The sequence below is a fragment of the Xyrauchen texanus genome, chromosome 7 (assembly GCF_025860055.1).
Source record: "Xyrauchen texanus isolate HMW12.3.18 chromosome 7, RBS_HiC_50CHRs, whole genome shotgun sequence".
NCBI lineage: Eukaryota > Metazoa > Chordata > Actinopteri > Cypriniformes > Catostomidae > Xyrauchen > Xyrauchen texanus.
Genome location: NC_068282.1, coordinates 34,962,453 through 35,023,400, shown reverse-complemented (window position 1 = coordinate 35,023,400; position 60,948 = coordinate 34,962,453). Strand labels below are relative to the sequence as shown.

Here is a 60,948-nt window from a genome sequence, read left to right as displayed (position 1 = left end):
CTTGACACTAGATTTGTTTCAAAATCTACAAAAGCTTAGGCTATAGCCATCCGCTAAGGCACAAAAAGTAATTCACAAATTAATGCTGCACAGAGTTGTGTTTATGAGTTAAAAAATATATTTGTTTACAAATTTGATTTATTTGTGAATTCGCTTTATTTTTGTGAAACTCCTTACATTTATTTGTGAACCAACTTTCTATTTGTGAATCTCTATACATTTGTTTGTAAATATGCAACAATTCCATCTCCATCCATATATTTCATATAGAACATAAACACTGCCCAGTGAAATCCTTTACACAAGGCATAGCAAAACTTAGCTGGCTCTGCTCTATTGTGAACGCGGATGTGATCAGTTTTGCTGAGCCTCAATCGGGTTAGGACAAAGGATTTCAAGGCCACTTTGTAAGTCCTAAAATTCTGGAAATGTTTATCCAATATTGTTAAAAAATATATTTTATTAACAATGAATATACGTCAGTTTTGCTATAGATCTGTTGTTGTTTGTTTAAACGCATGGGTTTCTGTTATTGACGTTAGCTAGCTAAGCTAGCCGGCTTGCTTTCGCGAAAATATTTCGCCATGTTGAAAGACAATATGAAATCATATTTGCTAAATGACGGGAAAATATATTTTTGTTTGTGTGAGTGTCTTACAAACAGCGTTCGATGAATAGTTTTAGATAACTACCCAGTTGGCTGTTGCAGCCGAGCAGCTCGAATAATGACACATTTGAGTAAGTCCTGAAGATATGTGTTTTCATATTACAATTAAAAAGAGAATTTAAACAGTTTTAAGAAAACTCAACTGCTACTTTTTCAGGGTTTTTGCAAAACGAATTGTCAAAAACTTGTGCTTGAAAAGACTTCCTCGCAGTTATGGAATGATATTAATCTCATTATTATTAATGAATGCACACACAATTATTCATGTACTAGATACATTTTGTTAATGTATTTTACTAAACACAAACAAATGCCATTTGATTTGAATCTGTGGAATTCGGGATTGAATGATTGTGCAGCGATTTGTACAAATACAGACATGTTTGCAAATAAACATGGTCTGTTCTACATTAATAAATCAAAAATTGCTCATGCAAAAATGAATCCGTGCATTTGTGGATCAGAAGACACGCGTGCATTTATTGACATCTTGTTCGAATCGATCATGTTCGGTTCATTTGGATTTTGAGACTTCCTTTTCGCAGTTTACAGCATTCCACCCACACATACACACACACAACTAACGAACAAGCCAGTGCTATTCATTAACGTGAACACGATTCGTAAATGTGTGTCACTATACAATGAAACAAATGCTTTTCAACCGGTGTCTGTAGAATTAAGAATTACATAAATGTGCAGCAATTTGTACAAATAAAGTCATGTTTGTGAGTATAAATGTTCTGCTTTGTATTAAAGTGTGACAATTTCCGCGTGCAAAAAGGAATCCGTGCATTTCTGGATCAGGCGACACGCGTGCATTTATTGATTCCTTGTTCGAGTCGATCCTGTTCGGTTCATTTGGATTTTGAGACTTTCTTTCCGCACTTTCAGCATTGAGGATCCACACGCAACTGAAAGGCAAGGCAGGCAGCTACCACTAGATGGCAGTCGCAGAGAATTACCGAGTTGGCCTGCCCTGGTTTGAGAACAGGTGATAATGGACATTTTGGCATTCTCCGAAGAACCTTTAAAACATGGATAATACCATTTTAAACCAACAAGCTGGTTGGGTAAGTAACACTAATCTTTTTTAATTTTTTTATTTTATTGCATACTGAAAAGAAGAAAAAAAGTAACTTCCTATAGACTAGCAAGTTAAAAACAATGTACATTTGATATATTTGACATATTAATTACATTTTATAAATATTCATTTGATGAGATATTAACAAAAAATGTTGGCTCTTCATTATGTATGTTAGATTATTGTTTAGAGTGCGAGCTGATCAGGGAGGAGAGAATGTTGGCGTGGCTCGTCTGATGTTTTCTGTACGTGGAAAAACTGCAAGAAAAACAAAACTAAGGACACTTGTGACAAATGTCAAAAGGTAGTGTGTGGGATCTACACATGGAAGGTAGAGAGTACATGTGTTGAGTAATCGATCCACAAGGGTCAGTGAATGATGTGCGGGGTTTGCCCCCAAAACAGCCAGATGCCTTATTCAAGTGAGCCCACTTTTAGGAGAATTCGTTCATAATGATTTTACAGCATACTATTTTCATTATAGTTTTACAGCATGATAATTTTTTCTAAATCAGTTCGTTTTCCCACAGTTTAGCGAATGTTCATATTCTTTATTAACTGTTTTGGCCATTTTGGGTTTGGCCTATATGTGTTTCATACATGTCTAAGGTTTTTACTATGCATTGAAATACACATTGGTGATGTTTTTATAAGCTATTGTATTGATTTGTTTTTATTTTACAAAGAAAATAATTTAATATAAATAATCAAAGTTGCATCTGTAATCAGCTACAATAGCAAGTTCTGTGATTTTCGATGAACTAATACATTTTCACATTCATTAGAATTAAAATTTCGTGTCCTGGTGTTTATTATTAATATAACAGATTAATTTATTCATGGATTTAGATTCCAGTGGTGGCTGCATAGGATTGTTTCCAATTCGTGTTGTCCTAACATTTCCAATAACTCCAGAGCATTGTAAAGTCCAAAAGTCAACATGTTTTGAAAAAATATAGATATTATATAATAATTTAATAATTTCCCAAATTCACAACATGTTTTTATCTAACGAAATATTCCGCCTCAATCCGTGTTTGTTGGCGTTTAGACTTTCAAAAACATTTTCACTGTGGTGAAAAAACTTGATGGCCACAAAGCGAGGCGCGCACCTTCCGAGGCAGTCTAGCAGCTAATATATATATATTTTTTGTATAGTCTAGCACTATTATATATTACAAAAAAAGATTGTATTATATTGGACTATCTACGTTCGCTTGGCGCGCCGTGCTCCATTTAATCCATATTATTCTATTTTATTCTAATTGAGGATTTTGTTCGAGGATTTTGACATTTTTTAGGGTGATGACGTCATAAAATATGACGACAGACATTAGAAGCTTCATTCTAAAACCTCAATAGAAGTGTCGAATGTAAATATGACATGACATTTGGTACAGTCTAGCATGAACGGTCAAAATGACCGCTATGGCCAACAAACATGGATTGAGGCGGAATATTTCATTAGATAAAAACATGTTGTGAATTTGGGAAATTATTAAATCTATATTTTTTCAAAACATGTTGACTTTTGGACTTTACAATGCTCTGGAGTTATTGGAAATGTTTGGACAACACAAATTGGAAACAATCCTATGCAGCCACCACTGGAATCGAAATCCATGAATAAATTAATCTGTTATATTAATAATAAACACCAGGACACGAAATTTAAATTCTAATGAATGTGAAAATGTATTAGTTCATCGAAAATCACAGAACTTGCTATTGTAGCTGATTACAGATGCAACTTTGATTATTTATATTAAATTATTTTCTTTGTAAAATAAAAACAAATCAATACAATAGCTTATAAAAACATCACCAATGTGTATTTCAATGCATAGTAAAAACCTTAGACATGTATGAAACACATATAGGCCAAACCCAGAATGGCCAAAACAGTTAATAAAGAATATGAACATTCGCTAAACTGTGGGAAAACGAACTGATTTAGAAAGCAATATTTGTTTTACTGTGAGCAAAAATATCATGCTGTAAAACTATAATGAAAATAGTATGCTGTAAAATCATTATGAACGAATTCTCCTAAAAGTGGGCTCACTTGAACAAGGCATCTGGCTGTTTTGGGGGCAAACCCTGCACATCATTCACTGACGCTTGTGGATCGATTACTCAACACTTGTACTCTCTACCTTCCATGTGTAGATCCCACACACTACCTTTTGACATTTGTCACAAGTGTCCTTAGTTTTGTTTTTCTTGCAGTTTTTCCACGTACAGAAAACATCAGACGAGCCACGCCAACATTCTCTCCTCCCTGATCAGCTCGCACTCTAAACAATAATCTAACATACATAATGAAGAGCCAACATTTTTTGTTAATATCTCATCAAATGAATATTTATAAAATGTAATTAATATGTCAAATATATCAAATGTACATTGTTTTTAACTTGCTAGTCTATTGGAAGTTACTTTTTTTTCTTCTTTTCAGTATGCAATAAAAGAAAAAAAGAAAAAAGATTAGTGTTACTTACCCAACCAGCTTGTTGGTTTAAAATGGTATTATCCATGTTTTAAAGGTTCTTCGGGAGAATCCCAAAATGTCCATTATCACCTGTTCTCAAACCAGGGCAGGCCAACTCGGTAATTCTCTGCGACTGCCATCTAGTGGTAGCTGCCTGCCTTGCCTTTCAGTTGCGTGTGGATCCTCAATGCTGAAAGTGCGGAAAGAAAGTCTCAATCCAAATGAACCGAACAGGATCGACTCGAACAAGGAATCAATAAATGCACGCGTGTCGCCTGATCCAGAAATGCACGGATTCCTTTTTGCACGCGGAAATTGTCACACTTTAATACAAAGCAGAACATTTATACTCCCAAACATGACTTTATTTGTACAAATTGCTGCACATTTATGTAATTCTTAATTCTACAGACACCGGTTGAAAAGCATTTGTTTCATTGTATAGTGACACACATTTACGAATCGTGTTCACGTTAATGAATAGCACTGGCTTGTTCATTAGTTGTGTGGGTGTATGTGTGGGTGGAATGCTGTAAACTGCGAAAAGGAAGTCTCAAAATCCAAATGAACCGAACACGATCGATTCGAACAAGATGTCAATAAATGCACGCGTGTCTTCTGATCCACAAATGCCCGGATTCATTTTTGCATGAGCAATTTTTGATTTATTAATGTAGAACAGACCATGTTTATTTGCAAACGTCTGTATTTGTACAAATCGCTGCACAATCATTCAATCCCGAATTCCACAGATTCAAATCAAATGGCATTTGTTTGTGGTTAGTAAAATACGTTCACAAAATGTATCTAGTACATGAATAATTGTGTGTGCATTCATTAATAATAATGAGATTAATATCATTCCATACGCAGTGTACTAGCAAACGACAACAACACATAATTAAGATTAACTGCCATCTCTCAATATTTCTTCGATTGCTTATTCTGTCACCGAAATGTCATAATAATGATAAATCAGATTATAGTATTGCATGTGGCTTTTGACAGTCGTTGTGTGCAGTTCTCCAGTCTGAAGGATGGTTCAGAATTACAAGCAGACCTCTGGAGCCTGTTCCCCAACTAACACTGAGGAACTACTCACACCAGCACATAAGGAAAATGTGCGATTTATTCATTACAGTAAGTAATGTGCTTAATACAGGAAATCTTCACTGATGTTACTGAAAAGCCTACTTGATTTAAAACACAGCATTAATAATCAGGGAATTAACAAATATCCTGTTTTTAAGAGATGTTTTAAGTTAGAAATTATAATTGAGTTTTTATTGTCTTCATTTACAGCTTGGCAGTGTGTCATGAGGGAAATGCAAACCTGTCAGGGAAATGAAAACAGTAACCAGGGACCTCAGAAGTATGTGGAGAGGACACCAAACACTGCACTGACCTGTATGTTAATCTTATGTTTCTCAGAATAGGTAGTTTAGAGAGAAAAAATAATAAACATTGTGTTTGGGTAAATTAAAACTTGTAGGTTTACATTTTCTGTAAGACATTTTCTTAAGGACTCACCTGAAACAGTGTTGGAAAAAAAAATGCATGCATGCTCTATAACTCAGTATGTTTCCATCTTTCAGCTTTTACACCAGTGGACTTGAATGATGTCAAGAGGAAAAACACACAAGACTCAAAAAAGTCTTTATGAAACCAGTGGATCAGAGCTTTGCTATCCAACATATAGACTTATACAGAATTAACCTCTTGCCTGGTGCACTGATGTTATTCATGGGTAAAGTCCCTTTACTTGCCTATGATCCTTGTCTATATTCAAGTGATCAGCATTGTTCACTGATCCTAACTTTGTTTCAAATAAGGACAAATGATGCTCCAAATTTAGAAACTTTTTTTTTTTTTAATTATCATTATTAATTCCAAACTTTTCTCTTACTGCATACTTGACTTGGCATATGCGTGCCAAAATGAATGTGATGTGAATTTTTTTTAACCTGCCCAACAAAATTATTAATGTAACTGCCCAAAAAACAAAAAAACAGTATTTTCCTGCAATATATTAGTTTCAGATGTTGCAGGCCTTTGATGCAGAAAACATACAGTATAGGGGAGAGTGGGGTAAGATGTTCCCATGAGTAAGCTGTATATTTAGTGTTTTAATTTATCCTGGATATATAAACGGCCTGGGAAAACAAAAAATTGGATTTTCGATTTAAATAAGCAGACACTTAAGAGCCTATGGCTGGATCATTATTGCAGTGATTAATATGTTTCAGCTGGCAACAATTCTATTAACTCTAAATGATGCAGTGTGTAGCTTCTCATTTCTTAAACGACAATGTCGGAATACGTATCCAGTGGTCGTGGAAAAGATGTTAAAAAAAAAAAAAAAAGATGTTACAATTTGCCCTACTGATGCAGGGCAAATTGTTGACCTGCATCAATCAAAGAAAACTACAACAACGAGATTGCTAAAATCACTGGAATTGGGTTAAGAAGTGTCCAACACATTATTAAAACCTGGAAGTATAGTGGTGAACCATCAGCTTTATAGAAGAAATGTGGTCGTAAAAAAATCTTGAATGATTGTGATCGGAGATCACTAAAACTCTTGGTCACATCGTAAAAAAATCTACAGTTAAACTCAAGGCTTTGTTTAATAGTGAAAGCAAGAGTATTTCCCCACACACAATGCGATGAGAATTTACAGGATTGGAACAGATGTGTGGCCACAAGAAAGTCACAGGATTGGGACTAAACATCTGTGTGGCCACAAGAAAGCCTCTTGTTAGTGAGCCTAATCAGAAAAAAATGACTTAAATTTGCTGTGGAGCATAAAGATTGGACTGTGGAGCAATGGAAAAAGGTCATGTGGTCTGAGTCCAGATTTAACCTATTCCAAAACGATGTGAATGTCAGGGTTAGAAATTAAGCGATGCACCCGTCATGCATAGTGCCCACTGTACAAGCCTCTGGAGGAAGTGTTATGATCTGGGGTTGCTTCAATTGGTCAGGTATAGGCTCAGCAACCTTATGCGGCAAAAATGAAGCCAGCTGACTACCTAAATGTACTGAATGACCAGGTTATCCCATCAATGGATTGTTTCTTCCCTGATGGCATGGGCATATTCGAGGATGACAATGCCAAGATTCATCGGGCTCAAATTGTGAAAGAGTGGTTAAGGGAGAAGGAGGAATCATTTTCACACATGAGTTGGCCACCACAGAGTCTTGACTTTAACCCCAGTGTGTGGGATGTGCTGGAGAAGACATTATGGAGTGGCTCGACTCTCCTGTCATCAAAACGAGATCTCTGCCAAAAATGAATACAACTTTGGATGGAAATAAATGTTATGACGTTGCATAAGGTTGTCGAAACAATGCCACTACAAAAAAACTAATTTTAAACCCAAATTTGACATAAGAAATACAACTAATACAGCAACTGGAAACACAGTTACAATTTCCATACTTCATTAATAGAAAAACTGTTCTTACAAAAAGAAATGTTTGAGTACCAAATTAGCACATTAGAATAATTTCTTAAGGATTATGTAACTCATCATAATTTGTTTAGTAAACTGGGAAAAAATACTGCTGAAAATGTGGCTTTGCCATCATGGGTAAAAATAGAATTTTGAAATTAAGTTGCAACAATATGTTTTTGGCAGTATTTTTGATCAATTTAATGCATCCTTGGTGAACAGAAACATCAGTTTCCTTACAAAACTGTCTTTTAAATAGTAGCGTATTTAAAGTTCAGAATGACTAAATTAAGTACAAAATGTTGGTTGCATCAACAAGGGCTCAACTTGCCTCCAACATTATTTTTATTCTCTGAAATATAAAATATTAGTTTCAAATAGCACTTTTGCATATTTTTATTTCTTAAAATCTGTTCATATTTTTTTTTACCCAACCTTATGTTGTTACACAAAACCAGATTAGGCAGAATGTTAGCCTCAGTCCCCATTCACTATCATTTTATCGAGATAAATATGCTATGAAAGTGAATGGTGACTGAGGCTAATATTCTGCCTAAAATATTTATGTAATCCCTTTCATATGTTTTACGCTCCTATTTTTACTCATGTCATAGATGTTATCATTTGATATAATTTCAGTCTTGAGGAGACATTTTAAAATTGTTATGTGCACAAGTGTACCTCAGCACCTCTGTATCATTTCACTTTGCCAAGAGGAAAACTGAAATACAAGATAGCTCATTTTACCCCACTCTCTCCCATGGTTTCATAAACTACATATACAAATAGTTCAACCAATCTTGTTTTTGTAGTTTGTCAAATGGTTGCAAAATAGTCCTGATGTACCTGCAATAGAACATCAACTGGTATGGCTGGCTTATCAATAAAAACTCATTGGACCTAAGAAATGGAGGAAAAATGTGTGGAACATTGGCAGGAGCACCAGCGCCTATTTGATGTGTCCTCTGAACTGTACCACAACTGGGTGGAGAAAGAGAAGAGTTGGAGAGAAATTGTCAATACTCTTGGACAGTCAGGTAAACAAATAGGTAGATTTTCAGGAGGAGGTATTTTTTCATATTGTAATAAATAAAATGCATGATTAAAACATACATATCATATTCTGAAATGATCATTCCTTTGTATTCGTATTTCGTATCACTTCTCGCGTGTACTCTGTTGTGAAACGTAATTTGGAGTCCAGGCAGAGTCGTCAGGGATTCGTCAATAGTGAAATGTTTTGCAATGTGTTCACCCCTGTTCCCGATTCGTCGTGTAATTTGAAAACGCTATGGCTTCCATGACAACACACAGTTGTGTAATATGAACAGTACCACGATCCGACGTCTTTGAAAGTCGTGTAGTGTGTAGGAGGCATAACCTGTCATTCTTTACGGTGTTAATAATTTAAAAATAGTGTCCTTTGGAATGTAGATATGTATTGTTAGCAATTTAGCAATGGTCAGTTATTATACGAGACGTCCCATACAGTATACACACCTTATATCAAACCATTTTACTGTAGCATTTTGGAGAAATGTCACATTATTCGACTTCAGAGGCCTATAAAGACCTCATTTCTAACAAGTAGAAAAAACTAATGGTCAGTTCCAAAATGCTGCAGTAAAATGGTTTGATATGAGGTGTGTATACTGTATGGGACGTCCCCTACAAGAACTGACCAGTCTTTTTTTCTACTTATTAGAAATGAGGTCTTTATGGGCCTCTGAAGTTGAATAATGTGACATTTCTCCAAAATGCTGCAGTAAACTGGTTTGATATGAGGTGTGTATACTGTATGGGACGTCCCGTATAAGAACTGACCATTATTTTTTTCTACTTATTAGAAATGAGGTATTAATGGGCCTCTGAAGTCGAATAATGTGACATTTCTCCAAAATGCTGCAGTAAAATGGTTTGATATAAATTGTGCATACTGTATGGGACGTCCCGTATAAGAACTGACCATTAGTTTTTTCTACTTATTAGAAATGAGGTCTTTATGGGCCTCTGAAGTCGAATAATGTGACATTTCTCCAAAATGCTGCAGTAAACTGGTTTGATATTAGTTGTGCATACTGTATGGGACGTCCCCTACAAGAACTGACCAGTCTTTTTTTCTACTTATTAGAAATGAGGTCTTTATGGGCCTCAGAAGTCAAATAATGTGACATTTCTCCAAAATGCTACAGTAAACTGGTTTGATATGAGGTGTGTATACTGTATGGGACGTCCCCCACAAGAACTGACCATTATTTTTTTCTACTTATTAGAAATGAGGTATTAATGGGCCTCTGAAGTCGAATAATGTGACATTTCTCCAAAATGCTGCAGTAAACTGGTTTGATATTAGTTGTGCATACTGTATGGGACGTCCCCTACAAGAACTGACCAGTCTTTTTTTCTACTTATTGGAAATGAGGTCTTCATGGGCCTCTGAAGTCGAATAATGTGACATTTCTCCAAAATGCTGCAGTAAAATGGTTTGATATAAATTGTGCATACTGTATGGGACGTCCCCTACAAGAACTGACCATTATTTTTTTCTACTTATTAGAAATGAGGTATTAATGGGCCTCTGAAGTCAAATAATGTGTGACATTTCTCCAAAATGCTGCAGTAAAATGGTTTGACATAAATTGTGCATACTGTATGGGACATCCCGTATAAGAACTGACCATTAGTTTTTTCTAGTTATTAGAAATGAGGTCTTTATGGGCCTCAGAAGTCAAATAATGTGACATTTCTCCAAAATGCTGCAGTAAAATGGTTTGATATGAAGTGAGTATACTGTATGGGACGTCCCGTATAAGAACTGACCATTCTTTTTTCTACTTATTAGAAATGAGGTCTTTGTGGGCCTCTGAAGTTGAATAATGTGACATTTCTCCAAAATGCTGCAGTAAAATGGTTTGATATAAATTGTGCATACTGTATGGGATGTCCCGTATAAGAACTGACCATTAGTTTTTTCTACTTATTAGAAATGAGGTATTTATGGGCCTCTGAAGTCAAATAATGTGACATTTCTCCAAAATGCTACCGTAAACTGGTTTGATATGAGGTGTGTATACTGTATGGGACGTCCCCACAAGAACTGACCATTATTTTTTCTACTTATTAGAAATGAGGTATTTATGGGCCTCTGAAGTCGAATAATGTGACATTTCTCCAAAATGCTGCAGTAAAATGGTTTGATATGAGGTGTGTATACTGTATGGGACGTCCCCTATAAGAACTGACCATTAGTTTTTTCTACTTATTAGAAATGAGGTCTTTATGGGCCCCTGAAGTCGAATATTGTGACATTTCTCCAAAATGCTACAGTAAAATGGTTTGATATAAATTGTGTATACTGTATGGGACGTCCCGTATAAGAACTGACCATTAGTTTTTTCTACTTATTAGAAATGAGGTCTTTATGGGCCTCAGAATTCAAATAATGTGACATTTCTCCAAAATGCTACAGTAAAATGGTTTGATATGAGGTGTGTATACTGTATGGGACGTCCCCCACAAGAACTGACCATTATTTTTTTCTACTTATTAGAAATGAGGTATTAATGGGCCTCTGAAGTCGAATAATGTGACATTTCTCCAAAATGCTGCAGTAAACTGGTTTGATATTAGTTGTGCATACTGTATGGGACGTCCCCTACAAGAACTGACCAGTCTTTTTTTCTACTTATTGGAAATGAGGTCTTCATGGGCCTCTGAAGTCGAATAATGTGACATTTCTCCAAAATGCTGCAGTAAAATGGTTTGATATAAATTGTGCATACTGTATGGGATGTCCCGTATAAGAACTGACCATTAGTTTTTTCTACTTATTAGAAATGAGGTATTTATGGGCCTCTGAAGTCAAATAATGTGACATTTCTCCAAAATGCTACCGTAAACTGGTTTGATATGAGGTGTGTATACTGTATGGGACGTCCCCCACAAGAACTGACCATTATTTTTTCTACTTATTAAAAATGAGGTATTAATGGGCCTCTGAAGTCGAATAATGTGACATTTCTCCAAAATGCTGCAGTAAAATGGTTTGATATGAGGTGTGTATACTGTATGGGACGTCCCGTATAAGAACTGACCATTATTTTTTTCTACTTATTAGAAATGAGGTATTAATGGGCCTCTGAAGTCAAATAATGTGTGACATTTCTCCAAAATGCTGCAGTAAAATGGTTTGACATAAATTGTGCATACTGTATGGGACATCCCGTATAAGAACTGACCATTAGTTTTTTCTAGTTATTAGAAATGAGGACTTTATGGGCCTCAGAAGTCAAATAATGTGACATTTCTCCAAAATGCTGCAGTAAAATGGTTTGATATGAAGTGAGTATACTGTATGGGACGTCCCGTATAAGAACTGACCATTCTTTTTTTCTACTTATTAGAAATGAGGTCTTTGTGGGCCTCTGAAGTTGAATAATGTGACATTTCTCCAAAATGCTGCAGTAAAATGGTTTGATATAAATTGTGCATACTGTATGGGATGTCCCGTATAAGAACTGACCATTAGTTTTTTCTACTTATTAGAAATGAGGTATTTATGGGCCTCTGAAGTCAAATAATGTGACATTTCTCCAAAATGCTACCGTAAACTGGTTTGATATGAGGTGTGTATACTGTATGGGACGTCCCCCACAAGAACTGACCATTATTTTTTTCTACTTATTAGAAATGAGGTATTTATGGGCCTCTGAAGTCGAATAATGTGACATTTCTCCAAAATGCTGCAGTAAAATGGTTTGATATGAGGTGTGTATACTGTATGGGACGTCCCCTATAAGAACTGACCATTAGTTTTTTCTACTTATTAGAAATGAGGTCTTTATGGGCCCCTGAAGTCGAATATTGTGACATTTCTCCAAAATGCTACAGTAAAATGGTTTGATATAAATTGTGTATACTGTATGGGACGTCCCGTATAAGAACTGACCATTAGTTTTTTCTACTTATTAGAAATTTGGCCTTTAGAAATAGATAGATAGATAGATAGATAGATAGATAGATAGATAGATAGATAGAAATAAAGAAAAAAGATAGATAGAAAGAAAGAAAGAACGGACGAAAGAAAGGAGATAGATATATAGAAATAAAGAAAAAAGATAGATAGATAGATAGAAATAAAGAAAAAAGATAGATAGATAGAAATAAAGAAAAAGATAGATAGAAATAAAAGAAATAGATAGATAGAAATAAAGAAAAAATATAGTTAGAAAGAAAGAAAGAAAAAGATAGACACAATAGATAGATAGATAGATAGATAGATAGATATATAGATAGATAGATATAAAGAAAGAAAAAATATAGATAGAAAGAAAAAGAAAGACACAATAGATAGATAGATATAAAGAAAGAAAAAATATAGATAGAAAGAAAGATAGATAGATAGATAAAAAAGACATAGAAAGAAAGAAAAAATATAGATAGACAGACGGACGGATCGATCTGGGCAACTCAAGTGCTCTGAAAGCGCGTTCTTTCTGTGCTGTTACTGAAATTACCGTATTCATAGTAATAGGCGCACACACTTCTTTTTTTGGCGGCTGGCTTGACCGTGTATTTTCAAACCACGGCTGGCTTGACCGCAGTCGCTGTTTTGGGGGATCAACACAATATTAGGCAGGTGGTTTTAATGTTGTGGCTGATCGGTGAATATGGCAGTGGCAAGGGTTTTTCAAAATTAGGTTTTCATTAGATTAGAAAGATGTTCAGGTGCAGATGGAAGTCTTATCTTTTTCCATGATAAAGTCAGGTCAGGTCACTCACAGTCTGGGCAGCAGCCGTTGAATGGTGCTCGACAAATGCTACAGTTTTCATCATTGGCCACTCACAACCAGGATGCCACACCATTCCACTGCTTAATTTTTACCTTCATCTTCTCTGGAGAAGAAAATGCGCTTGTTTCAAAAACAAAAATCATGCCCTGACAAAAACGTAATATGGCTATAACATAGTACAGAATATGGAGCTGGTAATAACATGACATTGAATGAAAACCATATTCATATACCATGATATTAATACAATAAATAGAATTATCAGAATTATTTTTTTTAACTACCATATCCAAATTACACTACTTTTTGTTAGAGTAGCATGAAACAAAGCGTCATGGTGTCCTAAAATACGGTGACATAGGCAATACGTCACCGTGTTTCATATGACACATCTTCATGTGTCATATGATTTTCTGAGAATTTTAAAATATGCAGCACAAACAGAGCTTTAAAAAAGCAGCTCTCTAAACATATTCAAGCTCTCAGACCACCTATGAGTGAAAACCCAAATGGTCTGTAAACTCGAAAACTAACATAAGCTATTGAGAGGGGGAAAAAGAAAATGAATCTATGTTTAAACATACTGACCCCCAGAATTATAATCACTTCCTCCATTTGATTCGCGCAAAACAACTTCAGCTTCTTCCACGCTCGCGCAGAAGCCCACTATAAGCACAACACCGCCATCTACTGTGTGGTAGGACGTGCAGCTAAATATATCTTTAAACGCTTCTCCTATCTTTAAAAATATATATATTTAAAACCCTTAACGAAAACAATAAAGAAGTACTCTAAAGTAAAGAGTACTTAACAAAGAGAGGCATTGATCAGACTGGGACCAATGGACTAGTGCTGTTGGCCAACTCTGGTGTGTGCCATGCACAACTGAGAATAAAATCAGTTTGGATTCAAATTCAGAATCAACTGGCAGTACTGTTTTTTCTGTTACAAATCCTAAACATTTAGTCTGTTGCAAAGCATAACCACATTTAGTGCCTTTTAAGGTTTCAGTTTTTCTTTATAATCACAGAATATCAGCTTCACACACTCATTCATTCTTTCAGTCCAAGAGAATTTGTAAGGTACGTGGAAGGTTTTGCTCCAAATATTCATTAATTATTCTATGAATTTGCCTTTTAGACAACAGGAGGTTACCTGTGCTACCCCAGCACTGCGTCCAGCTGGAGCTCAGCAGCAGTGATACAGAAGGGAGTGTCAGAGAAGAAGAGGAGGATGAGGAAGAACTTGTGGTGCTGGAACCCGAGCATGTGTGTAAACCTGTTGAATGTACTTTATCTAAAGCAGTGACTTAATATCTTTATTCTCTGCATTTTTTTTTTTTTTTTTTTGACAGTTTAGTGTTTACCATCACAGGCAATCTTAACAATTCTTTGGTAGTTTGGTGTATGGACCCAGACCTCATGTTTTTTTTTTTTTTTTTTTTACCATTTTGTACCATCAGCCTTTAATGAAGAGTTTCCAGTCTGCATTGAAAAGACACATCAGTAATCAACTTAAGAAACTGAACCTTGAGCTCCGTGAAAAGGTAGTACCAGTGACTCATGCAGTGAACATTTTCACATCCACATACAAACAGATGTAAAGGGTACTGATCATAGCTGCTCTGCCGCAAATAGTGGAGAAGGCAGAGTCCCAGAGGCGTCAGAAACTTGCTGAAGATGTGTACATGGTGCAGGAGATGTTGGCTAGACTTCAGGCCTCTCTGGAGGCCAGTCATGAGGCCAATGCCCAGGCTGCTGCCCAGCGGAGACAGGCCCAAGATCAACTTGATGGGGTGAAGTATCAGTACCAAGCCACTGCAAGTCAGGCCAACAAACAATGCACACAAGGTGACAAATGTTTTAAATTTGTCATTTCCAGGCCTGTAATCTTAAAAAGTATCAGAAAAGTTAGAACGCTTTTTATAGTGTATGCATTTTTTTGAAAGAGCCCATATTATGCTCATTTACATGTTCACAATTTTTTTGAGGGGGTCTACTAGAATAGGTTTACATGCTTTAATATTCAGAAAACACATTATTTTTCTCATACTGTAGCATCTCTTTTCACCCTCTGTCTGAAATGCTCTGTTTTAGGTCCTGTCTCTTTAAAGCCCCCTTTCCAAAAAGCCCAGTCTGCTCTGATTGGTCAGCTTTGTTTTCTGTGGGAGAAAGTAACTCCCTTTTGTGTGGACTTTGTTCTTTGTAACTTTGCAGACTTTTTACAAGTACAAACATCTATATTACACACTAAAGTAAATGTAAAATCCCAAAAAGCATAAAAGTTCTCTTTAAACAAAATTAATAGGTCAGAAAGTGTGGGAACCCTACAGAAGAGAGGATGATCCTCTCGCAAACAGCATCAGACCCAGAATAAGGCCTAAAGCTTTCAAAATAATCATGTGTTTACTGAATGATAGCTGCAGTCATACAGTATGTTTTGACCGCATTAGGTGCATGTCATTCATCCCGTTTTTCATTAGTGCTGATCTCTCAAATAGCTATGCTGCTCCATCTGTCTATAAGAAAAACTGCAAAAATGAAATTAGACAATGACCAAGATTAAGAGAGCTGAGGAATTCACTGTTTCTTGCTACAATCACCTGTGTGCTCTCTTATAGTTTCGGAGTTACAGTCTAAGGTGGACAGCCTGGCCTTGAATTTACTCTATATGCATGAGGCCAACACTGACCTGCGCTCGGACATCAAAGCCATTATAAATGCATCACACAAGTCCCAGAGGGAGAGAGTACTGGCAGAGGAGCCTAAACACCAGCAGGTGGAGCTATGTGGTCTAGATACTGTATGGTCAAATGTAGCAATGTGTTTTGATATTTTAGATTATATTCATGACTTTATGCATTCTGGTATGATTAATTAAACCAGAAAATGCTAGATCTGCTAATTTAATGTGGTACATTTTCAAGGAAATTATCAAATAAATTAAATCAATTCTCCCCAGTGCTATGAATCTTATTCTAATATTCAAATTCATTCAACTCTTTATCTTTCTCAGGATCTTTATGTGGAGCGCTTGACCAAGCATATGGATAAGCTCTCAGAGCAGATCTCTCTTCATGAAGTTCAGATCATCGCTCAGACTGAGGAGACAAAGGCTGCAAAGGAAGGTCTTTTGGAGGTTAGAAGACTCTACTGAACACTATTGCTGAAACGATTAGTCGACATTATCGACAACGTCGTCAATAAATATTTGTCGACAAAAATTTCCGTTGTCGAATAGTTGTCTGATTTAATTTAACACAACATGAGATCTTTTGATACGCTAATGATGACGTGGGAGAGCATCACTTGAGCTTGCACTTGATTGAGAAGAAAGAAAGATCAGCTCACAGTCCAGATGCACTCCAAACTTTCCAAACAGATTAAGGGGATGTAAATCGCAGAGTATTATAATACAAAAATGCAAATTAAGTAAATACAGAAACAGTGTCGTCATGAAATACAGGTGAAACTCGAAAAATTAGAATATCGTGCAAAAGTTCATTAATTTCAGTAATTCAACTTAAAAGGTGAAACTAATATATTATATAGACTCATTACAAGCAAAGTAAGATATTTCAAGCCTTTATTTGATATAATTTTGATGATTATGGCTTACAGCTTATGAAAACCCCAAATTCAGAATCTCAGAAAATTAGAATATTGTGAAAAGGTTCAGTATTGTAGGCTCAAAGTGTCACACTCTAATCAGCTAATTAATCCAAAACACCTGCAAAGGGTTCCTGAGCCTTTAAATGGTCTCTAAGTCTGGTTCAGTTGAATTCACAATCATGGGGAAGACTGCTGACCTGACAGTTGTGCAGAAAACCATCATTGACACCCTCCACAAGGAGGGAAAGCCTCAAAAGGTAATTGCAAAAGAAGTTGGATGTTCTCAAAGTGCTGTATCAAAGCACATTAATAGAAAGTTAAGTGGAAGGGAAAAGTGTGGAAGAAAAAGGTGCACAAGCAGCAGGGATGACCGTAGCCTGGAGAGGATTGTCAGGAAAAGGCCATTCAAATGTGTGGGGAGCTTCACAAGGAGTGGACTGAGGCTTCAAATGTCGTATTCCTCTTGTCAAGCCGCTCCTGAACAACAAACAACGTCAGAAGCGTCTTACCTGGGCTAAAGAAAAAAAGAACTGGTCTGTTGCTCAGTGGTCCAAAGTCCTCTTTTCTGATGAGAGCAAATTTTGCATCTCATTTGGAAACCGAGGTCCCAGAGTCTGGAGGAAGAATGGAGAGGCACACAATCCAAGATGCTTGAAGTCCAGTGTGAAGTTTCCACAGTCTGTGTTGGTTTGGGGAGCCATGTCATCGGCTGGTGTTGGTCCACTGTGCTTTATTAAGTCCAGAGTCAACGCAGCCGTCTACCGGGACATTTTAGAGCACTTCATGCTTCCTTCAGCAGACAAGCTTTATGGAGATGCTGACTTCATTTTCCAGCAGGACTTGGCACCTGCCCACACTGCCAAAAGTACCAAAACCTGGTTCAATGACCATGGTAATACTGTGCTTGATTGGCCAGCAAACTCGCCTGACCTGAACCCCATAGAGAATCTATGGGGCATTGCCAAGAGAAAGATGAGAGACATGAGACCAAACAATGCAGAAGAGCTGAAGGCTGCTATTGAAGCATCTTGGTCTTCCATAACACCTCAGCAGTGCCACAGGCTGATAGCATCCATGCCACGCCGCATTGAGGCAGTAATTAATGCAAAAGGGGCCCAAACCAAGTACTGAGTACATATGCATGATTATACTTTTCAGAGGGCCGACATTTCTGTATTTAAAATCCTTTTTTTTATTGATTTCATGTAATATTCTAATTTTCTGAGATTCTGAATTTGGGGTTTTCATAAGCTGTAAGCCATAATCATCAAAATTATATCAAATAAAGGCTTGAAATATCTTACTTTGCTTGTAATGAGTCTATATAATATATTAGTTTCACCTTTTAAGTTGAATTACTGAAATTAATGAACTTTTGCACGATATTCTAATTTTTCGAGTTTCACCTGTAAATAGGAGCCGTACCAGGTATTCCACTTGAGCAAAACTTGCCTGTCAGAGCATCTAAAAAAAGGAAACACAGGGCTGTTATATACTGTATTTAATGCATCCGTTATTAAAGTTCAAATAATAAGGAAGTGGGCTGTATAAATAAGCACAAACTCAAGCTGGCATTTGTCTGTGCTGTCAGAGCCGCACGAGGGATTCAGACTTCTCCCGGCTGATATGTCTCGCGCGGAGACGCTCATCACTGGCGCACGCTTTATCGTGATTGCTTGTAACATAGTGAATTATTATATGAGTGTCATGGTGTGTATCTTATGGTGAAGAAAATCAGTGATACGCAGCTCTATAAAGATGAAAGAATTTGTTTTTGTAAGTTAAAGATGGATCGAAATCAAGTGAACAAAAAGGTGTGAGGGTGTAGTCTTAGCCCATTATACATTGCAAAAAAATATTTTTTTGATTTGTCTTTTTTGGTTTGTTCTAATATAAATATCTAAAACTCCTTATGTACAATTTACTTAAGTAGCTATACAGCAGAAGAAAAAATTTATTATCGGAGAATTTTGAATATAATATTTAATTCATTTTAATATTTAAATATTTTTAAATATCGAAAAATCCTTAAAACAAGATACATTTACATGATAAGCAACATATAAGATATTTAGACTTGCTTTAAGAGAAAATATCTTGAATATGAGTATATTTTTTCTTTACTGCGCTGGCAGAAGTATGAACAAGTGAAAAAATACCCTTATCAAAATACACTTATATTTAAGATACAGTCTCTTAAAGAGAGTCTAAATATCTTATATGTTGCTTCTCAGTTAAATGTATCTTGTTTTAAGGATTTTTAGACAATGTTTAATGGAAAACAAGACAAAAACACTTGATAACAATAGGATTTTTGCAGTGAAATTATTAATTAATTAAACAATAAAAATCACTTTAATTCAGTGAATGTCATTTAGAGGTATTTTTAAAAGATGATTTTGTCCTCTTTATTGTTAGTAAGCATGTTTAATACAACCTTTTAAGTCGGGCACAAGCTGAATAGTCGGTTAAGAGCTAATGATTAATCATTGCAATAATCGCCAGAATAGTCGAATAATCGTTCTAATAATCGTTAGATTAGTCGATTATAAAAATAATTGTTAGTGGCAGCCTTACTGAACATGCATGTCTAATCATCAACTCTGCATTGACACTTTTAAATTTTTCAATATGAATTCACATTAAGTCAGATTTTACATAATTCCTTGGCTTCTAATAATAATAATAACGGCATGTAGGGATTAGTGGTATAACCAAAATCTTATAACAGAATGTGTAATTTAATCAAATCAGGGTAACAATAATATCAGGGTTACAGCGATAGTTATTTTAGTGTGAAATTAAATGTAAAAATGACTTGTATATTAAATAACCACATGTAATGCCTATTTTTTGGATAATCCAGTTAATATAGACAATAAGTGCAAATAGCGATAGATGGAATTTGCACTGTGTCAATATCAACAAAAAACATCTTGTTTGCACTGAGCTCAAATAGTGTTAGATGCTATTTGCTCTCCAAATCAAATACTAACATACAGTATATGGGGTATCACTGCAGTGTGTTTATTGTGTTAATTAAGAGTCCCAAAGACAAAAGACCTAGTGCAAGTAGTCACTCCAAAATGTAATACTTTTCTAATGAAAGGTACTTCACATTATTTGATTATTTTTATTTTATTTGAAACTTGATGGACATAAACCAAAAGATGAGATTATATATAGAAAATTTATAATACTGTATGTCTTTCATGTAAGAGTCTGACAGTTAAAAAGAAAATACTCAAAACAATAAAACTAATATTATATAACATACTTCTGGTTCTATTCTAAATTCTCATTAGATGAGCCACTTTTGAATGCGTTGTAACATAGGAGATTTATGCACACCTGAGACCGCACTGTCCACATATATTCAATGAGTTGAATTCTGTGTTAATATGGCAAGTTTCAACATTGCTCGGCAGCCATAAACAACTAAACTCCAATTCACTTTGTGTCTAACATCACCCCATAATAAGTTTATTTACCTCACTTGCTTAGGAGACATGCCGCTCTGTATATTTGCATTACTCCAAGGTTCTTTGTCACTCAAACATGTAAATAAGGTAAAGCAGTTATGCCCTCTGTACAACGTAAATGCATCTACCACACAGTATAAACAGTGCAGTAAAACCTCTACTTGACACATTTCTACCATCACACAGAAGATGCCATTATACCAATATAAATGTGGCACCCATGTCTCTGTGTGTGTGTGTGTGTGTGTAGGCACAGCTAGAACTGGACTCAGTGACTGTCAAGCATAAACAGTTACTTCAGCAGTGGAACAGTAGCCTATTGATGATGAGAAAGAGGGACGAAGCTTACACTGCCTTGCAGGAGGAAATAATGCTCATAGTGCGTGTGCGTGTGTGTATGTTTAACACAGACAGCAATATTGACTTGAATTGATTCCCTCCTCCAGGTTGGCCAATGATCAGATATACTCTTTGGAAACAGAGATCGAGGGCTATAAAAAGTCCATCACACAGGAGGAGGAGCAGAATGAGCATCTGACTCTGCATCTGAACCAGGCCCAGACTGACTGCATCACTTCACGCCGACTCATCACACAATCCCAGAACCATCAGGAGGTCCTGCAGGCCCAATACAGCACAAACACACGAATGTTGCAGGAGACCGAGAAAACCCTCAGCACACTGCATGCGGTACCTAATTTAGATCAGCTTACTGGACAAATATTTCACAATTTTCCATGTATTTCTATAGCTGATCTTTGTGCAGGTAAATGAGCCAGTCATGGGTAATTTCCCTGAGTGGCTACTCTGGGTTTCAAAGATCTAAGACTGCTTTCATACTTGGTTTGATTGCTTGAACCGAACCCGATTTTGATCCCACCTCCCTTCCCCCCAGGGGTTTCTTTTCATGTTTGCTGCATCCAAATTCCCATATTTTTATAACAATTCAGTATGTACTCAATTGGATAAGGATCACACTTCTCGACCATGTATCAAGGGTGTTCTTTAGGTATGCAGGTGTGTTGTATATATACACTACTCAGGTGTGGTTAAACAAGTACATTTTAACCACAAGGAAATACTTCCTTGGTCAAATTATTCTAAGACAAGACAATTATGCTAAAAAAAATCAGCAATGAGAAATGCATAATACCATAACAATTAATACCAAAAGCATGCTACATTTTTAAATTATGCCTGGAATTGCGAAAATTTGCTTTTTTATTGTCCTGCCAAATGTGGATTAAAAAAGAGTCTCACTTGTTTTCTCTAATTTTGAGTTTAAACCTGTCTGTCAGAGTACAGATCATAGTCAAGACACCTCACTGTGGTCATAACTACATTTTGACAAAATGAGTTTCACTTTGCTGGATAAAATAGTGGTTCACTTTCGCAAGTAAGGCCGATTTCTTTTATACTTATTGTGAACGACATTGGAGTTCACATGAAACTTTTCTAGCGGACTCAGGTGTGGTTCGCAGGTGCTTACCTGAGTTCAGAAAACCACTTTAACACCAACCAAATTAACCTGATCTGATGTCAAAAGCTATGTTCACACAGACAGAAACAACTCAAATCCGTTTAGATTTTTGTAGTCTGATGGGTTGTTACATCATGCTTTGCGACGTAAGAAATCTACTGCATTCCTTGTGCTTTAACAAGACATTGACAGGGCAGACATTGGTATCACCCACCCAAAGAGATGTGTTAAGTTGCAGTAACCCACACTGGTTGTGAACGCAATAAGAGTGTGAATGTCTCGAGCGCTTCAATACCAGACGTGGGTCCCCTTCAAAACATTTCGCCATCCAACAAGTCCCCTTTGAGCATTTTTCTGCTTCAATACTGGACGTCACCACAGTCTTAATTTCCGGCTAAAACGGAACAGTTGTAAACCCTTAGCAGCATTAAAAATAGAATAAGCCACCTCTCCTTTTATTTAAGCCACTGACTCTGGCAAATGTGCTTATTTTTTAATACTGCCTAAATGAAAAACATAATCAATGGAAAAACTTAATTACTAAACTCTCACGCATGATGAACATATGCAAGTTTGCATAGTTACTTTGACAACTAATGTGGATGTGCTAGCAAATGCGACTGCAGTCTGAACAGAAAGAAAAGCAGATCTGGCCACACTTGCAATTTGAACAGTCAGTTTCAAACTCAGATTTGAGAAAAAATCTGATTTTCCCTGTTGTGTGAACAAAGCCAGACTCCAATAGACCACACCAACTTCTATAGTGTAAAAGCACCCTAACAAAGCTTGTCCCACATTCACCCATATGAGGTGTCTTTTTCTCTCTTTCTTTCAGGAACGTGAGGTGCGTCAGTCCGAGCTTAAGACTCTCAGGAAGAAGATGGAGATAAAGTCTGCAGTGCGTTTGGACTTGGAAGATCAGATCATGAACAAACTACGAGAACAGCTTACACACAATATTGCAGCAAAGTACTCACAACGACTGACTGATAAAACTGCAGGACACAGCAGAGAAAAGGTGGAATGCTCTCAGTTAATGATGAAATAGTCAGAATTACCAAAAAATTACATATTAATTAACAATAGTGGTTACCCTAACAACAACTTAATACAAATTGTTGTCAGAATTATAGGTTATAATCGATTCCTAAGCACGAAGAAGTGTGTTTTTGTATTTGATTTCTCAGGAGGCACAGTTAATTAAGTTGGACAATGATATCAATGGAGTAACCCTGGAAGGCCAAGAGGTGGGAACACGTCTGAATTGCCTGGCTCTGCTACATACTGAACTTGAGCAAGAAACAACACCGGGTGTGTATAATCACGACCCGGCCCCGCCCTCCGCCTTGCCACATTCCTTGCGCATTCTCTCAGGCCTGACGTACACCCCCCCCCCCCCCTTTCCCAGGGGAGGGCGTGCTTTAAGCCTAGTCTGCCGGCAGGTCATCCCCATCTACCTGGACGAGGGAGGGGACAAGGGGAGGGAAACAGAAATAATTAAAATGCAGGGTACTTCCTGTAACCGTGTAGTACCCCCCCAAAAAACACTGTACAATATAAATGAGAGGGAAAAGGCCAACGCAGAGCGGCAGTGAGAGAGAGAGATGAGAGAGAGATGAAAAAAAACCTACTCGCCGGTTGTCCGATACACTGTCGCATGGTCCTCGATCGCTCCTCCACCCTCTCAGGTGGATGACAGCCACTTCTTCCAGGGCGGACCGGAGTCAGACTCACGACCCCCGGCGGAAAGAACGCCCTTCCACGATTCGTGGGGACACTCCTCCGCCCCTGGCAGCGGCCCTGCCAGGGGCGGAGGAGTGTCTTACAGGTCTTCCATCGACCCCTCCGCGTTTCTGGGGGATGGCAGGGCTCTCCTCCGCCCCTGGCAGCAGCTCCATCGCTACAGGCGGTCGGGGAGTCCAGTCCCCACTCGCCTCGCGGACGGTGGCCGTTCACCGCGTCCGGGCGGTCGGTCTACTCCCTCCCTCGGTGGATGGCAGCGGCGCTCCCCTGGGTGGAGGGCAGTGTCGAGTACTCCGCGACGGGCATCCCTCCTCCTTCCCGGGCTTCGGCACCAGTGTAAAGAAGTCAATGGAAACGAGGAGGCGAGAACCGGCTTGATAATATAAATTATATTTTAATTATACACTTAAACAAATGACACAAACACACACATGACGGACATGTCCATTAACGATCTCTCTCTCATCGCACAACCGTCTGCCATCGGCCTTTATCCCTCTCGGAGGCTTAATTAGCCTGATAAGGGACCGGGTGTGTAATCACGACCCGGCCCCGCCCTCCGCCCTGCCACAATAAGAAACAATGACAAATAATAATACAATGCAACTAGTATGTGTGCACTCCAAACCAGTTAACAATGTACTAAAATATAAATAAAGAATTCAAATAGAAACCAGTTTGTCTTGAATAGTTATTATAAATAATATATAAATGAAAATGTTTACTATGCATTTAAAGTATCTAACCAACTATATCAAATCAAATCACTTTATTGTCACACTACCATGTACACAAGTGCAACAGTAGCTGAAAGTCTTGTGTGCAGTTACGAGCAACATAGCAGTCATGACAGTGACGAGACATATACCAATTACAATAAACAACATATTTACACAACACAATTTACATATCAAATGTACACATACTTACACAACACAATGATAATATACAATGTACAGTAAACAATACACACAATATAGAATACACATAAAATAAAAAAAGAGTATAAATATATATACAGTAGTTATATTGTGGAGAATATATTTGACAGTCCAGTGTGAGATAATAAGATTAATAAAGTGCAGTGCTGATTATTGATCGTGAGAAATCAAGTGTTCAAAAGTCTGATTGCTTGGGGGAAGAAGCTGTATGTAGTCAGCTGCTGCGGGTCCTGATGCTGCGATACCACCTGCCTGATGGTAGCAGTGAGAGCAGCCCATGACTCAGTGGCTGAAGTCTCTGATGATCCTCTGAGCTTTTTCCTCTGATCCTCTGATCCTCTGAGGTGGTGACGTAGAAGGCTCTGGAGGCGGAGCTGAGGGAGGCTCTGGAGGTTGAGCCGAGGGAGGCTCTGGGATTGAAGCCGTGGATGGCTCGAGAGGCAGAGCCCTGGATGGCTCGAGAGGCGAAGCCCTGGAAGGCTCGGTTGGCGGCGCCCTGGAAGGCTCGGGAGGCTCGAGAGGCGGAGCCCTGGGAGGCTCGAGAGGAGGAGCCCTTGAAGGCTCGAGAGGAGGAGCCCTTGAAGGCTCAGGTGGCTCGAGAGGCGGAGCCCTGGAAGGCTCGGGTGACGGAGCCCTGGAAGGCTCGGGAGGCTCGAGAGGCGGAGCCCTGGGAGGCTCGAGAGGAGGAGCCCTGGGAGGCTCGAGAGGAGGAGCCCTGGAAGGCTCGGGTGGCTCGAGAGGCGGAACCCTGGAAGGCTCGGGTGGCTCGAGAGGCGGAACTCTGGAAGGCTCGGGTGGCTCGAGAGGCGGAGCCCTGGGAGGCTCGGGTGGCTCGAGAGGCGGAGCCCTGGGAGGCTCAAGAGGCAGAGCCCTGGGAGGCTCGAGAAGCGGAGCCCTGGGAGGCTCGAGAAGCGGTGGCTCTGGGACGGTCGCGGCTACAGGCGCTGGCTCTGGGACGGTCGAGGCTACAGGTGCTGGCTTACTGACGTTCGAGGCTACAGGCACTTTCTCACTGACGTTCGAGGCTACAGGCACTCACTCACTGACGGTCGGGGCTGCAGGCACTGGCTCACTGACGTTCGAGGCTACAGGCACTAGCTCACTGACGGTCGGGGCTGCAGGCACTGGCTCACTGACGGTCGGGGCTGCAGGTGTGAACTGGGGAGCAGAAGCTTTTCCTCTCCTCCTCCTCCGGGCAGACGAAGCTGGCAGCACTGGCTCGTTGACCAAGGCAGGCATGGGGGTTGGCTCGCTGACAGGCGTGAAGTGACGAGCCATGGATGACTGGAGGGTCACCACTGTGGGAGGAGTGGCAGGGTCCTTCTCAACGACACCCACAGTAACGGCGAGCCGCAGGCCAGCAGAGTCTCCTCCACGAATTCAAGGAGAGTCCAGCTGCGCGTCGCCGGTGGCAACCGCTCCTTGAGCGAACTGTTTAGGTTGGCCCTGAAGAAAACCACCAGAGAGGAGTCTGGGAAGCGACACTCGCCAGCTCGAGGAAATCGCGGATGTGGTCCTCCACAGGACGGTCCTCTTGCTTGAGGCAGAGAAGTCTATAGTTCACCTGTTGAACCGCTAGATCCATTATGGTCGATCGTTCTGTAACGTTAGTAGGAGGAGGCAGACGAGGAGTGCAGATCTAAATGCGGTTTTATTAATCAAAGTGAAAACAAATCAGACAGGAACAAAGGAAACGTCCACGATGGGAAAAATTAAACAAAAACATGAAAGACATCCAAAGGTAACAAGAACAGAGTGAGCAGGGCAAAACATTAACATCCAGACAACTACAAACAAGCAACGATCAACAATGACTGACCAAACAACCAGGGTTTAAATACAGAGGGGTAATGAGGACTAAACGACAATCAGGTGAGGACAATGACAAGGTGCTGGCAGTGATGAGGGCCGGGAATTGTGGGAATTGTAGTTCAAGACAAGTGACATGAGAAACACGGGGCAGACAACCGGGGATCATGACAGTAATATTACTGGGATATGAAAAGAGGGAAGGTATCGGGAAGATTGAGAGTATGTGTGTGTCTTTGAGTGTGAGGGTTATGCGGCTATATTACATCTTGTTCGGCCAGGCCCTCACAATCGGAACTCCGTATAGGAGTCAAATACACAAATTAATTTTGTTTTGTCACTGCTGGCGGCTACGCATTGTGAAACAACTGTCATGAACGAATCCCTGTCACAGACATTCTCTGCTCATCTGCTGTCATCTCTGCTTTGCTCCGATTAAATAGTTTAAGTAAAATAATTTTTTGTTCTAACATTGCAGTTGTGTTAACCACAAAAACATTTGAGTTATAAATTTAGACAATGTTGATGGTTGGACCAATTAATTCACACCCTAAATTTGTACCTTGGGATTTGAATGAGATAATTCAACATTTGGAGTCTGCTTATACTGCAGTTACCAATTGTAACATGGAAAAACAAGGAAGGAATCAAGGAATCTAGTCATAAAAATAGCATTAGCTGTAAAACTCAGGAAATGCAAATATGACCTATTTGGACAAAAATGTATGTTTGAATGCAAAATTAATCAAATAAAAATTGGGATATGTCCTAGCATGATAAACTGCTAAATTATATATAAAAAAAGTGATGTATGCTTCAAAATGAATGTGTTAAACCAGCCATTCATACACTGAAAACACCTCATCATGAATTTCACATTAGCTCTTGTGTGTGTTTGAGATGACAAAGAGCAGAGCAGTCTGAAGTGCGCAGCACATACAGACTATGTATATATTTAATTAAATCACCGCTTTATGTGGATTAATAATAACAGTAATAATATTATATAATCATGCTGGGCCATATAGCAAATTGCTTATCTGGATGTGAGAAACTACAGTCAAAAACACAAAAATAAAAGCTCAATTTAAATAGACGCATTTGTTTTGCTTAAATATTACACCTGTTGGGCACATAAAATGTCCTGGAAATGTCCTGGAAAATTGTGCCTTCATGAGAGTAGGAACCCTGATATACATTTATGGACATAATGAATACAATATGATAGAATATTTATCAATGAATGTTCTAAAGGCTAATAGATCAATCTTTCAGTTTACTGTTGTTTATTTTAAGCAGATATCCAGTGTAGAATTACCAAATACAGTCTAGATACAACCAGACATGTATTAATTCTCGTGTATTGGTTATAATACATATTGTTCTATGTGTGTGCCTGTGTGTGTGTGTACATGCTTGTACGAGGCTGAGAGAGAGTTGGTTGAGACTCAGCTGAAGCTGGAGAGGGTTAGCGAAGAGAAAGAGAGACTCATCAACAGTCTAGTGGAAGCAGAGTGAGTCAAATACTTCAAACACACACACTTGTCACGATAATTATGATATAGACCTATCGTACGATATATGGACACCGCCACAATAATTTTTGCAGACCTCGATATTGCCCATTGTGTTTACATGCGTGTTTGTTTACATAAGAATGAATGTCACCAACATTTTAGCCAGTCACGCTGCAGCTGTGCTCTCATCCACTCTGTGTCGGAGGCGGGGCTCAGGCAGCTCCTCCACACACACACACACACACACACACACACACACACACACACACACACACACACACACACACACACACACACACACACACACACACACACAAAGTGGACAGGTGAAGATTACGTTTTACTTGAGGCTAAATGTATTTTTCCTGATGACTGCATAATTCCAGCCAGAAAGTTTGAAAGAATAAGTCCAAATTGATTTGGTTTCAAAGCCATATTCTAGAGCTCCTCTGTGGGAACATTTAGACTTTAAGCCAAATGAGAGAGGATAGCCCATTAACGTGAACGAGCCGGTGTTGTGTCTAAGTCTTTGTGCGTTCCATTTGTCTTGGAAGTCAGAGCTCTGTGTTATTTTCTAAGTTCCAAAACCAGAACTGAGAAATGGAACACCACCCGATGTCGGAATTCCTACTCGGATACTCGGACAAACTCAGAGGATGACGAGTTCAGAAAGCACGATGGCTGTGAAGAGCATCGACTATTATCTATCGAGTATTTTGGTTTAAGAAGTCAAGGGCTAATTTACTCCTCTTTTAACAAGTTATCCATAATGTTAATATAACTTCGCTTCCTAGAAAAAATCCCTCTGGTTAGAGAACATTAATTCGGAATATAGTAAGGTTTTGTTACATAAACCCCATTAGGCAAATTTATATTGCAAATATACATTTGTACTTCCATAGCGCATTGCCCTTTGTTTACACTGTTGGTTTAATTAAAACGTGGTTAACATGTACGCAAAAACATTAACATACCTTCTCCGCTTTCTGTCATCTTCCTCAAGGTCTCTACTTATTTTGTAGCTCTCTGTACTCCGAAAGTCGATGTACCTTTTTGTTAGTTTTCTTGTTAGTTTAAATTTTTGTATTTCTTGTGCTTTCAGTTGGTTTGACTGTGATGTTATAATGATTAAATCCATTAAAAAAAATATGACTGACAGCGTAAGTAATAAAAAAAAATTACTTTCCTGGAGGTGTCCATCTTTTTTCCGACTTGTGCAGTGACGTGCGGTGATGTCTTAAAGAGGCTAGGCACTGAGTTATGAAAGCCAGATTACCTGATTTATTGTTTAAGCTAATAATACGTAATAACAGTGAACGTTACACACAAGCGCGGCATATCAAGAAATGTACAAATCAGGATGTATATCGTGTACTCTCTCTCTCTCTCACGCACACACACACACACACACACACACAAGTGCGTAAACGGTGAACGTTATGCATTTATCAGATCCTTCAAAACCTCTCGGTTTTCCTTTACCTTTTCGTTGTGGTAGGTTATATTCAGCTTCCTTTGCTCGTCAAGTGCAAGGTCGATCCGAGATTTTCCAAAGGTTTTCAGTGTAATTTGACACTGGATGTGAGCTGACGACTTTTCATGCTTGGTTAAAGCTGCGGGCAGGTTGTTCAAATCACAATATCCCGCTGAAGTCCAAACAGTCGGACTGGTTGAAAAAAGCAGGCAGGGATAGCAGTACAGCCACATAGCCAATCTTTTCTTACATACCAATCAGTTTGAAATGATCGGATACTTTTGCTGTACTAGTCCATCTAAGGCTGGCGTAGACCTCCCTCTTGCAATTAACTCCTATTTGGAATTAAAATCGAGCTTGGAAAAATTTCTTAATTCCGTGATTACGGCTGGTGCTGTCATTTTGAATTTTGCGGGGATTAGGCATGTACGCTAGCTGTGGTGTAATGACGTTAGCTACGCAAATGTCCAGGAATATCTCGATTTTAATTGGTCCATGTCTGATACGTAACGGAGATGATTACGGGCATAACATATTTACGTCAAAAGGCACAGCAGATTTGTGCTTTTTGCCGTACATGTTAAAGAATACAGGATCGAAGTGCGCATGCTAACATGGGTTTTCCGCTTGTCGTCTGCAATGAATGGACCGTAAAAGCACTGCTTATTCTACCATTTGTTTTTAGTTGATTATGCGTAACTGCTACATTTGTCATCATAACGTCTAAACAATTGGAATAACACACATATTGCATGAATAAATCACAAAAATAAAAAGTAAAAATCCAAATACAAGTTTATTATTTAATAAACATTTTATTTTCGAATTTTGGAAGGGTAGGCAGTGCCTAGTTTGCCTACCCAGACCGCACGTCAGTGGACTTGTGTTGTGTGTAAATGGAATGCATCCAACTCGGATTTCTTGTTTTTTTTAACAGCTATGACGTTGATCCGAGTCCCGAGCTCCGACTTCCAAGACAAATGGAACGCAGCATCTGTTTCCCCGTTTCCCCCTAGCCCTGCCCCCGTCCAAACGACGAAGAAAGCGTGCATTTCCAAAAGCACCTCAGAGATGCTGTGTTCATACCACTGAGGTCTACGGAGAGCACTAAGGCTCAAAACTATAGTTTTTAACGAGCTTAAAAACTCTGTAGAATGTTGTATTCTAGAAGTGAAAATCTAATTTCATGACTGTCTAGTTATATTTTGGAAATGGGGTAACAGAACATCTAGGTTATGGGTGTAACCTCCATTCCCTGAACGAGGGAACGAGACGTTGTGTCGGAGAAGCGACACTAGGGGTCTCTCTTGAGCGCCGAATATGCCTCTGAACTATTAAAAAAGGCCAATGGGAATTAGGCAGACAGTATTTGCATACCCCGCCCCCGGACATACGGGTATAAAGGCGAGGAAATACATCGAGTTCATTCAGAAATTTTCTTTGGAGCCGATAGTAGTGCATGCAGTCTGCTGCGAGTCACACCTGTTCATGTTTTCCTTTGACGCTCTGCATGCTGTTGGATCGACGCCGCATTACAGCAGCTATACTCCTTCTTTGCACGGCAGTGCAATTTGCCACTGGGCGCTTCGACAGCGCAGAGAAACTCTAAAAGAGATATTTAAAAGAGTGATTTCCTACTAAAAGAGTATATTTCACTAAAAGAGCAATACACAGTGGCATTGAACGTCCTTTTCAGTATGCGTCTTTTTAAAGATGCCTTTTCGCCCCTGTGTAGTTCCTGGATGCGGTAGAGTGCTGACGGATGAGCTCGCCACTGCATCGTAGAGCGCGGCATCTGACGCTGACGACTCCCCTGGGCTGCCGCCTTCGGGCCAACACGCCCAGGCTGAGGCCGATGCGCAGATGACCGACATGCTTTCCCGGGCCGCCGTCAGCATGGGGCTGGATTGGAAACTCCATCCTCCCCACAGCCATCGGTGGTTGGATGACTGGTTCCTGGGGTCTGGGTGCCGCTCACAGCCTCGCCCCCTCCGGTCCTGTTTTTTCCGGAGGTTTATAATGAGCTGACATCATCGTGGAGAGCACCCTTCATTTTCGCCCAGCAGTTCTCCACAGTGAAGAAGCAGACGGAGGCCATCTCTCACATCCTGCCCCGCCACAAGCCTGCCGCCATGGGCCACGCCCCTTCTGCTCGCCGAGATCATCCTCATGCAGTTAGGAAACACCCTGCTCCGCCTCAACCCGGGCCCAGCTCTCAGCCCCAGCGTCGAGCACCCCGCAGGTAGCAGACGCCCCCATCTCACGGACTCCCTCGAGGACCCGGAAGGCTCCCAGGTGCTCCCAGGCAATGTTAGCTCTGGAGCTGGTAAGACCACTCCGTCCCCCGGTAGAGGGCCGGGAGGAGAATCTATTGTTGAATTCAATTAATTTGCCGCCACATTCTCAATAACAGAGCTATTTCCTTTGTCTCTGGGTTACCTGGCCCGCAAATGCCGTTCTCACGGCACTCTGCAGCCACAGGTCAACAGTCCCGGCATGCTGGACGCATACCCTCCGCCATCAGCCCCGCGACTGTTCCCCGGACGGCCGGTTCTGACAAGTCCAGAGGACACCGCTACAGGACCTCCTCCTCAGTAACTAACCCGCCCCCTGCCGGTTGTGCGGAGCAAGGTAAGTGCTTTGAATTTTTTCTCAGCACCAGAGCCTCGGGACGCACCCTTGCCTCCCGACGCCAAACTACCTGCTCTGCCCCGCCGGGTATGTCAAAAATACTCGTCCCTTTGGTGCCCCTAGCGCGGAGTCTGGATGCATGGCTTTCACTTCCCAACCCGTCTCGCTGGCTGGCCCGGACCAGCTGACTCGGTTACCCAATTCAGTTTGCCAGGCCCTGCCCCCCTTTGCAGGCGTCTGCTTTACCGCAGTACACGGCGAACATGCCAAATCCCTGCATGCAGAAATCGCTACTCTTTTACTCAAAGACGCAATAGAGCCTGTCCCTCCAACCGAAATGAAGAAGGGTTTCTACAGCCCTTACTTCATTGTACCCAAGAAAGGCGGCGGCTTACGACCGATCTTGGACTTGCGACGGCCAGGCGTATCAGTACAAAGTCCTCCCCTTCGGCATGTCTCTGTCGTCTCGCGTCTTCACGAAAGTCGCAGAGGGAGCTCTCGCCCCGCTCCGAGAAGTTGGCATTCGCATACTCAATTACCTAGATGACTGACTTATTCTGGCCCACTCACGAGAGTTACTATGCGCTCACAGAGACCAGGTGCTCAGGAACCTCAGCCGCCTGGGGCTTCAGGTCAACTGGGAAAAGAGCATGCTTGCCCAGGTTCAGAGCATCTCTTTTCTCGGTATGGAGTTAGACTCAGTCTCAATGTCAGCACGCCTCACAAACGAGCGTGTGCAGTCGGTGCTGAGATGCCTCACCAGTTTCAGGCCAGGCACAACGGTCCCTCTAAAACTTTTCTAGAGGCTCTTGGGGCATATGGCATCCTCCTCGGCGGTCGTGCCCCTGGGGTTGATGCAATCTACTGCGGGTACTTAATCTACCCTGTACTGGAATAGGTGCTCCACAGGGTAGGACTCCTACATGGACTCCCCCTGTGTGTATTTTCCGCGGTACGGTCCCCTTGTGAGTGGAACCGCGTCTCCATTAGGCAGTCCCAGCTGCCCTCCGGTCACCGTGTTGTAGCAACTCCCCCCTCCTAGTGAGGCTGGATCTACCACTGCACCATTTCCACATGCTGCCTAAAAAACCCATGTAATGTTCACCACTCTTACCTCTCCTTCAGGGTAGGTGTGGTCTCCGCAGGGTCTTTTCCCCCTGAAAGAATAGGAAACTGGGTAAGACCCCCTTCCCTCAATGCGTGTAAGGGCCCCGGCCGTTTATTGCTCTATGGGGAGACACATAGAGAGAAAAGAGGCCCAGCCAGGCTCGGCCCGTTCCCAGGTTGGCAAGCGTCACCTTGTTCCCCTGTTTAGGGTAACCGGAAGGACTCTGACGACTGTTTTGGGGCATTGGGGAAGGGTACGTGAGGTCTGACACAACTTGTCGTCTTTGCACGTAAGAAACCTGCCTGCTCCTGTGTCAGCAGTTCACGTACACGGCTCAGTGCATGGCGTGATTTAAAGGGGTCATGACATGAGAAACCAAATTTGCCTTGATCTTTTGGTATATAAGAGGTCTTTGTATCATTAAAACGTCCTGCAAGTTTAATATTTTAAGACGTCCTCCCCATTCTAAACGAATCATTTATTTAATCAAGCTCAAAATACAGCTCGTTCTGGATTCATGGTTAGAAGTGACGTGTCGGTTAGAAGTGACGTAACAGCGTTTGCATATGACCGCCTCCAGCACAAGATAACTACGATTTAAGCGCCAAGACAACTACGCTCATTTCAGTATCGCCGTCGCCTCACAAGTGTTCAGTCGATGGACAGCGAGCTCTGACAGAGACTACTTGTGCACAGGAAAATTACGATGCCACACAGATGTGCTGTTCCTGGCTGTGGTCAAACAAAACCTCTGAATAAGCTGCCGAAAGATCCAGGCGTCAGGGAAAAATGGATGCAGTTTATTTTTTGCGGACGTTCCAGTCACGGCAGTGTTAACTTAAGCGTTTGTTCTGTACATTTTAAGGATGACTGTTTTGAGAACAAATCTCAATATGATGCTGGCTTTGCCAGAAAACTGTTGCTCAAAGATAAGGCCGTGCCGACTATTCTGGGAACAACGACGACGCAAACTGTAAGTAATCTATTTTAAACTTTAAACTACTTTTTAAAGCGCAATTTCATTCATTATGAATAATCACAGTGTTTTTACTTAGTTTACTTGCATATTGTTCTGGCTGGGGGCGTCAATAATTGATACATAGGCACTGACGTTAGCCAATCATAACAGTGGGCGTTAACACTGAAGTCTTAAATGGAAAACGCCCCCAAAACAGACTGTTTGAATCAGAGGATGAGAAACAGGGTGGGAAAAGGTCATAAATCACTAGATTTTAAAAGTTTTTCTTAAAAAAAAATATATTAATACTATAATTGCACCTAAGGGAACATAATAATACAATAAAAAAAAACATGTCATGACCCCTTTAAATTGGACCCCTAGTGTCGCTTCTCCGACACAACATGTCTGCTTGACATAACAGGCCACAAGCCGGAAATTGAGCAAGCTCACAGATTCCCGGCTCGGAGGTCTGCTGAGGGAGACAGGCCCCGATCAATCCTGGCCAAATTACTGAGATCATCTGATAAATATCTTGTGTTATGTGAGGCGAGGAGCAAAGGAAAGCTTTCTTGGAAGAATCACAACATTTTCTTGTTCCCAGACTTTGCGAATTCGACAAGAGAAACATGATGAATTCAAGGAATGCAAGATATTCTTACATCAACGAAAGATCGCTTTTGCTCTGATGTTCCCAGCCAAGTTGTGAATAGATACTAAGGATGCCCGCAAAGTATTTACATGCACAATACCACAACAAGCAATGTCCTTCATAGACACAATGGGCGAATAAGCCATTTGATGATTCTCATGTGGCACCTGAGGGAGCTCGTCTCGCCATACATACACTTGTTTGTACGAAGAAGCTGAGCGCCTCCTTTGTGTCTTTTTGTGCAGGTTCCGCCTAGTGGCTGGAGTTTGTTTTGTGCAATAAAACTGTAGCGTGGCCACATAAGGGAATGTTTTATATATAGGTTGATGACTTTAAACTAATTATGTTTGTCATTTATGCCTATTAGTTGTATTACTTTCCCCTGTAACCTGTTATATCCCTCAGCTGTTGTGTGTTTATCCCCGATCTCTGTTCACGCGAGATCTCCGCGTGAATTCGTCTTACGTGTTTTCCTGCCACGTAAACAGGAAGTAACTTTCAGTTTCCATTTAAAGAACCGCTATGCCGGTTGTTGGCGCTCATTTGCGGGTACGCACATCATACCACACTCATTCAATTGGATTACGCTGGTGACTGACCTGGAAGCGCTGGGACGCCGTTCCTCTCGGGAAGTATACTTATTTGGCTCGCTGCTAGAGATGGGCAGATCGAGGCTTCGTGAAGCAATGAAACAGTCGAAGCAAATGTGCCATTTTGTTTCGAGGCTTCGAATCAATCCGAAACCCGTCTCCACGGTGACACCTAGTGGTCACTTGCAGGTGTTGATCTGAAACAACCTTTACAAAGAGCTAATAAAAAAATGTGTTGGTTTTTTTTTTTTTATTGTATTTTTGTAATATATGAAGCTTGTAACCTGTAGTCTCTTCACATTGCATAATGTGATTTTGGTCATGAAAAATGAATATTAATAAAAATAAATCAAGCCACAATGTCTCCCTTTCTTATAGATTTTTATTCAAAAATATTAATTTCTCTGCTGTTGAAGGACTCAGCCTACTTCTTTTTTACAGATAATTTCTCCAGCCTTTGAAAAAATTCTCTCACAAGGGACACTTGTTGCTGGCATACAAAGATATTTTTTAGCTAGGACATACAAATGAGGAAAGATTACTGCTCTCTCTTTCCAGTAAGTTAGAGGATCATGAGTTCTGGGCAAAAACGCATCGCTGAGGTATTTTTTCACTTCCACTGTGGCATCAGCTGTAGGATTGTGTATCATCTGGGTCTCACGGATACGATTGTCAAAATGTTCCCATAAACTGTCTTGTGTTTCAACTGGTGTTGATGATGGGCCTGATGTTGACATTTGTGGTTCTGAATTAAAAGAAAACGGCAATTAGTAACAAATCATAAACTGACAACACATATGAAGTATAAATTTCATGAATCACATTACATAAGATAACATAGACTGAAACTCACCAGGAGTTGTGTTTGAACGCATCAGTGAAGCACACTCCAGTGTGATGTGCTTTTCAGCATCCAGGGCTTTGGCAGGATTTCCAAAAGCCACATTTTTAAACCTTGGGTCCAGCAGTGTAGCCAGTGCCAAGGCTCTAAAAGTCTCGTACCCTCCACATCTGGAGTGCAGACCTTCTTGTAGATGTGAGCCTATGAGCCAACACAAGAGAAAACCATATTAATTAAAATAATGACAACAATATGAGAGTTATGGCCAATTACACGTATGGTCATAGTGTCCTACCTAATTGTACAGTTGATTCCTGCGTTGCATTTCCTTTTTCTGTGCAAGCTTGTGCTGCAACATCCTGTACAATGGTATGAGCTTTGAAGCAGACACTCTCTGTTCCTCTGACATCTCTGTTGTTGCTAGTTTGAATGGTTGAAGAAGTGTCAATGACTGTTGAATAATGTCATACTCAAGACTTGTCAGGGAGCAGTATCACTGTTTAAATTGGCAAGTGCAGCAGCCACTGGCTCACGTTGCTCATACAAGCGTTGTAGCATGTCGAATGTGCTGTTCCATCTCGTTTCAACCTCCTGTATCATTTTCAGACTTGGTCTGCCCATCAAGCTCTGCATCTCCACAAGCTTGTCCTTTGCTTTGCAGCTGGATCTGAACAACCCCACTATCTTTCTGGCTTTCTGGCGAATTTCATTGATGACTGGGGTTTGATCCAGGGCCTTTTTCACTATCAAATTCAAATTATGAGCAAAACATGGGACATGGCGAAGGTTGAGTAGCTGGGCACTTAGGATCATGTTGGATGCATTGTCAGTCACCATGCAGTGAACTTTGGAGGTTATTCCCCACTCAGCCATTAGCAAGGCTTTAGCCTCCATGAGATGCTGGGCTGTGTGGGTTTGGTAAAACCTCCTTACACCCAGTAAAACAGTTGCCATTGTTGCCTCTGGTGTTATGTAATGGCATGTTACACCAAGATATCCATCCATATTAATGGAAGACCACATGTCAGCCGTAAGGCTAACAAATTCCGCCTTTTGTAGGTCCTCCATTGTCTTCTCCTTGGTTGTGTTGTACCTTTCAGCTGACCATTGTTTTAAGCACCTTCCAGGATGGGAGGACATAGCTTGGATCAAGCTTGTTCACAAAGGCCCTGAAACCCTCATCCTCCACGATGGTGAAGGGCTGCAGATCCTTCACCACCATGTTCAGAAGAGCCTCATCCAATTCCCTCTGTCTGCCTTTTAAAAGAGAAGATAAAACATACTTTCAGACAAATATATTGGAAAAATAGTAGCCTACCGTGAAAGTAGTCTACTGGTTCATTTGGAAACCTTCCTAAACAAAGTTATGTTATGAATATTTATGCTCAGTGTGCAGAGAAAGATAAAGTGCATTATAGAAATACAACAATTACAAAAAACAAAATGATGTCTTGGCTGTAGATTGGGTACTCATATGTAGACATATAAAATGTATATTCACAAAGTATAATATTATATTGACAACATTTGTTTTTAAAGTGATTGGCAGTTGTGATTGGGATGTTAGGCATGTCTTAGTCCATGGCCTTTCTAAACAATGGCCCAACACTTAGTTATTATATTTCACTTATAATTAGCCTATATTTCAAACAATGCATACCTTGCTTAGATGGCCCAGCAGTGTCAGTAGCAGGCCTTGGTACAGGGGAACACTACCATCCTCTGCACCCTGCAGAATGGCAGGATGAATGCTCCTCAAATGGCGCATCATGGATGATGTATTGTTGCAGTAGGCTGAGCTGCCGATCACAATACACACATCTCACTTTATTTGGGGTTTCCAAATGGAAATGCTCCCACACCACAGATGTACGGCATCTCTTCTGTGGAGCCTCCATTTCTTTCTTTCTTTCTTATCTATCTATCTATCTATCTATCTATCTATCTATCTATCTATCTATCTATCTATCTATCTATCTATCTATCTATCTATCTATCTATCTATCTATCTATCTATCTATCTATCTATCTATCTTATATGTAGCCTATCTATCTAATAATCTATATGTATCTGTAATATATGTATCTATCTATTAATCTATATATATCTATAATATATATATATATATATATATATATATATATATATATATATATATATATATATATTTCTATCAATGCATCTATTCATGTGTCACTATATGTACTCTGTGTGTCTCTAAGTCAATGTGTAAATGTAAATTAAATCCTAAATATAACTAAACAAATCGCACTATAAATGTCACTATATCACCAAAAATCCACTATCTCAAAACCAAACTCCTCTCACAAAAACCCACGATATGAAAATGCGTTGACAAAACTTTTATACTGTGTGATTGTGTGATTTGTTCCCGAACCGACCAATCAATGAAACCCTGATTCGGCGGAGCACTCCACCTGATGAAACACTTAGACGCTTCATTTAGCCGTTGTCACGTGACGTGGGTGTTTTGAATCACGCTTCGGATCAGTGTTTCGAATCATCTTTGCTTCGGGATCTCGCAAAGCTTCGGAACGTCTGTTTCGCGCCAGCCATCCTTACTCGCTGCCAGGATTACTTTTTTATCAGAGGACATTGGTCTGTCATCACTTCATCACTTGATCGTGCTCACGGACAATACAAACACCCGGTGAGGCTGATCTGAACACTGTAAATAACTCCGTGCACTGGACTTCACTTTTACTTGTATATACACCTTGTTTGTGATTGTTGTAAATATTATTGGTTTGTTAATACACGTGGGTTTACTGGTATTTCATCAGTGTGGATATATTTATTTTCTCCACTCCATTACCTATCAATAGAAACGGTACGGAAGATCCCATAATAGTGTGATACTCAACTTTAGTATTGGAGAGTGTTACAAAACTCCTTTGGGACAGTTGTGGATGAATCTGCTCGTTTTTTGTTCTTGTGTCTCCTATTGGTTGTAGTTTGTTTTGTGGAGTATTTTTATAGGACATTGGAAGGATTGCTGCACTTATGAGAAAGCTAGCTCACAGAACATTTGTCTGACTGTCCGAGGATACTGAACAGCTTTTAGCAGCTGGAGTTTGTTTTGTGGAGGAACACACCTTCGAGACAGTTCTGTGAATGAATCTACACGTTCTTTGTGTTTTTCTGCATATTGGCTGGAGTTTGTTTTACAGAGTATTTTCTGTTATGTAATTTTGTTTAAAAAAATTGTATAGAAGCAACAGACTTGAGCAATCCGATGGCAAAGTTGTCGCAGGGACTCTTGTAGGCATACATGGACTTTTTGTGTTTAGAGGGATGGATGCCGGTTGCCCCTCTCGTGCACGGGGTTAATGTGCACGTTTTTCTTTTTTCTGTTTGTTTGGTTCTGGGAGGAGTTCGGGGTTTGATTGTTGCACTAATCTTTATAATCTTGGTTTTGACACGCAATCTATGTTTTCTAATATGTCAAATGTTAATATGAGTGGATTGTCTTTCCACGTGGAATGTGAATGGGTTGGGGCACCCCATAAAAAGAAGGAAGGTTATTTAATTTCTTAAGCTTAAGAAATATGATATAGAGTTTCTTCAAGAAATGCATCTGTAACGTTCTTTGTTCGGGCAATGGAGGAGTCAGGAGGCAGCAAAGCAGATTTGAGGTCGGTTTATTTTCTTCACTTTACACAAACAAAAACAACATGTATGCACTGTCGGCTTCCAGGTCTCTCTCTCTCTAACTGCTGGCTATGTAGCCCGCTTATGCCGCTCTCCCCGTGTTCACTGTAATCAGAAACAGGTGTTAGGCATAATTTAGCTCAGGATTAAGCGCCCTTACCGCTCTTTCTCTCTCCAGACAGACACTTGACCATGCCCCCGCTGCCACAGCATTTTCCCTGCAGGAAGCTGAAAAATGTTACTTTATAGGCACAAGGCGGTACAATCAAATTGATTAATTTCAGATTATTTTACTCTGGGTTTACTCTTTCCCCATTTTTGTTCTGTCTTGCCCTGGAGCCACAATAAGAAAGGAGGATGATTTTCCAGAAGTGATGGCGGGAGGGGTGGCACACAAGCTTTTGCTTTACACAGATTATATTTTATTATTTGTCTCCAACATCATTAGATCTATGCCTTGCCTCCACAGGATTATTAATTCCTTCTCTAAATTCTCAGGATACAGGGTCAATTGGTCTAAATCCAAAGATTTTAATCTGACAGCATACTGCTCAGTATTGGCTTTTCAACTGGGAACCTTCCTATGGCCCAAACAGGGCATCAAGTATTTTGGCATGTTATTCTCTGCAAATTTTTGTGATTTAATTTTGACCCTTTAATAAAAGGTTTTTTGAGCGATGTAGACAGGTGGGCTTCATTACATTTATCTATGATAGGGAAGGTTAATGTGATTAAAATTAGTTGTATTCCAAAATTCAACTGCCTGCTACAGTCTCTCCCAGTAGATGTCCCCCTCTCTTATTTCAAGCAATTTGATAGTATAGGGAAGACCTTCATTTGGAATGGTAAGCGTCCCAGATGGCATTTCAACAAATTACATAGGCCGATTGGTCATGAGGCATCAGTTTATTACTCCATGCCAGTTCAACATCTGGGGGATGGAGCTTTAACCTCCATCAAGAGATTATGGGAGAAAGATTTTAATTTGGTATTGGAGTAGGGAGTGTGGGCTGGGATTCTAAAAGACATCAAGTCTGTATCTAGAAATGCAAGGATGCGAATTATACAATTCAATATTCTACATAGATTCAATTGGACACCCTTTAGACTGGATAGGCTTGGTCTTGAAGACACATCCACCTGCTGGCATTGCCAATCGGAGGATAGAGACACAGCCCATGTTTTTTGGTGGTGGGCTGAGATCCAGGAATATCGGTTGAAGTTACAGAGTTTTGTGGGTGCGGTCATCGACGTAGGTAACAAATACATACATTTTGGTCATAACCAGTGCGATGATAGGCAGGCAGATTGTTTTAAGGGGTTGGAAAATGTGGGAGCGCCCTCAATTTGGGAGTGGTGTGAGGAAATGGGGAGGGTGGCAGCCTTCGAAGATGTCACGTTTAGAAGGCTGGGGATATGGGATTCCTTTAATGCAAAATTGGGTAGATATTAGATTTTTTTTTTGGGGGGGGGGGCTCTCGGTGGGGGCTGTGGAGAGAGAGGCATATTTTAAGTAATAAAAATTTATTATTATTATTTATTTTGTGTGTGTACTTCTGTATAATGGGATGTTCGTTTGGGGTCAGAGTGTTTTTTTTGGGGGGATGGGTAGTAGTAGTAGTAGTGGGAGTTAAATGTTAATTGTATATATGTTTTGTTTTTCTTTGTCTTTGTGGAATCAAGAAAAATGTTAATCATAAAAAAGAATTAAAATTGAATTGCTCTTTGAAAAGGTGTACTTGCATTATTATAATATTATATTATCATTATATTAGTGGCATAAAATGGTCTTAAAATGACAATAATATCATTTATCGCAATTATTTCTGGGACAATATATCGTCCAACAAAAGTAGTTATCATGATAGGCCTACACATATGTTGGTGCGGATATCTTTATGAGGACTTTCCATAGACATAATGATGTTTATACTGTACGAACTATAGATTCCCCTAACCCTACCCCTAAACCTAACCCTCACAAAAAAACTTTGTACATTTCTTTAATTTTCTAAAAAACATTTAGTATGTTTTGTAAGCTCTTTGAATAATGGGGACACTAGAAATGTCCTCATAAACCACATTTATAGCATAATGCCCTTGTAATTACCAGTTTGTAACCTAAAAAAATTTCCTCATATCCACCAAAACCTACCCAGATACACACAGAACTTATCATTGACTTCTGTTGTTTTTACACTTAGCTAATGAAATTTAACCTAATCCTTACAAAGAACCTTTTAAATTTATACATACCTAGACAGCAATTTTCAGGTGTGTGTGTGTGTGTGTGTGTGTGTGTGTGTGTGTGTGTGTGTGTGTGTGTGTGTGTGTGTGTGTGTGAGAGAGAGATCATGATGCGGTCAAGGCGTCAGATCATGCTGTGGGAATCAAGAACCCAGTTGATGAGAGAGACTCACTCTGCCATAGACTCAGACATAGGACAAGGAGACATACGGACCATGAGAGCAGAGATTCACCGCATGGAGGTGTGTAGCTTTTTGCAGGACATATAAAGTGTGTTTGTGGAAGTAGATCCAACTGTGGTTTTAAACTAAATGGCCTTTGTGTGTGTAGGTTCGTTTTGCTCAATTGATGAAGCAACAGGAGCGGTTGTTGAGAGACATGGAGTCAGTGATTGCCAGGTGTGAGACTATCGTTGTTTGGAGTGAGGCTCTGTCATGGTCCGACCTTAAGCAGCCCACACACAATGACTACCACAACACTCTCCAGAGCTTCCGCTGAAAGATTCTCCAAAATAAGAAGGTTTGTGTGTATGCATACCCATTATCACTGGCTTATAAAAATCTTAGAATTTAAGTCAAATTCAGTTTTAGTGTCAAACAATATGCCCTTACCAGAAAACCTAGGTGCTTAATTTAAGATAGAACCTTTAAATGCATACTTCAAGTCTTTAGTGACACGGGAAATCATCCATTGTCTAAAGTAATGCCCACACCTCTTTAGTATTCCTCAACCTTTCTTTTATTAATAGTGTAATAAACAAAAAATATGTTTTAAAATTGTGCTTCATAAATCATATTTTTGATGATTTCATATGCATATAAATTTATTATCACAGGATATCTATTTTTTTTAAACCTATTATTTACAACAACACAGCAGCACAATGTTAAAGACAATAAATTAATAATTAGATAATGAATACAGACTATATACAAAAAACAATAGATAAAGTAAGCATTAAAGAAACATCCTTGTGTAAACATTGTTATCAATGGAGTAAGATGAATTGGGCATTTGCAGTGATTTACACAGGTTTAAAATTGCTGGAGGGTGGTAGTTATTTGATGTAACTAGAGCATTAGAGCACAACAATGCCCTGCCAGTTTTTCAGTGCTTCAGAACCTTGGTTCAGTAAGTATTTTTCCCATAAATTTTTTTCCATTGGGATTTCATAGAATCCTTAATATAATACTTCTAAGCCATAATCCAGTTCAACCAGTTTAGAGTTTTGAAGCAAATACGTTTTTTCAAAATCTGACAAAAAGACAAAGGTACAAGACCGTGTACTTAACGTCTTTATTGAGGACATGAACTACAATTTTATGAAGCATTGTGAATAAAGCAATCGAATTAAAAAACTATTACAAAATGTTAAACTATTGATTGAAAGTTGTTGAAAATAAGAATAAATGCATATTATAATTTTACTACAAAATATGAATATACTAGCGCTTTCAATCGATTACAATTGTTAATCGAATCAATTAATCGCAATAATTCAATACATAATGATGAAATAATTATACATAGTTATCTTTAAATATAAAAAATTATATATATATATATATATATATATATATATATATATATATATATATATATATATAAAAAATATTCAGATAATTAAAATGCATTACATTCTTGTGGCAGAAGAGTTCAGAATCAGATTGAGATCCCTTAGTTCGCATTTGAACCCTTAGTAACGCATATCTGTGTTGTTTTCTTCACTGTATAAACTGTGTTGCTCACACAGCTGAAATTTCACTTACTGCCCTCTGGAGTATACAGGTGGTAATACAAGCATGCGATTAAATGCGTACATTTTTTGTATAATTAATCGGCGTTATTAACGCGTTAACTCAACAGCCCTAGAATATACAAATATATAAGTAGTTGTAGGGAGACTCGATTGCGTCATTCACATGCATGGGAGTGGCCGGCCGCTGCTTAGGTCTTTTGCTGTGGTTTGTTTGCTGCGACTCTCAGATTGGTGAATTTGCCCCCTCAGTATCATGGGTAGTGTAGTTCTTAACCGGGAATTACACTATTAAACACGGTTTTTAAAAAATTTAGTTGAAATAATGCAGACTGATGACTTGAACACAAGCATATACAGTACCATTGATTTACAACTTTGTAGCAGACAGTAGGTCTGTATATAAAACTTTTGTCATCAAAAAGCAGTTTTTTAGGAGAAAATAAATGGGATTTTTACAGAGGTAGACCGATATATCGGTTTGACCAATTAAACAGTGCCGATAGTTGCTTTTTGAAACTTTTTTTACTCCTCTGTTTTCCTCTGATTAGGTTTTTTGAATTGAAGTGAGGGCATGCAAAGAAAAATTTGACTATATTAAAATGTCCCTCGTCAGCACATACACTCTCTGAGCACTTTATTAGGAATACTATAGTCCTAATAACATAGTCTTCTGCTGTAGCCCATCTGCCTCAAGGTTTGACATTGATATGGTTGTGCATTCTGAGATGCTATTCTGCTCACTACAATTGTACAGAGTGGTTACCTGAGTTAAAGTAGCCTTTGTCACCTCGAACCAGTCTGGCCATTCTCTGTTGATCTCTCTCATCAACAAGGTGTTTCTGTCTACAGAACTGATGATCACTGGATGTTTTTGGCACCATTCTAAGTAAACTCTAGAGATTGTTGTTCGTGAAAATCCCAGGAGATCAGCCGTTCACATTGTTTTCCCCATTCTGATGGTTGATGTGAACATGACCTGTATCTGATGATTTTATGCATTGCACTGCTGTCACATGATTGGCTGATTAGATAATCACATGAATAAAAGGTGTTACTAAAAGTGCTCAGTGAGTGTACATCATGTCTCTAACTTCATATATTGTGTGAATAATAATATATACAGTAGGCCATAAAAAGCTTAATTTGGTAAATATTAAATATAGAGCATTGTAATAGAGCCAAATCACCATAATTTCAAAATAAGAGTCCCTGGTGTGTTTCAGGTTTGTTTAGTCTCACATTATGCACCCAATTTTCTTTTTTTCTGATTATTATTGGGATTTTGGTTGAAAAATAAACTATATCTGAAATTGTATTCATTTTGGCTTTTATGTCTTTGCCAACTCAGAAAATGTTGTAAAAAAAAATTGGCCAAGTAATCAGTTATCAGCCTTTTCCATACAGCCTTAGTATTAGGTATATGCAAAATCTACTATCGGTCGATCTCTAATTTTTACTTCTGGCACCAAACTGTTGCGCTTTATATATTTTTGAGAAATTTGGGTTTGGGCGGTTTACGAGGACATTTGTTTAGGAGACAAACTGTTAATTACATATGGAGGCCCAAACCTGCAAAAATAATAAATAAATAAATGTAATAATAAAAAAAAAAATAAAAATAAAGGAATAAATGTCTTGAAAAAACATATATAATTCGTTTATAATAAAAAAAATTCCTGAATTTATTATTGTATGACTTTATTCCTTTATTTTCTATATTTATTTTTAACTTTATTTTTATTTATTTGTTTATTTTGCAGTGTTTTTTATTTATGTTAATTAATTTTTTTGATTCATTTATTCCCACATATATTTATTTCCATATTTATATATTCCCATATATATTTATACATGCATTTATTTTTACTTTTCTGTGTGCAACATGGAAATGAGGGAGGCGGACCTTGCGTAGCTCCAGTGCATCATTGGTTGAGAGCTCAATAGTACTTATCGGAAGCAAATAAGATGGACGTCCCACCTTAGTACCCCCTGACTCGCAAAGATTTAGAATATGCAGGGAAAAGTTTTGCAGAGTCTAACAATCCAGGATGTGCTTCGACATTCTTACCGGCCTACAGCTATCCTAAACCATCAGTAAGCACCTCTACTCTAAATGAAAAATAGTCATTAGATGCGTGGTTATCGACTTCATTTGCTAAGTTGCGCAACTCTCTAGATATATGTGAAGCGTCAGCTATAGATTTTTTTTATTGCAGAACTTATGTATACATACATACATACATACATACATAAACGATCAGGGAAATGAAGCATGGTTGTTTCTTTTACAATGAACAATCATAACAATAGAAAACAATATTATGGATTTGCGGACATCAAAATATTAAGTTATATACACAGGGAAAAAAAAGAAAAGCATATGGTTAAATAATATAATTTATGAAACTTGCTCATTTTGTGGTATTGTTGAAGAAACAGTTCCCCATTTATTTTGTGATTGTAGTATAACCAATAGATCTTGGATTGACTTAAGCTCTTATGTTTTTAGCCCCACAAATAGTTTAGCTATAGTTTACAGGATATGGCTATGATCTAATGTCACATCAAAACAAGTCAAGAGTAATCGAGCACACGCTTCAATCTACAATATACCAATGGTAAGCAGGACCAGCCCACATAATTATCATACAAGAGACAGAAATGTAAGAATAAATATAAAAATGAATACACGTGGGAATATTTAAATATGGAAATAAATACAGGTGGAAATAAATGAATGTATAAATAAATAATAATAAAAAACAAAAACAAATGAAAGAATAAAAATAAAAATAAAAAATAATAAAGGAAAAAAGTCTACAAAAATAAATTCAGGAATAACTTTCATTAAAAACTAATTTTATTTGTTTTATCAGGACATTTATTCCTTTATTTATTTTCTTATTATTACATTTATTTATTTATTATTTGTGCAGGTTTTGTCCTCCATAATTACAAGGGTATTAATTATGCTACAAATGTGGTTTATGAGGACATTTATTGTGTCCCCATAATTCAAATCGCTTAAAAAAAAAAAACCATACAAAATAAAGTAAAAATACAGATTTTTTTTGTGAGGTTTAGGGTTTGGGTTATAGTTAGGTGATAGAATCTATAGTTCATACAGGATAAAAATCATTATGTCTATGGAGAGTCCTCATAATGATAGCCGCACAAATCACAATGTGTGTGTGTGTGTGTGTGTTTAGCAAGCAGAAGAGTGTGATAGTGTCATAGCTCAGCTGGAGAAAAGCAATGTTCTTTGAGCTCCAGTCTCAGAGACAAACAGATGTATCTCAGTGACCTGCGGAATTCCACAGATGTTCTCACCCAGGACCTCAGTACACTACAGGAGACAAAAGAGAGTGTCAGTACACACAGAAACACACACGCACTCTACATCACAGCGTACACCACACAGATACTTGCTTCAATAGTGGACAAAATGCCACACACAAACTTGTTCCACACCCTGATTTAATTCCACACCTCTACATTTAGAAATAAGAAATACATTCCAATCATCTGAGTTTAGTGTGTGTTCTGTAACTGTGTGCCAATTATGTGGAATCAACAGTGGTTCTCTGCTCTTCTCCTGCAGAACTTGTCTGGTCTGATCACCCTACAGTATCGGGCCAAACACCTGCAGGCTGTTAAGATGGGACAGTACAGTTCTGTGTTTTGTGGAGATGCAGAACTGAAGTCGGCATAAATAGAAACATGAGGGGCGATTGAAAATGGTCAGCATAACTTCCACTTAAGATTCTCTGATTAATGTGATTAAAGGTACTGTAAGCGATTTCAGCCGTTCTACTTCCACAAGACTGAGCCATTGAATTAGCCACACCCCCTCTTTTTAAAACCCAGCACTCCAAAGATAACAAATGTGCTTTGTTGAGACTGACATCAGGCAGAAACAGTTGTCTAAAACAACAGCAGCAAAATAGCACCCTCAAAAGATAATTGTTATGAACAACATGGCTTAAAAATGGCAGTAAGTCTTAATAATTTGCAGCAACTACAATACTATAATATCGCGCATGATTGACAGGTTGAAAGCGGCATTGTCCGCAGCCTGCAGACACATTTTTACAAGATGTTTACAGAGTCTAGAGCTGTCACAGAGACAGGTGAGATTTCTTAAGACAATTAATTAATTAATATCTTTCAGGAGTATGAAATGCTTTGCATACTTTTCCATGAAAAAACTTGCTTACAGCACCGTGAAGCAGAGTACGAAACAATGCTAGAAAAAAAAAAACAGCCAATAATTAATGTCTTAAAATGTTTAATCAAATTAATTACATGGTATGCCAATTAATGAATCACAATTAATTGCATACATACATAGTTGCTTAAAAAGCCCCTCAAATAACAATAATTAAATATATAATTATTAAATATTTATAAATAGTTATATTTAAATTATAAATAAACTAATATATATATATATATATATATATATATATATATATATATATATATATATATATATATATATTCAAAAAAATTATACAGATAATTAAAATGCATTACATTATTTTGGCACACAAGTAAAGCATATATATATGTGTTTGTGTGTGTGTCTATATAAATGCTTTACTTGTGTGCCAAAATAATGTAATGCATTTTAATTATCTGTATAATTTTTTGAATATATATATATATATATATATATATATATATATATATATATATATATATATATATATATATATATATATATATATGTTATGTTTATATATATATATATGTTATGTTTATATGTCCTTAGGCTTGTATGCAAAGTTTGCTGCAGACCCAATATTCACTTCACAAGCACTTCAGTTACTGAAAACGATGATGAGGTTTGAGAGGCATCTATATGGCTGCAATACCTTCTGAACTCTGGAAATAAAAATTAAAGGGCACCTATTATGGAATTTTGAAAATTACCTTTCATGTAGTGTGTAACATAGATTTAAGTGAACAAAAACATCCTGCAAAGTTTTATATATGAAAGTTCACCGTAAAAAAAGGTTATTGTCTCTCAAAAGTAGGAGTCGACTCTGAGTCAATGTAATGAATCGTTTTTCCAATGAGTCATTTTCCTTTTCGTTGTGACGTCAAGACGAAAAATTATCAAATTGGCCGCGCCCACTCATTGCGCGCGCAGACACCAGGGAAAACTTGAAAACATCATGTCGACAACAAGACGCTGTGTTCTGAAGTCCATATCAAAAGCGACCTTTTTTTTCACTGCCCAAGGACGAGCATGTGAAGAATCAGTGGCTAGAGTTTATATTTACAACTATACCACACAAGTATAGCCCGAACCTTGTGCTGTGTTCGCGTCATTTTAATGATGATTGCTTTACGAACATGAATGCTTTCAAGTGTGGATTCGCGAGGCGATTGATACTGAAGGAAGGTTCAGTACCAAGTTTATTTGGATCAGCTTCCTCCTCTGAATCACAACCTGTAAGTATTATTAATAATTGTTGCTTTTATGTGTTTTTTAGCATGCTTAATAAGTATTTGTGTGTGTTGTGTAAGTTACGCTCAGCGCAGCTTCTAGGTCTCCAATGTCAATTTTTTTGAAATATGTGAAATGTTTGTCGATGTTATTGGAGTTGTCATAAAGAATAGAGCAATAACTTGTAGTAATGCAGTGCTTTACCAATATGTTTATGCGTTGGGCTAACACAAACAATAACTGATTGGGTGTTTACCACTGAACTTTGGGCTATGATCGCTAACATAAATCAACTAAAATTCCTTCTCTGATTTAGATTTTTTTACTACAAAGCGGTGATGGGTGTTCCGTTTCCGACAATCTCTGCACAGAGTATACCAATCACAACTGACTGGGTCATCTGACCAATCACCGCAGATTAGCGTCACGCAAAGGAGGGGTTTGGAAAAATGAGTCGTTGAACGAATCATTTGGGAGTCGGTGAGCAAATCAGGTAAACATAAATGCATATTATAAGACAACAAAAGTGTTTTTTGTCATTGCATGCATGTAAAACTGTTGTTGGGGACTCCCAAAACAATATTAGGAACATTTTAAATGCCATAATAGGTGCCCTTTAAAGTTAAATTACAATAATGAGCAGCTTTTGACAAGATTGTTAGTTTCGTATTATCATTAGTAGCTGAACATAAACCAGTTGGGCAAAGAAGAGAAAAGCAGAATCTAGTGATTTTAGGAATTAATAAACAAGACTAATCATGCTAATACCATCAATGTACATCTCTGTGCTCTGATCTCAGGTCTGCTCTGTTCTTCAGCATTTGACTCAAAAACACTGAGCACCACAGCGTCCTCCACAGGATCAACCTCACACTGGCAGAACACACTAACCATGGACTTCATAACAGCTAGTGACCACAGAAATATTTATTACATATAATAAAAGACATGTATGATGCATATATGTATATGCATGTTTTCGAGAGTCATAGGACTCTTGATCGACCAGGAACTACACTGTTTAGCTACAGCAAGAAAGACCATTTATATTGCAACTTTCTTGTATCAGAGTAAACAGTTGCTGCAGCCATATTTGCAGCTTTCTGATGGAGTATCCTAAATAAAATCTCTTCTCAACATTTTCATCACCAATGTTTACTGTATCCTACATTTTCACAAGGAAGTTGGAGGATTTATTTATTTTTTTGCTCCAGTTGAAGTGTGCATAATGTATAATGGTGTTTGTACAGGACACATTTATTTACCATTCTAGAAGTGTCTTGTTTCAGTCTTGCACCCTACCCTCTATTCAGACATGGGTAGTGACTGCCCAACACATTCAAACAAGCTTTGTTTCACCTTTGTTATGAGTATTGATTTAAAAATGGCTAATTATACACTTATTACATTACTCAGTTTTAGTCCTACATAATATCAATCATTAACAACTATAACAGCCAGTGAGCTTCAAATTATGATTAAATGCTTGGTAAGAAAAATCATACTTTAGGAAATTTCAACTGAAAATATTCCCATCATCCATAGTCGTACATTTACTGCCCCTTGTGTTTGTTTTCATTACAATCTCAATGCTGTTAGTAAAGCATTCTTTCTATTTTTATATGTACAGAAAATAATTATTAATAATAAAAAAGTGTGCTGGTTGGTACGGAGCCCCCGAAGTGACCTGTGCAAAAAAAAAAATCTAAGACACTTTCGCGTGCGCACGAGAAACTATCGCGTGCGCACGCGTTACAGTTTCCGGTGTGTGTATAGCTCTTTTCCGATTGCGTCATTGCCATCATTCATTTAGTCAAAGATACTGAGAGCATAGATGCGCATGAATTTATAGAGATATATTTTAAACTTGGCCTTCAATACAAAGACATTACTGTCTATGACATTTGTAATACTGTCATGGCTGAGACACGTTTTGATCTTCCAAAGGACACTAATCAAGCAATAGACTTGTACTTGCATTTAACACGAGAACTACCGGAATTCTATAACTACTAGAATGGCCATAGCGGTCATTCTGACCGTTCATACTAGACTGTACCAAATGTCATGTCATATTTACATTCGAAACTTCTATTGAGGTTTTAGAATGAGGCTTCTAATGTCTGTCGTCATATTTTATGCGTCATCACCCTAAAAATGTATTGAATAAAATAGAATAATATGGATTAAATGGAGCGCCAAGCGAACGCAGATAGTCCTACATAATACGATCTTTTTTTGTAATATATAATAGTGCTAGACTATACAAATACATAGGCCTATATATATTATATATTAGCTGCTAGACTGCCCCGGAAGGTGCGTGCCTCGCTTTGTGGAAAAGTTTTTTCCACCACAGTGAAAATGGTTTTGAAAGTCTAAACGCCAACAAACATGGATTGAGGCGGAATATTTCGTTAGATAAAAACATGTTGTGAATTTTGGAAATTATTACATCTATCCTTTTTTCAAAATATGTTGACTTTTGGACTTTACAACGCTCTTATTGGAAATTGGAAACAATATGCAGCCACCAATTAAATCCATGAATAAATGAATCTGTTATATTAATAATAAACACCAGGACACGAAATTTTAATTCTAATGAATGTGAAAATGTATTAGTTCATCGACAACCACAGAACTTGCCATTGTAGCTAATTACAGATACAAATTTGATTATTTATATTAAATTATTCTCCTAAAAGGGGGCCCCCTTTTTTGTTCAAGTGAGCCCACTTTTAGGAGAATTCGTTCATAATGATTTTACAGCATACAATTTTCATTATAGTTTTACAGCATGATATTTTTGCTCACAGTAAAGAAAATATTGCTTTCTAAATCAGTTTTCCCACATAGCGAATGTTCATATTCTTTATTAACCGCTTTGGCCATTTTGGGTTAGGCCTATGTGTTTCATACATGTCTAAGGTTTTTACTATGCATTGAAATACACATTGGTGATGTTTTTATAAGCTATTGTATTGATTTGTTTTTATTTTACAAAGAGAATAATTTTATATAAATAATCAAATTTGTATCTGTAATTAGCTACAATAGCAAGTTCTGTGGTTGTCGATGAACTAATACATTTTCACATTCATTAGAATTAAAATTTCGTGTCCTGGTGTTTATTATTAATATAACAGATTCATTTATTCATGGATTTTGATTCCAGTGAAAAAACTTGCTGTACAAAGCGAGGCACGCACCTTCCGGGGCAGTCTAGCAGCTAATATATAATATATATAGGCCTATGTATTTGTAGTCTAGCACTATTATACATTACAAAAAAAATATCGTATTAGCCTATGTAGGACTATCTGCGTTCGCTTGGCGCTCCATTTGATCCATATTATTCTATTTATTCAATACATTTTTAGGGTGATGACGCCATAAAATATGACGACAAAAAGCTTCATTCTAAAACCTCAATAGAAGTTTCGAATGTAAATATGACATGACATTTGGTTCAGTCTAGTATGAACGGTCATATAACATTCTAGTATTCTATAACATTCTAGTAGTTATAGAATTCCGGTAGTTCTCGTGTTAAATGCAAGTACAAGTCTATTGCTTGATTAGTGTCCTTTGGAAGATCAAAACGTGTCTCAGCCATGACAGTATTACAAATGTCATAGACAGTAATGTCTTTGTATTGAAGGCCAAGTTATATATATTACAATACATTTACAATATATCTCTATAAATTCATGCTCTCAGTATCTTTGAGTAAATGAATGATGGCAATGACGCAATCGGAAAAGAGCTATACACACACCGGAAACTGTAACGCGTGCGCACGCGATATAGTTTCTTAGATTTTTTTTTTTTTGCACAGGTCACTTCGGGGGCTCCGTAATTTCCACAATCTTTTCTCATATTTGAAATGGTGGGTGGTTCTGGTTTAAGTCTGGTTTATTTTTTTGTAATCTGTTTCAAAGCTGCTATTCTGATTACCCCAAATATATTTTTTTCAGTTTTATTTCTTAAAGACAATGGGATTTTACCCAAAATAACTTTTTCTGGATGTATTTCTATTGTGCAGTTAAATAATAAAGTAACCTGTCTAATCACTTCATTCCAATAAGTTGTCAATTTAGAGCACTCATATAGAATTTGACAGTAATGAGCATTTCCCCCCCAACCCCCACAATTTCTCCAATAATCCCCTTTAACCATACTATTGTATTTACTTTGATTAGCAGGTGTTGTAATAGTTGTAGTAGTATAGAATGTATTATATGATATTTCTTCTCAGTCTTGCTGATCAATTTTTATTTTTAATTCATCCTCCATCTACATATAATTTTATTCAGAGTGTCCTGTAGATCTCTTGCAAGTGCACTCTTTAAATTTCCAATTTTTTTTATTGGATTAGTTGTATTGTATGTATCAATTATACAATATATTAATGGATGCATTTCCTTTTTATTTATTTTACTTTAACTTCTGTTAATAAATATCATCTTACCTGTATATAATAAATAAAGAAAAAAAGATATAATCTATTTGGCATGAAATCAGGATCTTTAGCAATTTCTTGTTAATGAACTATATATCTTTCTTAATTGTACTTAATTTTTTGTTGTTGTTGTTCTAACCAACTTCAAAAAGTACTATTAATACAAATATAATCTAATGATTTAAATGTGTTGCTTTGGGTAGGAACAGGGATATACTAATAGGTGATACATTTCCATCTTCCTCCAATTCACTTTAGATTCTTCAAAATAGGTTGAATTTGGGCAGCTTTATAATAATTTATTACATTTGAGAATTCTAGTCCTTTGAGCCTTTTTGACAACTTAAGAATTTTAAGAATAATTTTAAGTTTTCTATTATCCCATGTATATTTACAAAGTAGTTTATTCCATTTTCTAAAAAAAAAAAAAAAAAAAAAATAAAAACTTTGAGTTTTGTAATGTTAGTAAAACTGTTTATAGTATAAATTAAAATGGTGCACTTTTGGTGCCGAAAATGGAGTTTAACATAGCTGGAATGGTTTATTGTGATATTATAAGATTTGTTTTTTATATTTCATTTTTATTTACTTTTTAATTCATCTGTAGTCTGAACCAGTGGTTCTGAAATATTTTGATGCCAAAGACCTACAAAATATAATGATGCTCTCTTGCAAGGGACCCTAAGATATGTTTTCCACAAAAATATGTCGATTTGCCAGTAATTGTTCAAATCTATAGCTGTCAATAGAATAAAATAATACAGATTCATGTCGTTTCAAACCTGTACTTATGACTTTAATTGTTCTGTAGAACATAAAAGAAAATATTTGTTAGAATATGTTGGCTATATAATGAAAATCACTAGTGACTATTGAAGATTTAATACAGTTTTATAAAGTTTGGAACGACATGGAGGTGAAAATGTAACAATTTTCAGATTTGGATGAACTTAAAATCTTGTTTTTTTAAAGCGGTAATTAAAGTTATCAAACTCTGTGTTTGTATTTGGACATTTTTATTTAATATTGTTATTTAACATTTTATATTTGACAGCCTTAAAAAAAATCAATTTGTAAAAATAATTCACACATATTCTGATTTGAACGATTCCAATAAATCTTAGACTTTTGTTGCTTTTGATTGTTTACAAACAACAATATAATAATTGTTGTCCTTTTCCATCTTAGATTTGACACACCAGTGGACAGTGAATGCAGCTGGCTGCAGAAGAATGGATTTAGTGCTTTTGCATCCGGTCCAGTTAGCTCACCAAAGACCCTCATCTGAAGTCTCATCAAAGGATTAAGATGAAAAAATCTTAGTCTGCAAACTATGTATGCTTTCTTCCCTAAAACTTAACCAAATAAACACTTCACATCCTCCAAATTACAGATGTGATGGATTGTGTGCTGATATGAATATAGAATGGAATAGGGTAAATATTAGAGGATCTGATATTGCTTATAATGAAGTGTTAAAATTAGTTCCACTAATATCCATGGCTGGTTAACCAAGTCACAGGTAGTATTTGGACCTTCTGAAGACACTCCTCATCCTGTACCCATTCCTGCATGAAAAGTATGGAGCTGGATATGTAAGTGCATTTAAAATTTCCCGGAGGAAATTCATCACATCATCTCTCTTCACTCGAAGATTGTACTTTTGTTTAAGTACCTGCCACATCGTGCGGTAGCCAAATAGTTGTCCAGGTCCACGAAGTTCAGATCTGATGGCGTTACTCACGGCGTTTGAAGAGGAATAATCCTTTCTGCGGTATATCCCGGCTTCGTTCAGTTTACTTTTAAGAGTCCTCAAGCTGATGTTTACACCGTGAAGACTTGACATCATGTCCACGATTACAGCGTACGAGTGGCCCTCGTTAAAATATTGAACGCAATGATGCAGTATGTCTGGTGTTTCCGTCTGGTCCGCGTCCTTTAAAAACTCCAAACACACGTAAAGCAAAACCACGTTAAGCTGTTCATGTGTTTGCCGCAAAACATCCCTCGGAGGCAGTCCATGTTCGGTCACCATAAACTTAATTCACGCCATACACTCCACATTCTTCTTCTTCTTCTTCTTCTTCTTCTTCTAGGATTTAATGGCGGTTGGCAAACCAACTTAAAAGGTGCATTCCCGCCACCTACTGAAATGGAGTGTGAAGCGCATATTGGAAAGGAAGTTTAGACTAAATCTACTCTTTCAAAAAAAAAAAAAAAAAAAAAAAAACAATACATAGAAGGGATTTTTACATCCTATTATATAATCCTGTTTCCTTTAAAAATATAAATAACTCATGATAAATTCTTGATTGCTTAGTACCTTCTCCTAGGAGAACCTGAAGTGTCAGCTCATTGATTTCTATATTTCTTAAAGCATGTTTTAGCTGGAACCGCTCTCTTTCATAAGCTTCGCATTCTATAAGCACATGTTCTACAGTTTCAGCTAACCCACATTTATCACAATTTCCATTCTCATGTTTACCAATTCTTTGTAAGCATTGATTTAATAAACAATGTCCAATACGCATTCTTGTTATTAATACGTCCTCTTTCCTGTTTCCGAATCTTCTTCTCTCTGAACCTACTTTTCCTTGAATGCAGTAAAAATGTCTACCTTTTGTTCCTACATTCCATTCCTTCTGCCAAATTTCCTGTATTTGTTACGCTATTATCACTTTAATTTCTGTTTTACTTAATGCCACTTCAGTGTCAATTTGTGAATAATTTAATGCCCGTTTAGCCAGATTGTCAGCCTCCTCATTTCCTTTCACACCCATATGCGATTGAACCCATACAAGATTTACCAGAATTCCATACTGTTTTGTTCTGTAAAGACTCTGCATTACTTCAATTATCATGTCTTGCCTTGCTGATGATGTTCCGCTTTCCAAACTATTTAGAGCTGATAGAGAATCTGTACAAATCACTGCCCTTGTTGGTTGTATTTCTTCTATCCACTGAAGTGCTAGACATATTGCTATTATTTCTGCAGTGAATACCGAAATATGATCTGATGTTCTTTTGGACATTCTAATGTTAAAAAGTGGAATATATACTGCTTCTGCTGTTTTCCCAAATTCTGGGTCTTTTGAACCATCAGTATATATTTGCACTGCACTATAGTAAGTTTGATCTATGTATTGCTGTTTCTATCCTTATGCTTTTTTTTAAGCAATTGGATATCAATCAAAGGCATTGGGAACAACCAAGGAGGAATTGCTGACCTAGCCACAGTAGGGGCAACATTGAAATCACTTAATCCCATTCTCCGGGCTTCCTCACTAGCCTTCCATCCAAAACATGATAACTTTTTATATCCATATTCCCAACAGTCCTCCAACACCATTTTAACTGGGTGACTGTCCGAATGTCCCTTTATGCTTATAAAATACCTCATCTTTAACTTGAGCCCACGAATTACTAGAGGCATTACACCCATCTCTACCTGCACTGCTGATATTGGGGAGGATCTAAACGCTCCACAACAAATTCGCATAGCTTGTGACTGAATTGCCTCTAGTTTTACGAGTTGTGTTTTGGATGCAGTGCAATATACCATACTGCCATAATCTATTGCCGATCTTATTAGAGCACAATATATTATTTTAAGTGACTGGCGACATGCTCCCCAATCAACTCCTGCTAGACACCTCATGATATTTAATGCTTTTTTGCATTTGTCAACCAGTTTCTGGATATGTATACTAAAATTCAGTTTCATATCCATCCATATACCTAGAAACCTCACAACTGCTGTTTGCTTCACTTCTTGTCCATACAAATAGTAAGGTTACTTTTCCTTTTTGCAAAACAAATTACCTGAGTCTTATCTACTGAAAACCGAAATCCCCATTCATTTGCCCAGTTTTCTACCATTTTAACAGCATTCTGCAAACATCTTTCCACATACTTTACATTACGCCCTCTTTTCCACAGCGCTCCATCTGCATATAAAGATCTTCCAATGCCCCTATCAACCTTTGTAAAGATGTGGTTAATCATAATATTAAACAGAATTGGACTGCTTACGCTTCCCTGAGGTGTTCCATTCTCTATTGTGTGTATCTGAGAAAAAGCATTACTTACTCTTACTTGTATAGTTCTGTTAAACAGGAAATCCCTGATCCAGTTATACATTCTTCCTTTAATTTCCATTTTTTCTAACTTAATTAAAAGTCCCTCTTTCCACATCATGTCATATGCCTTTTCGACATCAAAAAATACCCCAACTAAAGCTTCTTTATTTACCTGAGCCTTTCTTATTTCAGATTCCAGACACAGTACTGAGTCCATTGTATTTCATCCTTTCCTAAATCCACTTTGGTAAGGTGATAAGATATCATCCCTTTCAATGACATATACCAATCTACTCATAACCATACGCTCCATTATTTTGCATAAATTAGATGTTAAAGCTATAGGTCTATAATTATTTGGCTGTGTATTATCCTTGCCTGGTTTTGGAATAGGCACTATGACCCCATGTTTCCAGTCATTTGGTAACTTTCCTGACTCCCAAACCTTATTAAAAAGCCTCAAAATTGTCTCTAATGCTATCTCTGATAATTGTTTTACCATCTCATAACAAATATCATCTCTGCCTGGAGATGTTTGCTTAACCCCTGTAAGTGCTTTTTTCAATTCATACAAGGTAAATTCTGAATCCAACGTACTACCCGAAGGTCCTTTTTCCTCCAATAAATTAGGATATTTACTTAATATCTTGTCCCTAGTTTTCCTAACATCCTCTGATAAATTTGAATTACTATGAACTTTAACAAATGTTTCTGCAAACACCTCTGCTTTACCACTTTCAGATATAAATTGTCTATTATTATATTCTAATACAGGTATGTTGTAATCTCTTTGTATCCCATCCATCTTTCTTATCATATTCCATAACTCACTTATTTCAATGTCTTCCCCTATTCTATTACAAAATTCCCTCCAATAATTTCTTTTAGACGTCCGAATAACTCTTCTCACTATAGCTTGTGCCCTTTTATAGCTAACTAAATCGTTAAAATGAAGTGACCTTCTTACCCTCTTGAGTTCTTTATCTCTCCTTTTTATTGCCTCACTACATTCCTCATTCCACCATGGCATAGCTTTCCTCCTGCTGCCTGCCTTCCTCTTACCTATTACTTCTTCAGCTGTACTCTGAAGAACCTTGCATATTTCCTTATTAAAAACATCAACATCTTCTATACATTTACTTATTTCCTTCATTTTGCTTTCACATAACTCCTTATACTTATCCCAATCCGCTGACTTGAACCTCCACCTAAGCATTTTTTCCCCCACTCTTTGTTCTATATCTACTCCAACTTTACTGCAAATAGGAAAATGATCACTTCCTATTGTACTTTGTTTTAGTACTTTCCATTTACATTTACTCGCTAAGCTTTCAGAGACTATTATACTCCACATTGACAACACGAATTGACCGCGCTCACCAACAACACCTATCACCCCCTTTCACCTCGTCACTTCCGGTATGTGGTACATTCCCTTTCCGTGAGGAATCTTTTTTTTATTTTTATTAAAGATTTATATCAAACATACAACAAGGCACATTGCAATCATATTCAATCAATCTTACAACATGAATTGAACATGGAGTACAACATTGATACATTTTCCAAAAAAACAAAACCAAACAAACAAAAATAAATAAAGGGAAAAGAGACTAAGGGACTCAGCAGTAGACACTAAGGAATGAGTTTGCATAAGTATTCATGAAAAATTAGGGCTTTTTTTGTTTTGCAACATTTCAGGGATTGTTTTAATTATATAATTTAGAAAGGCATTAAAGACAGGGGATGTTTTAAGAAATCGACATTTGTGTATGAAATATTTGGCCATTAAAATCAGATTATTCACTCCAAACTCAGTTGTTCTGTTCTCCTTTTGAAGTCCAAATTTAACGTATTCATATGTTAAAATTGGGATATCTTGTGTATCGTACATCATCCAGTACTGGAAAGCATCCCAGAAGGTCTGGGTTACACAACAAGAGAAGAAGAGATGTTCTGCGGTTTCAATTTCAGAATCACAGAAAGTACAAACATTCACATCCATATCAAATCTTTGATGCAAGAAGTTGTTACATGGAAAAATCTCATTCATCACTTTGAAGTGAACTTCTTTTACCTTCGGTGAAATAGGAAAAGAAAGTTAACTGGTTCTTATCTTCACTAAACAATTGCTGGTAAATTTCTGGAAGATATGTTTTCTCTTGAATGGTGAAGGAAAGCAGATCGAAGTGAGGACATTTCTAAAAAATGTATTACATTTATTTTTAAGAAATTATATGCATCTATGATTAACGTGGGCTCTCGAGGAATAACCACAGAGTATGTTAACATGCCTTTTACTAAAATTATCAGAGCTTGTGGGATTGCCTGAATTACAGTTTTAAATTGCCTCTCAGTGCACATCAAACTGTATTTCCGGATAAAGACATCATATGTTAAGAAGTTACCACAATTATCTCATAAATGAACAATCGACCAGACACCCTTTTCCATCCATTCACTGTAGAAAAAAAGATTTTCTCTTAATTAATATACTTCTGTTATTCCATATTGGGACCGTGTGAGGAGTAAAGTTATGTTTGTATATGAGTTTCCAGTATTGGAGAACCTGTTGATGGAAAGTTGAAAGCTTATTCGGTAGTTTGGAAATGCTGAAGTCACATCTTAATAAGAAATGTATGCCACCAAACATTTTGAAGATTTTGAAGGGGAAATCAAACCAGAAATGATCACCTTTTATAATAAAATTTTGTAACCATTTTAATTTGATGGTACCATTCATTGGGTCAAAGTCAATGGCATTTAAATAAAAGCGATACAGTGAAACCTGCCAAAGAAGGGTGTTCTTTGGCAGGTTTCACTGTATCGCTTTTATTTACATAATGATATTTATTTTCCATATAAAATTGAAATGATCTTGATTGATCTTAATTAATTTGTCGGGTAAATCCAATGAGTAGGCTGGGAAGGTAAGTCTTGA

General features: G+C 37.9%; 1 pseudogene; it reads left to right on the top strand.

Annotated features, from left to right (window-relative positions):
• Positions 1–5,282: 5,282 nt before the first annotated feature.
• On the top strand, positions 5,283–47,812 carry LOC127646107 (coiled-coil domain-containing protein 40-like; annotated as a pseudogene).
• The last annotated feature ends 13,136 nt before the right edge of the window (positions 47,813–60,948 follow it).